The following is a 58,372-nucleotide window of genomic DNA, read 5'->3' on the forward strand; positions in this document are numbered from 1 at the left end:
AGGATTGTATTACCTGCTATACTTTTTCTGAAAGTTGAGGTGATCATAGTTTTAGAGGGAATGCCAACCAGATTTACTTTCCAATCATTTTTATTGAATTTTATCATAATACGAACACGAACGCAAACAAGGTTCGGAAAGGGGAAAGGGAATGAGGAAAGGGGGAAGGGAATGGGAATGAGGAAGGAGGGTGAACAAGTGATTTAGCACAATTTATCCAAAACAAAACAAATTAAAGGAAAGATACAACTTACAATGGAGGAATGCAAGTCAATTTGTGTTTTCTATAACAATAACAAAGCATAAACTCTGAAAAAGACAGAAGAAACCTCTGCAGGAAGCTTTTAAGTATGAAGAAATATAGGATTTCTGTGAACTTCTCTTAGTCAGGGAATTTTTTAGACCATAAGGACCGTTTTTTTGAATTCCTTGTTGAACCATTAATGCTTGATGCGTATCTTATCTCGTATGATTTGTGAAGTGAAATCCTGCCTAATATTTCAAAGAAACGGGGGAGTTCTGTTTTTTTTCCTATTAAATGCAATGGAGTTTTTAATTACCAAACAAATATGAATGATGAGAAATCTGGTTTGTGAAGTCAAAGATTCCAATTCTAGAGATAGAAGGGCTTTTTAGGGTGTAGACTGTTAATTAATTTTGACGTTTGTGCCCAGATTTTCCTGATTTTTGGGCATTCCCAGAAAATATGAAGCAGATCTCCATGCTGTCCACAGTTCCTCCAGCATAGAGGAGCGTTGTTAGGGTCAATATGTGAGAGTCTTGAGGGAGTATAATACCAATGTGATAAGATTTTATTAAAATCCCTCATGCAGCCCCATGCAAATATTTGAGGCCTATGATGAGCATAGGGCATTTTCCCACATTTCTAGTGTAAAAGATACGCTGAGGTCCGCTTCCCACCTTTTCATAAATGTAGTTTTAGTTGACAGGTCATCCTTGTTGAAGCAACTATAAATGTACTTCAAACTCCAAAAAATGTTGTGGTTTATGTTGCAGAGTAGATTCGTTGAAGCTTCTGATAATGATCTTTTATTAGAGAGAAATAGCATAATCAGATCTTTTGTCATTGAGTAATAAAGGAAATCACTTGATGCCAATTTAAATTTAGATTTAAGTTCTATGAAGGGGATAAAGTTAGTACCGTCATAAATGTCTTTAATTTTGTTTATACCGATGGATGACCAATGTGGGGGGAACGGGTGTTTATATATTGCTGCGATAAGCGAAAGAGGGAAGTTCGTAGAGTTGTTAGAATTATTTTTATTTCTTTTAAGATTAGAAAGCTTTTCCCAGGCGAACAAAGCTGCTTGGAAAATAGGGTGAGATGAAACGATTGAGATTTCTTAATGCCAACCAGATTTAAATCTAAAAAATCTGTGTGTGTCCATTCTTGATGGAAAGTAAACCTTAAGTTAAATGGTTGCAATTGAAATAGTCAAATTTTGTACAGCAGATACATCAGAATTCAATATGATGATCATATCATCGATGTATCTGCCATACCACCATATAAAGTCTCTATATGGATTGTCCACGCTGTATACATACGACTCCTCCCACCAGCTCATAACTAAGTTTGCTAAATAGGGGGAGTATTTTGCCCCCATTGAAACTCCATTGATTTACATGAAATATGTTTCATTAAACAAAAAATATTTTTTTTTATGAGCAAATGTACAACATCCAAAACAAATAATTGTAAATCTGCTGAGAAATTACTGTGTTTTTTCATGTGAAAAGTGAAAATTTAGAGCATGAAGAGCTATTTTGTGGGGGATCGATGTATACAGTGAGACCACATCTGAGACTATCCAAGAAAAATTTGTTTGCCGTGTGATTCCACTCATGGCCTGCAACATGTCATTACTATCCTGAAGGAAACCAGGTGCCCTCTGGACGAGGGGCTGGAAGAGCCGGTCAACCCACTCCTCCAGAGAGCCAATGCCAGACACGATTGGTCTCATGGGGGAAGGATTTATTTCTTTGTGGGTTTTGGGCAGAGCATACAATATTGGCATGACAGGATTTTCTATTTTGAGATACTCCATTTCTTTCTTTGAAAAAAACCCTAAACTGAAACCTTGTTCCAACAAAGTAAAAAGTTTAGTTTTAACAGACTGAGTTGGATTACCTGATAAACGCCTGTACACATTATTGTCAAACAGCATATCTTCAACCCAGTTCACATAATCCTTTTATCCGTGACAACCACTGATCCTCCTCTCTGAGGTTTTGATAAGTTGTTCTTGGTTCTGAGTTGTTGTAAGGCGCACTGTAAACTGGGTTGGATATTGCTGGTATAAATTCATCCATCTTGGAATTTTTCAGAAAGCGTCTTCAGCTCTGATTCTCTTGTTTTGTAATTGATCCATAGCTGGTTTTGCGTTTTTGTACTGGATATAAATTTGGATTTGGTACATTGATGACATCTTGATGAGATTATCAGCAGTACTGTTATGAGTATTTTCTTTTTCCAAGCAGAACAGTGAAAGTTGCTGCGTAAAGCGTAATGACCTGAAGGCGTTTTCTGGATGCAATTCACCACAATGTACATTAATTCGATCATTGTCAGAATGATTTCTAAGAGGGATATTCCTGATGAATTTGTTGACATCACAAATTGTGCACAAAAAAGATTGAAATTGTAAGTGGGTACAAAGTTCTCACCATATGACAAGTCTGTGTCGGTCGGCAGATGAGGCTGTAGTAGATAAGTTACAGGGAATCTGTCACCCCTGGCACTTATCTGACCTCTAATATGGGCATACAGGTGATATAAGTGTAAATCTACACCTACCTGTATATCCCATATAGAGGTCTTGTTGCTATGAAATGTTTTTTTTTATTCCTACAAGTTTGATGCGTTCCTGTCCCCGGGCCCGCAAGAAATCCCGCCTCCTGCGTGAATTACAATGTTTCCCCCCTCCCCTGCACGTCAGTGCCTTGTGAATGGCTGTTGCAGCGGCCAAATCCCGCGCCTGCGCACTTCTCCTTTTACCCAAGGCGCACTTCTTCCTGCCGTCTATGTTCATTGGACTGGAAGAATCTTGTGCGCAGGCGCCAGGAAGTCAGAGCGATACCAAATATGTGTCGTTTATTTTTTTTTTTTTTCATAATATTAATTTATAAGTACAATATATATTTTTATTTTTAAAAAAATATTTTTTCAACTTTTTTTTTAACTTCTTTACTTTGTCCCACTGTAGGACTTTCACTTTCTACAGTCTGATCGCAGTTACCTATAATATAACCGGGGATGCATGTCTCTGTCTGAAGCCTCGATAGACTGCGCATGCGTGACGCGCAGTCTGGCTCCAGACAGAAGCATGCATGGAGCCGTTACAGGTAAGAGTATATGGCGCCGGAGATCGCGGTATGCGTAGAAACTGAACGCGTACCGCGATCTCCGACGCTATACTTACATACTTACCTGACCGGGAGGAGCGTTGCCGCGGCGCCTCTCTTTGCCGTAGACCGGGGCAGGAGTGAGGCGTCGGATAAGCGCATGCGCATAGCGTTATCCGGCGCCATTTTACTGAAGACACATTTGCAGTGTGTCTTCATAAAAATGACGCCAGACAGTGCGGTGCTCCGGCGCCTTACTCCTCCCCCGGCCTCCAGCAGAACAGGACGCAGCAGCGCTGGAGCACAGAGAAGAAAGGTGAGTATAACTGTTTATTTTTTTTGTATGTGTGTACAGTGTGAAAGGGATGAGGTGGCCACACATACCAGGATTGTGGGGTGAGGGGACCAAGCATACCAAGATTGGGGGGGTGAGGGGACCATGCATACCAGGATTGGGGGGTGAGGGGTACCACACATACCAGGATTGGGGATGAGGGGTGCCACGCATACCAGGATTGGGGATGAGGGGTGCCACGCATACCAGGATTGGGGATGAGGGGTGCCACGCATACCAGGATTGGGGATGAGGGGTGCCACGCATACCAGGATTGGGGATGAGGGGTGCCAAGCATACCAGGATTGGGGATGAGGGGTGCCAAGCATATCAGGATTGGGGATGAGGGGTTCCATGCATACCAGGATTGGGGATGAGGGGTGCCATGCATACCGGGATTGGGCATGAGGGGTGCCATGCATACCAGGATTGGGGATGAGGGGTGCCATGCATACCGGGATTGGGGATGAGAGGGGCCATGCATACCAGGATAGGGATGAGGAGTGCCATGCATACCAGGATTTGGATGAGGGGCCATGCATACCAGGTTTGGGATGAGGGGTGCCATGCATACCAGGATGTGGGTGAGGGGTGCCATGCATACCAGGATAGGGATGAGGGATGGGGTACCATGCATACCAGGATAGGGATGAGAAGTACCACACATACCAGGATTGGGGATGAGAGGTGCCACGCATACTAGGATTGGGGATGAAGGGTGCCACGTATACCAGGATTGGGGGTGAGGGATGCCATGCATACCAGGATTGGGGGTGAGAGGTGCCATGTATACCAGGGTTGGGGGTGAGGGGTGCCATGCATACCAGGGTTGGGGGTGAGGGGTGCCATGCATCCCAGGATTGGGGGTGAGGGGTGCCATGCATCCCAGGATTGGGGATGAGGGGTGCCAAGCATACCAGGATTGGGGATGAGGGGTGCCAAGCATATCAGGATTGGGGATGAGGGGTTCCATGCATACCAGGATTGGGGATGAGGGGTGCCATGCATACCGGGATTGGGCATGAGGGGTGCCATGCATACCAGGATTGGGGATGAGGGGTGCCATGCATACCGGGATTGGGGATGAGAGGGGCCATGCATACCAGGATAGGGATGAGGAGTGCCATGCATACCAGGATTTGGATGAGGGGCCATGCATACCAGGTTTGGGATGAGGGGTGCCATGCATACCAGGATGTGGGTGAGGGGTGCCATGCATACCAGGATAGGGATGAGGGATGGGGTACCATGCATACCAGGATAGGGATGAGAAGTACCACACATACCAGGATTGGGGATGAGAGGTGCCACGCATACCAGGATTGGGGATGAAGGGTGCCACGTATACCAGGATTGGGGGTGAGGGATGCCATGCATACCAGGATTGGGGGTGAGAGGTGCCATGTATACCAGGGTTGGGGGTGAGGGGTGCCATGCATACCAGGGTTGGGGGTGAGGGGTGCCATGCATCCCAGGATTGGGGGTGAGGGGTGCCATGCATCCCAGGATTGGGGGTGAGGGGTGCCATGCATCCCAGGATGGGGATGAGGGGTGCCATGCATACCAGGATTGGGGGTGAGGGGTGCCATGCATCCCAGAATGGGGATGAGGGGTGCCATGCATACCAGGATAGGATGGTGGGGACAGGATGGGGGCAGCACAAATACCAGGAGGGGAGCAGCACATGCCAGCATGGGAGACCATATACCAATAAAAATGCTCGCCACCTGGGCGTAGAATGGGTTCAATAGCTAGTAAGATATAGCAGTGCAGGATCACTGTTATACCTTGTAACCTGTCAACCCTGCAGACACAAGCTAGTTTGACCATGCACTATGCATGATCAAACTAGCTTGCAAGTATCTGATCACCCGGATGTTGTCATGACGAAATTGGGTCACCATGGCAACGATCGAGACCCCGCGATGACATCACAGTGTCTCCAATCCTAGGTAAGAAGGGCTGTTTTTCCTCTCCCTTCTCCCGAAGTGCTACGATCTACTTCAGTCACAGCATTTCGTGGTTTAATGTGCTGGGAACAGTGCGGGACCACTCTTGGCACGGAGTACCAGGTGTCAGCTGTCAGAATCAGTTGACACCCGACGGCAATGATGTCCGCACAGCCTCTGTGTGGGTGCAATCGCCTGTACATAATAGTATGTATCTGGTCCATAAGGCCCAGGGCACAGGGATGTATTATTACTGACCACGTCATAAAGGGGTTGATGACATCACAGTGTCCTATTGAAGGTTCCTGAGATGGTATTTCTGTGCCTTTTTGTTTCGGTTGGTGTTTCCTTTTCTCGTGTGCTGTTTTTTCTTGTTTGTTTCTCTTGTAATAGGAGTTTTTTAGCTCCTGAATAGACTCCAATAGACTCTGTTGCTCCAGCTGAGGTATCTGGCTCAGAGGAACTAAAGGTGACCTTGTTAGTTGTACGATGCATATTGGGACTATATTTATGGTTTCTGAGGATGGATCTAGGGGATTTGCCGGTTTTGTCCCACATTCCCCACTCATAAACTTGATCTGTGGATTAATTATGGGAATCATGTTCTAGTTTTCGTTGTATAATTTCCATGATTTTCTCTTCTGCTTTGCTAATTTTAGCATTGCTTTTATTAATGAAATCTTCAAAGTGGTATTTTATCCCAAAGTCTTTCTTCCAGTGATAATCCCAATAAATTCTTTCAGCAATCATGGCTTGATCTGACCGGCTGTTATAAATGTGGAGCGCACCGCTGCAAGGCTTGTGACTACGCCCAGAAATCTAAATCATTTATCCTCTTAGCGCCCGAGACAATTTTCACCTTAATGACCAGGCAGAGTTTTTGAAATCTGAACAGTGTCACTTTACGTGGTAATAACTCTGGAACCTCTCAGCGGATCCCAGTGAATCGGAGTTTTTCGTGACACATTTTACTTTATGTTAATGGTAAATTTAAGTCCATATTTTTTGCATTTATTTGTGAAAATATCCGAATTTGAGACAATTTTGAAAATGTTCCAACTTTCAATTTTTATATCCTTAAACCACTTAGTCCTGCTGTACTAAATAATTAATAGACAACATTTCCCATATGTCTACTTTACATCTGCATCATTTTTCAAATGTCATTTTATTTTGTTGGGATATTAGAAGGGTTAAAGGTTTAGCAGCAATTTCTAATATTTTCAAGAAATTTCCAAAACCTGTATCTTTAAGGATTTATTTAGATATAAATGGACTTTGAGGGGCTTATTTATCTGAAACTCCCCGAAAGTGATACCATTTTAAAAACTGCACCCCTCAAATGCTTCAAAATTGCTGTCAGGAAACTTTTTTAACCCTTCAGGTGCTACACAGGATTTAATGCAAAGTGGAATTAAAAACTATAAATTTAAATCTTGCTTCTAAAATGTTGCTTTAGCCCCACTTTTTCACTTTACAGGGGATAGCATGATAAAATGGACCCCAAAGTTTGTTATTCAGTTTCTTCTAAACGCACTGATACCCCCATATGTGGTCAGAAACCTCTGTTTGGAAGGGAAGGAGCCCTATTTGAATTTTGGAACACAAATTTGGGTGAAATAAATTGTGGGCATCATGTCGAATTTGCAGGGCGCCCAAAGAGCAGAAACCCCCCACAAGCACAAGTTACCCCATTTTGGAGACTACACACCTCAAGGATTTTATCCAGGGGTATAGTGAGAATTTTGAACCCACAGGTACTACACAGAATTTGATAACATTAGGTCGTCATATTGAAAATTTTCATTTCTTTCACAAAAATGTTATTTTAGCCCCAAATTTATAATTTTCACAATGGATATTAGGAGAAAACGGACCCCATAATTTGTAACTCTATTTCTACTGAACACGATGATACCCTATATGGGGTAAAAAACGTCTGTTTGGGCACATGGCTGGGCTAGAACAGGAAAGCAAACTATTTGTCTGGAATAAATTGAGAATGCCATGTCGCATTTGTAGAGCCCCCGACATGTGAGAACAACAGAAACCCCCCCACAAGAGACCCCTCAATGAATTCATCTACGAGTGCACTGACCATTTTTAACCTGCAAGTGATTTATGAAACTTTACAACATTTAGATGTGAGAACAAAAAACAAAAATGTTTCCACTAAAATACTGTTTTAGCACCAAATTTATAACTTACATGAGGCGTAATGGGGGAAACTGGACCCTACAATTTCTCCCGAATGTGGCAGTACCCCATATGTGGTTGTACACTTCTGTTTGAGCACACAGCAGGGATCGGATGGGAAGGAGTGCTACTTGGCTTTTAACCCCTTTCTGACATTGTCAGTAGTGTTGATCAAACATGTATTGTTAACCCTTTTGGCGAGCAGGCTCGGGTACTCGCCAAGTATTTGCGGTGTGTTCTGCATCTTTGTAAGTGGCGCCGCAGCTGCATGTGTCTCGGTTGTTAAACAGCTGTGACACATGCAGAGATTTCCTGTTTGTTCGGCAATCCCTGCATGTGTCACAGCTGTTTATCAGCCGAGACACATGCAGCCGCGTGTGTAATAATACGTCCGTGTGCCTTAAGCCTTATGGACCAGGTACGTATTATTACGACATGGCGATCAGGCCCGCACATAGGCTGTGAGGGAGCGATCGCAGCCAGGTGTCAGCTGATTCTGCCCGCACTGCTCCTGGCACTTTAACCCCCTAAATGCTGTGATCGGTGCCCGTCTGCTCTTGGATCGGAGATCCCGCACCATCAGCGCAGGGTCCCGATAGTTGCCATGGTGACCCGATGTCATGATGACATCCGGGTCACCAGACACCAGCAAGTTAGTTTGATCATGCGCAGTGCATGATCAAAGTAACGTGCCTGCAGAGCTGACAGGTTATAATATATAACAGTGATCCTGCACTGCTATACATTATAGCTGCGATCAGACAGCAGAAAGTGAAAGTCCCATAGTGGGACTAAGTAAAAAAGTGAAAAAAGGTAAAAAAAAAAAAAAAAAAAAGAAAAAAAAAAAGTTGTAAAAATTATATTAAAAAAAAAATATATATATATATTTTTATATGTGTGATACATACACACTGTACCCATAAATAAATATTATTATGAAAAACAAAAACAAAGATAAAACAATAAAAGTAAGCATATTTGGTATCGCCACGTCCAGAACGACCTGACCTATAAAACTGTCTCACTAGTTAATCCTTTTAGTAAACACGGTAAAAATAAAAAACAAAGCAAAAAACGGTGCTTTATCATCATACCGCCGACCAAAAAGTGAAATAAAAAGCAAAGAAAAAGACGAATGTAAATAAAAATGGTACCGCTGAAAACTTCATTTTGTCCCACCAAAATCAAGCCACCAAACAGCTCCATCAGCTGAAAAATAAAAAAGTTATAGCTCTCAGAATATAGCAATGCAAAAAAATAATTTTTTTTATAAAATAGTTTTTATTGTGTAAAAGAGCCAAAACATTAAAAAAAACTATATAAATGTGGTACCGCTGTAAATTTACTGACCCGAAGAATAAAGCTGCCTTATCAATTTTACCACACGCGGAAAGGCATTAAGAAAAACTAAAAAAAAATTCCTGAATTGTTGGTTTTTGTTTATTCTGCCTCCAAAAAATCGGAATAGAAAGCGATCAAAAAATGTCACGTGCCCGAAAATGATACCAATAAAGACGTCAACTCGTCCCGCAAAAAAAAAGTCCTTACATGACTCTGTCGGCCAAAATATAGAAAAATTATAGCTATCAAAATATGGCGATTCAAAAACTAATCTTTAAGCGTATTTTAGTGAGTGACAGCTGTCAATCATAAAAACCCGATATGAATCTGGTATAGCTGAAATCGCACCGACCCGAAGAATAAAGTCGTCTAATCACTTATACCGCATGAGGAACAGCGTAAAAAAATAAAATCAATTCTTCACCTGCTGCTGATTTGTTCATTCTGCCTCCCAAGGATTGCAGTAAGGCTCGTCTCACATTTATCCTGCTCTCTGCGCTGAGCGCTTACACCAGGGTTTCTGTGTAAATCTCTGAAATACGTGATTCAGACAGAACCCCCTGCGGAAGACTCCCTGTAATGAGGCAGATGGAGGAAGCATGGACGCCTTCCGGCCTGTGATCCCACGGTGTCACTCTTTTAATTAGATGTGCATAAAAGTGGCTGTAGCCACAGTTTTGTGAACCTCTGAAAAAAAGGATACCGCTAAACAGAGGTCAGAGTAACTCTGCTGCCTCATTTTAGTGAATGGATCCCTCGGAGTAGGGTTAGGGTTGTGTTAGGGTTAGGATTATGGTTAGGGTTAGGATTATGGTTAGGATTAGGTTTGTGTTAGGTTTGGAATTTTTTCAAAAGTAAAGAAAAAAAATGACGACGATATGGTGATTAGTGTTGAGCACAAGTGCTCGCTACTTGAGTTTGGATCGGGTGCTCGGGCATGCTCTGAGTATCGCGGGTGCTCGGGTGACATGCTCAAGTCTCCGCCCTGCATGTTTCGCGGCTGCTATACAGCCAAAAATAACACGTGGGGATTGCTTGCCATACACATTCCCTTCCGAACCCTGCTGTGCGCCCAAACAGTGGTTTCCCCCCACATATGGGGTATCGGTGTGCTCAGAAGAAAGTGCACAAAGTTTGTGGTCCATTTTTTCCTGTTACCCTTGCGAAAATAAAAAAAATTGGGTCTAAAGTATTTTCTGTTATAAAGGTTCCTCAAAGTCACGTCAAATGTGATGTGGTCCCTAAGAAAAAAGGTTTTGCAAATTATGTTGGAAAAATGGGAAATCGCTGGTCAACTTTTAACCCTTATAACTTTTTAAGAAAAAAAAATTTTGGTTCAAAAATTGTGCTGCTGTAAAGTAGACATGTGGGAAATGTTATTTATTAACTATTTTGTGTGACATATCTCTCTGATTTAAGGGCATGAAAATTAAAATTTCTGATTTTTTCACAAAGTAATTAAAGTCATATCGAAGAAATTGTAACACTATCATGAAATACAATATGTCATGAAAAAATAATCTCAGAATCAGTGGGATCCGTTGAAGCGTTCCAGAGGTATTACATAATAAAGTGACAGCGGTCAGAATTGTAAAAATTGGCCTGGTCATTAACGTACAAACCACGTTCGGGGGTAAAGGGGTTAACATAACAAAAATTGAACGGAGCAAATAATATATATCAAACCAAAGGAAAGTATCTACGTATCTGACAATTGTCTAGTACCAATAATATGGTGACATATCTATGCTAGGATATGAATGGCAGATCATTTGGGAATAATCAGAAACACCAAAGCAGAAACACCAAACATGAGTTTGGTCAAAAACCTTTATTTCACAAGCAATTGGTTACATGGTGGCACTGCAGAAGCGGGTGCCCACACTACATAAAATACAGTGATTGTATAATACACAAACAGTTATATATGTACAGTAGGTGATATCCAGAAGTCTATTGATCCTATCCTGAACATTATTATTGGAGAGTTTGGTGAATGGTCAGGCCTGTCCATTAATTGGGATAAATCGGTTATTCTACCATTTGATGATATCCCTAATTCCAGCATATTAGAACATACACAAATACAAACGGTTGAGAAATTCTAATACCGAGTATAAGTATAAAAAAAAGATCTCCGGATTACATTGCACTGAATCTATATCTTCTTCTGGAAAAGTTTAACCCCTTTCCAAACTTCTGTTTAATAGTACGCACAAGGTAGTGACCCCCGGTTCAGCACGGGCTCCGGGCACATGTCAGCTGATTTATACAGCTGACGTGCCCACAACAGCCGCGGGTAGAATCACGTTCTATTCGCAGCTGTCAACTAGTTAAATGTCGCTGTCAATCTCTGACACCGGCATTTAACTCGCACTTCCGGGAAGCGCGTTATTAGCGCTGCCCATCGGTGGCCCCGTCTCATGATTGCGGGTCACCGATGGGTTGGCATGAAAACCCGGGGTCTTCAGGAGACCCCTGTGGTTGTCATTTCTAGATTGCTATGAGCGTCGCCCAGTGGTCGGTGCTCATAGCAAGAGAGCATTTCTGCTGCATACAGGGGATCTGCTCGTCCTCTGTATGCAGCAGAGCCGATCAGGCAAGTGCTGCTTCTAGAAAACACTTTGGCCAGCATTTTGAAAACAACGGATAGGTGGTGTGGAGGGGATACCACTCACACCCCATAACCACAAAACAGCGCCTACTCAAAAAATCTATGAAAAAACGAAGAGGGCAAATGAGCATAAATAAGCTTTATTATTAAAAATTATTTTAAACAGTATCAAAAATATAAAGACAATGTGTAGACTTGCGGATCATAAATCCCACCATATCCTTAGACCCATGGAAAAGTAAAGGACTAGGTACCTAAACAGTACATCACAGATTGAGATGAAAAAATATAGGCACAAAAGTAAATAACTATAAATAGGCATGGGTCCCCTAAGGAATGGAGTCCTAGGGGGAACCATGAAGATACGCTAACATCACAGGATGGGCTCAGGTCAGTGACTGAGGTATGACACTTCACCTAGAGATACCATCCAGAAAAATTTAGATAGAGAGTAGGTAAAAGCAAGGAGATGGGAAAAAGGAGAAGGCGGGAAAGGTGGTACAAGCAAACATTGAAAGTACTAAACAGTAAAATGGGGGTCAGGTCAATTAGGTAAGAAATGTATCTTTGAATTCATCATATAATATATCACCAACATGACCAAAATGACTCACCCAAGAAGGTACAGAATGGTGCTTGTAAGGGGGACAGAGGAGGGCTGGTTGCTCCCGTCAGAACAGGCCTCGACGCGCGTTTCGCGACTGCTTTCTCAAGAGGCATGTGCTGCTTCTAGTCTCCCATGGAGACTATTGAAGTAAGCAAAAAGTGTAAAAAAATGTTTTTAAAAATATTAAAAAAAATAAAAAAATATATAAAAGTTTAAATCACCCCCCTTTCGCCCCATTCAAAATAAAATAAAAAAAACCCCACATACACATATTTGGTATCGCCACGTTCAGAATCGCCTGATCTATCAATAAAAAAAAAGAATTAATCCAATCGGTAAACGGCGTAACGAGAAAAAAATTCTAAACGCCAGAATTAAGTTTTTTTGGTTGCCGCAACATTGCAATAAAATGCAATTAACGGACGATCAAAACATTGGATCTACCCCAAAATAGTATCAATAAAAACATCAGCTCAGTGTGCAAAAAATCAGCCCTTACCCGGCCTCATATCCCAAAAAATGGAGACGCTAAGGGTCTCGGAAAATAGAGCCTTTTTTAAATTATTATTTATTTATTTATTTTTAGCAAACTTTGGATTTTTTTCACCACTTAAATAAAAAAGAACCTATTCATGTTTGGTGTCTACAAACTCGTAATGACCTGGAGAATAATAATGGCAGCTCAGTTTTAGCATTCAGCGAACGTGGTAAAAAAAACAAACAAAAATAAAAACAACTGTGGAATTGCACTTTTTTTGCAATTTCACGACACTTGGAATTTTTTTTCCCGTTTACCAGTACATGATATGGTAAAACCAATGCCGTTATTCAAAAGTACAACTTGTCCCCCCAAAAAAAGCCCTCACATGGCCATATTGCCCGAAACATAAAAAAGTTATGGCTCTGGGAACAAGGTGGGCAAAAAACAAAAATGCAAAAACAGAAAATCCCAAGGTCATTAAGGGGTTAAAGAGAAAATCAATGCGTAGTGGAGATTACCATTATTGGCTGTAGGAAGAGGGAACTTATCAATAATGATATTGATGCCCCAACTATTATACATTCTGCATAATGCCCCTATTTGGATCCATAATTCCCATTTTCAGAAAATTCATAGCAAGTTTTGTTCTCTTATATCAAAAAGAAATCGGCTAGGATAAAATGTGAATAACTACAAAGTGACAAGGAATCTGGTGGATTGGCGATTCCTAATGCACTAATATATTATATTGTAACATTAGGGAGGGTGGCAAAGCGCTGCAAACCCAAATAGGATTAAGGGGTTAATTACCTCAGGACACCGTGGAATATTCCTATTCATATAGTGGAACTGAATGACCTCGCACACAAGAGATCAATATACCCTACACTTGCTCTACAAGGTCTGGGATAGGGGTAAAGATATAATGGAAATAGGAGACTGCAATGAATCTACACCTATATGGTTTAATAATAAATATGCAGAGGTCTATAAATTAGAGGGATTCCGGAGTTGGGTGGATAAAGGAATATATACGATATAAAACATTGTCTGAAGGGATACTTAAGTCCTTTGATCAATTAAAGGGGGGATTTGGGTTGACAAATAAACAATTCTATAAATCTCTACAGTCTCGGCATTCATTTAATGCACAATCAAGATGGACGCCCTTTTGGGTAGAAAATAATACTTTTGTTAAGTTGGTATTAGAGAAGGGAAATACTAAGGGTCGTATTTCTGATATTTACTGAATCCTTCTTGATAATTATTTAAAAATATTTCCTTTTCCAGTCAGACAAAAATGGATGGAGATATAGGTCCAATTTCTGAGGATCAATGGAGAGCGGTATTAGACCTGGTTCCCCAATTATCTTTACATGAGGCGCAGAGATTTTCCCAGATCATATTAATACATAGGAAATATAAGACGCCTAGATTCCTATGTAACATAGGATACCGGACTGCTGCTGAATGTCCAGGATGTAACATGGATGCTGCGGGCCTATTACATACGCTATGGGAATGCCGGGATATAGGTGAATACTGGAAAGGAGTTCTGTCTATTATAAAGAGGGTATATAAAATAGATATTCAACCAGACCCAAAAAATGCCTATTAGGTATATTAGAGGATGATATGGAATTTAACCCAATTTCAAAAGGGATTTCACATATTTTATTTCAAGCTAGGAAACATATTGCATCCAAATGGATTAACCCCTCACCTCCAGAAATTAGTGAACTCAAAAATAGGATAAATAATATCAGATTAGAAAAAAGGGGTATATAAAAAACAAAACTCAATGAATAAATTAGAGAAAATATGGGGCTTATGGTTGGATACACCTAGAATGCCATCAAGGGGGTTATTGTTGTAGAGACAATGACTTATGGGGGAGGGGGCTAATGGCGAGGTCTAATGTTTCATTGTAATGTGTATTGGAATTCCTTAACATGTGGTATGGGTAATATAGCACACCTATATGTGTATAGGATTATAATGTTTATTACAATATTATGGTTATATAAGATTTCAAGAATGTGGAATGTTAATTGTAAGATATAGTAACTGCAAGTTATCAGATGGTAATGGGGAAGCTGAAAGGATATATAGGAGAGATGCATGTATGTCATCCCTATGGTATGTTATTTTTTTATTGTATGTACTGGTTTCTTGTTTTGTAAAAAAAAAAAAAAAAAAAAAACCTAATGAAAAAAATCTCAATAAAAATTTATTGGATTGAAAAAAAAAAAAGATTAGAAAAAAGGCTTCTCCCCTGTGTGAGTTCTCTGTTGATTAACCAAAGCTGATTTATGGTTAAAACATTTCCCACATTCTGAACATGAAAATGGCTTCTCCCCTGTGTGAGTTCTCTGGTGTCTATTAAGATGTGATTTATGGTTAAAACATTTCTCACATTCTGAACATGAAAAAGGCTTCTCCCCTGTGTGGATTCTCTGGTGATTAACCAAAGCTGATTTATGGTTAAAACATTTCCCACATTCTGAACATGAAAATGGCTTCTCCCCTGTGTGGGTTCTCTGGTGCTTATTAAGATGTGATTTATGGTTAAAACATTTCCCACATTCTGAACATGAAAAAGGCTTCTCCCCTGTGTGGGTTCTCTGGTGCTTATTAAGATGTGATTTATGGTTAAAACATTTCCCACATTCTAAACATGAAAAAGGCTTCTCCCCTGTGTGAGTTCTTTGGTGATTAACAAGATTTGATTTCTGGGTAAAACATTTCCCACATTCTGAACAGGAAAAAGGCTTCTCCCCTGTGTGAGTTCTCTGATGCTTAATCAAAACTGATTTTTGGTTAAAACATTTCCCACATTCTGAACAAGAAAAAGGCTTCTCCCCTGTGTGGGTTCTCTGGTGACTAACAAGACCTGATTTAAGTTTAAAACATTTCCCACATTCTGAACATGAAAAAGGCTTCTCCCCTGTGTGGGTTCTCTGGTGACGAACAAGATCTGATTTAATGTTACAACATTTCCCACATTCTGAACATGAAAAAGGCTTCTCCCCTGTGTGGGTTCTCTGGTGATTAACAAAAACTGATTTCTGGTTAAAACATTTTCCACGTTTGGAATAAAAAAATCTATTATCCATTGTGTGTATGTTTTGATGTTTAAGAATATGCTTTTTGAGGGTAAAACTGTTTCCATTTTCTGAATGTGAAAATGATTTCTTTCCTTTAGGAGAAGTTTGTTTTGTAATGCTTATTTTATTTTGATTTTCCTTAGTAGTCGGTAATGAATCAGAAGATAGGACCTGTTTCATAGAAGAAGTAATGATATTCACTTCAATTGTATCCTGTGGGATCTCAAGATCATCCAATTTAAAAATCTTCTGTCCCTCTGATCTCCCGGTACAGTCATCTGCCAAGAAAAAAAACAATTATTAATTTTGAATAAAATATCCTTGAAATTTATATTTTTTAACATTTCTACTTAAAATGTCTAAACAAACACATCCCTGGGCTACATGCTAATCCAGGGAAATGAAGAGATATAAGCTCAAGTTTAAAAATCAATTTTATAAGACACAAATCTAAAAAATAGAGGAATATTTAAACTTGAGCATATATCTCTTCATTTCCCTGGACTAGCATGTAGCCCAGAGATGTGTTTGTTTAGATTGATTTAGAAGTGGTATGCAATCTTTATTTATTTGTCTATGGGATTCTTGTGTTAATTGTACTTAAAATGTCTGTAGAAATGGCAAGTTATTGACAGAATGACAGTTCACAGTCTAATAGAAAACCTCATAGGATGAACCAGTAGAGCGTGGTGTCCAACTGTTTGTTCATTCTGCCTCCAAAATATGGAATAAGAAGCCATCAAAAAATGTTATGTAGGGAAAAATGATACCAATAAAAACTTCTACTCATCTCACAAAAAACAAGTCCCCACTCAGGTCAAACAGAGGTTTCCACATTATTAGTGGCTCAAAGGCTCTTTAGAATCAACATGGCTTCCATAAACCAATCCAGCAAAATCCGCTCTCCCGAAGTCAAATCCACCCTCGCTTCTGAGCCTTGCAGTGTGCCCAAACAACATTTAGCATCCATGTATTCGTCATTACTATAGTGAGAAGAAGCCACTTAATTTACGGTGTGTGTCTCCTGGAGCACAATCTGGGCACTATGTGTTTGGTAAAAAATGGCCAATGTGCAATTTTTTCTCTCCAACATCCACTGCGTGCTAATTTTCAGAAAGTGCGTGTGAAGACAAAATAATCGAAACTCCTATAGATTAATTCACTGAGAGTTATAATTTCCAAAATGAAGTCACTTTATGGGGATTTCTACTGCTTTTGTTTTCTGACATTTTGTCATATTAGGGCTTCTGCAAATGGTGGGTCCCATCTCCTCTGGTATCTGCTCCTGTGACGTCTGCTTCTGTCACCATGAGCCGCCTTATTCATCCTGCAAGAGGCGCTGGTGATGAAGGAGACGTCAGAACCAGAAGCTCTGGGCGGCGCAGGCTCTGTCCAGCCATTAGGATTCGGGTGCCTGTGACCTGTTGAATCATAGAATCATAGAATGGTAGAGTTGGAAGGGACCTCCTGGGTCATCTGGTCCAACCCCCTGCTCAAAGCAGGATTCACTAAATCATCTCAGACAGATGTCTGTCCAGCCTCTGTTTGAAGACGTCCATTGAAGGGGAACTCGCCACCTCTCGTGGCAGCCTGTTCCACTCATTGATCACCCTAACTGTCAAAAAGTTTTTTCTAATATCTAATCTGAGTCTCCTCCCATTTAGTTTCATCCCATTGCTTCTAGTCTTTCCTTGTGCAAATGAGAATAAAGATGATCCTTCTACAATGTGACAGCCCTTGACATATTTGTATACAGCTATTAAGTCTCCTCTCAGTCTTCTTTTTTGCAAGCTAAACATTCCCAAATCCTGCAACCGTTCCTCATAGGACATGGTTTGCAGACCAGTCACCATTCTGGTCGCTCTTCTCTGAACTTGCTCCAGTTTGTCTATGTCTTTTTTAAAATGTGGTGCCCAAAACTGTACACAGTATTCCAGATGAGGTCTGACCAAAGAGGAGTAAAGACCGATAATGACTTCACGTGATCTAGACTGTATGCTTCTGTTAATACATCCCAGAATTGTATTTGCCTTTTTTGCTGCTGCATCACACTGTTGACTCATGTTCAGTCTATGATCTATTAGTATACCTAAGTCTTTTTCACATGTACTGTTGCTTAGCTCTATTCCTCCCATTCTGTATATGCTTTTTTCATTTTTATTGCCCAGATGTAGTACTTTGCATTTTTCCCTGTTAAAAACCATTCTGTTGGTTGCTGCCCACTGCTCCAGTTTATTTAGGTCTTTTTGAATCCTCTCTCTCTCTTCTCTAGTATTAGCTATCCCTCCTAGCTTTGTGTCATCAGCAAATTTAATCAGTTTACCCTCAATTCCTTCATCTAAATCATTGATAAAGATGTTGAACAATACAGGTCCCAGGACGGAGCCCTGTGGTACCCCACTTGAGACATTCATCCAGCTGGATGTGAAGCCATTTACAACCACCCTTTGAGTCCGATCACTAAGCCAGTTATGAATCCACCTAACAGTTGCCTGGTCCATTGCATACTTGGTCATTTTTTCAATAAGGATGGCGTGAGATACTTTGTCAAATGCTTTGCTGAAGTCAAGATATACTATATCTACAGCATTTCCCTGATCCACCCAGTCAGTGATTCTGTCATAGAAGGAAATTAAATTAGTCTGACATGACTTGTTAGTTACAAACCCATGCTGACTCTGGTTAATCACTTCATTCTTATCCAGGTACTTACATACATGTTGTTTAATAATTTGTTCAAAGATCTTTCCTGGTATAGAAGTCAGACTCACCGGCCTATAGTTCCCTGGGTCCACCTTCTTCCCCTTTTTGAAGATAGGAACAACATTTGATCTTCTCCAGTCTTCTGGGACTTCTCCTGTTCTCCAAGAATTTTCAAAGATTATGGAGAGTGGTTCTAAAATTTCTTCTACGATCTCCTTCAGTACTCTAGGGTGTAATTCATCTGGACCTGGAGACTTGAACTCATTTATGTTAGCTAAATATTCCCTCAAAATCTTTCTGTTTACAGATAACTTGGATTCCTCTATTCCTTTAAAAGGACAGTGAAGATCAGTTGATGTTACATTTTCTTTCTGAGAGAAAACAGATGCAAAATAGGAATTAAAAAGTTCGGCCTTCTCAACATCCTCTCTTACCATTTCTCCATTTTCATCCTGTAAAAATCCTATAGCATCTTTGACTTTTCTTTTAATTTTGACATACCCCCAAAATCCTTTTTTATTGCTTTTGACATCTCTTGCCAGCCTTAATTCATTGTCAGCTTTAGCTAACCTGATACGTGCCCTGCAGGATCTGCAGACTGCATTATAATCTTCTTTAGATATGCCTTCCTCTTTCCATTTAATAAACATTTCTTTCTTTCTTTTTAGCATGTGTTTAAGTTCTGTGTTCATCCATCCTGGTTTCCTTAAATGCTTCCCATTCTTCCTACTTTTCGGGATTGTTAACGATTGTGCTTTGAGAATCTCATTTTTAAAAATTTCCCATCCTTCCTGGACATTTTTGTCCTTAAGGACATCCAGCCATTGGATCCCTCCTATTCTCTTTCTGAGTCTCTTAAAATCTGCCTTTCTAAAATCTAACCTTGAAGTTGGAGTCTTCACATGTCTTCCTCCTCTAGTTATCCAAAATTCTATAATAGCATGATCGCTGCCTCCTAGGGTCCCAGCCACCTTTACCTCCTCAACCATTTCCTCCCTGTTTATAAGGATTAGATCCAAAGTAGCAGATCCCCTTGTTTTCTCCCCTACCTTTTGGAAGATAAAGTTGTCAGCAAGAGAGTATAAGAATTTGCTTGACCTGTTAGTTTTACTTGAGAGAGATTCCCAACAAATGTCTGGATAGTTGAAATCTCCCATGACCACTACGTCATATTTTTTGGAGAACTTGGTCATTTGATACATAAAGAGTTCATCCATATCTTCAGCTTGCCCAGGTGGCCTGTAGTAAATGCCTACAATGGTGTCCTTTCCGTTGTTCTCTCCTTGTATTCTTACCCAAACAGTTTCCACAGAACTCCCAGTCTCTGAAGCTTCAATCTCTGTGCAGATATACGCTTTTCTAACATACAATGCGACACCTCCTCCTCGTTTATCAAGTCGGTTTCTTGCAAATAAGTTGTATCCTTTTAGCCTTTTATTCCAATCATGTGTATCGTCCCACCAAGTTTCAGTGATTCCAATGACATCATATTTCTTTTCCTGCATTAGTAGTTCCAATTCTCCTTGTTTGTTGCCCATGCTTTGTGCATTTGTATAAAAACATTTTAGTTTGTGATTGGTTTCTCTTCCTCCCATATTTTTATTATTTAAATTGTTTTGTCTTTGTTCTTCCTTTCCACTTCCAGTAGCAGAGATCTCAATAGTATTTGTCAGCTGTATGGCTTTTTCTGGCCTTTTGCTTCCCTTCCCACATTGTTCTAGTTTAAAGCTCTCCTGATGAGTGTAGCAAGGCGACTTCCAAATACATGTTTTCCAGTCTTCGTAAGGTGCACCCCATCTCTAGCAAGTAGTCCATAGTATAGCTAATTCATTCCATGATCCAGAAATCCAAATCCTTGTTGACGGCACCATCGACATAGCCAGTTGTTCACCTGTAGAATCTTATTCCACCTCATTGTTCCATGGCCATCCACTGGGAGGATGGATGAGAAGACCACCTGCGCTCCCAATTCTTTCACTTTCTTGCCTAATTCTTCAAAGTCACTGCAGATGGTTTCCAGGTCCTTTCTTGCGGTGTCATTTGTCCCCACATGTATTAGCAGGAATGGGTAGTGATCTGTAGGTCTGAAGAGTCTTGATATCCTGTCAGACACATCTGTAATTTTTGCTCCTGGAAGACAGCACATTTCTCTTGAGGTTATGTCTGGTCTGCAGATAGCGGCCTCTGTTCCTCTTAACAGGGAATCCCCCATGACCACCACTCTCCGTTTTTTCTTCACAACATTTTTCTTTCTCCATCCAGGAGGATTCTGAGGGCTTACAAGGTTATTCATTGCTGGCAAAGTCTTATTTTGCTGTATTTGTTCATGGTTCTCCTGCGTGAGAGCCTGGTACTGGTTCCTGAGCAGTATGGGTGTTGACTGCCTCTCGATCCTCCTGCTTCTGTGGGTCACATGCTTCCATTCCTCTGTTTCGTCAGGTGCAGTTCGAATTTCTTCTATTTCTGAATCATGAAGAGATAATTCTGCTCTGTCTAAGAACTCTTCACCTTCCTTAATGATTTTCAAGGTAGTTAACCTCTCTTCTAGATTTCGCAACTTTTCCTCCAACAGGGACACAAGCTTGCATTTCTGGCATGTGAAGTTTGGCTTTTCCACTGGCAAGTCTGTGAACATGTAGCAGGATATGCAGCTCACCAAATGGCTCCTGGACTCTTCCATGTTCTTACTGTTAATGTTCTGAAAACAGTGAAAAAAGCTTAAAAAAAAAGGCCTCAAAATGCCTGCCGGCGCGCGGTTTACCAATGTCCTCTTTTCAGCTCCAACAGCCAAAATCCAGTGTTCTTTGAGCTCGCGGAGACTCTTCACTTACCCCAAAATGCAGTGGGAATATGCAAATTATCTCGTCAGGACTCCTCCCCTGGAATCATCCTGTCTGGCAATATGGGTGTGTGAGCGGTCCAGCTGAAGTAATCTACTTCAGCCAATTGGAAAGCACCGCACCCTACTAAAGCTGGAAGCATATTGCTGGAAGCGGCCAGATACAGCCTTGTTCTCCTCTGGGTCAGTCCTCTGTCCTCAGCTGCCGGCTTGTGTATTTGTTTCCTGTTGTGACCCCAGCCTGCTTATTGATTACTCTTGTGTCTTCTGATTTTGTATTTTCTCTGACCTCCATGTTCTGACCCGGCTACCTGACTATTCTTCTTCCCATCTCACACCACAGAACAGCAGGTAACACTGTGGCCCAAGCTTAGGGGTCTCTGTGTAAGTCCAGATCCATGTAGAGGGGTTAAATGGTGATGAGCAAGACAATCCCTGGTATCTAGAAAATGGAGTAGATAGCGCCAAGCCTGTTCGTGGTAGCCATCTTTTTAGATGCCAGGTGACCATGAACAGTGCCCCCAATACATTGTGTCTGCAAACTATTCCAGCAAGATCTGCATTCAAATAGCTAAATGGCGCTCCTTCCCTTCTTAACCAGCCATGTGCCCAGACAGAAGTGTACAGCTGTACATAGGGGATTGTCAGATTCAAGAGAAGCTGGAAAATAATTTGTAAGGTCCATTTGTTTCCTATTATCATTTGTGAAGAATCTCAAAGTTATCACCACATAAAGTGACAAGTTAGATTAGAAAAATGGGACCTGATTAACAACACAAAACTGGCTGCAGGAAGGGGTTAAATCAGAATATTTTGGGCACCAACTACTGTAGTCAAAAACTGTGAGTATAGACAATAACACATCTATTGAAATGATCAATCTCAACAGTCTTCATCAGTAATAAATGAGTAACTAATGGTGAAACCTCTCTGGGGTAATTGGAGTATGGGGCTCGGGGGCTCTTGGCAATCTAAACTATCGTAAGGGACAATATTTTCTATCAGATGAGTTTCAAGAAGAAAAAATAGACATTCAAAGAGAACTTTTTATAATAGTGCAGAGCTGAGGTGTCTTAAATTTAGATCTCGGACATTTTGAAAAAGCAATGGAGAACTTTTTTCAAAGACTACCAGGGTATTAGAGTCTCACATAAGTGAGGCCGGCCGATCCCACCACAACCTGTAAAAAAAAAAAATGTATTCTATGTTAGATCCCTAACAACAAAGTATGTTTGAAGGGAGACCTCCAACACTAAACTGGAGTTTAGAGAAAGTATTAGCGCCCCCATTTCAGGAGAGACTGTGCAGTAATCTGAATTCCTTAGGATCGAAAACATAATGGAATTTATGACGTTGAGTGAATCCATGAAACCAGGGCTCGAGCCATGCCAACACATCTCCTGCAGGCGTGAGTAAATGTATATTACAGCCATCAGCCACGCACAGCTTAGAGATATATCATGGCACAGGTGTAATGTTTTCTGTATAGTTTATCACAATCCTGTTTGAAGTTAGATTTAAAATAAATTTTAAAGTTTAGATAAAAGGAAACTCTGTTGTGATTGCATCATTACCCTCCGCTTTCTCTTACAGGCCCATCATAATATTTTACTTCAAGTGATTTTCTCACTTGTCAGCACATTCTACGTGCGCTGTCATTTGGCTTTATAGTTTACAGATCTGGGCAGGTAACGGTCAGCGTCTCCTAATCCCAGGGGGTAGGTGGATCCTTCAGGTTGTAAGTTCTACAGAAAAGGGCTTTCATAATTCACAAAGTCATTTGAACATTTTCAGATGGAGGCGAATGTTATGCTCCAGCGGCAAAATGGTGATCACACGATTGTGATACAGCCGGACTACCGAACTGATAAAGCAGCCACAGCCGGTGACTGAGAAGAATCTGTGACTTCTCTGCATTTAGTGGTTACTACTCACCTGGGTAGTCATATGTAGGAATCTCTTCTTTACACCGCTCATCACCCCTCACATATGTCTCTGTAGTATTAATATGGGTCAGATCTTCACGCTGAAACAAATATTGTAAAAGTCACAGACAGGTGGAGAAGTCCCATCTATGATCAGCTCTAATCCTGCCATCTCCACCATTCTCATTACACAAGTATAAAACATATAATACTGGTGGATAAAACAAGACTGAGCACAAGACCTTCACAGCCGTCTACACATCATAGGGGAGATCTCATGACACCTTCTCTCCATCTACCTGATGATCCTGAGGAACATTGGGATCTTCTTGTTTACAGTCCTGTGGAAGATGAGGACGGGGACATCTCTCTGGTGTTGTCCTCTTACTGGATTCATCTGGAGGAAACACATACAGAGACTGAATTCATTCTTTACATACTAGTCATTCCATGTCAAGTGGACCAGTGGTCCCCACTCGACCTTCTCCGATTTTGCTGAAAATTTATAAGGGTGTACATGTATGTTTGAAAAGAGGTTCTGTACATTTTTAGGGCCAGTTCTCAAATACATTGGGCACTGTTGACCTTTCACTGGAGGTTCCACCAAGCCTGCGGCTTCAGCTAAGTGGATTTTGCAAACTTTGGCACATAGCCATTAGAGTTCTATACTGGCTATGATGCTGAAATTTGCCATACTAGCTCAACTTTTGCTGCTAAATACGATAAAATTATTACCGGCTATGATAAAACAATATTTCGGCCGCAATTTTGTGTCAAAGTAGCTTGTAAAACGCGTCGCATAAAATTTATGCCAAACTTTGCCCATATATAACTCAAGACCATAAACCAATAGTAACTGGTGCTTTGCCCTGTACACAAAACATCTACATGACTTTGCATTGCTGCAATATCACGGTCAAATCATATGTATTTGTGGAAATATTCACACCCACATATGATGAAAAACTTAAAAAAAAAAAACGAATTTTACCTATTTTTAGGTCAAATTTCTCAAAAAGGGTACCCCTAAAATGTATTAATTCTGATATCATTAGAAAGAGCACATTTTTCTCTACAAGGATCATTGTTTTTTTTTTGGAGTCTCTCAGTTTAAGAAAAGAAAAATGCCACTGAACATGGTGTTATTTATTAATAAGCAATGAATGGTAACTGCACTATTCAAACCCTTGCGTTGGTCCATGGTGGTTATACCACAACCAATTCCCTAAGAATTGGTATTATAATCCTATTAAGAATTGTAATAATGCTGTCTTGAAATCAGCATTGTGGTGGCACAAGTTGAGAAAATTTTTGAAATTTTTGTACTGGGCTGCAGATCCATTGCTGAAGTAGTGGATATGACGAATCCCATAGATGAGAGTCTTGAGATACTCCACAATTACTGTTAAGAAAGTGTGGGCTGCAACTGTGTCATGTCGTGAGCAATCACTGATTATGCACAAGCTGATGTTCTGCGCAGCTTCACCATTTAACTCCTTGAAGTAAATTACAAATGGGTGTACTGTAGCTTGACTATTTTCCCAGTGGAAACCTTGAATGGCATCTTGAACAATAAATGAGTAATTTTCAGCAAAGTCCATAAGGATCACAAGCTCTCCAGGTCTCAGATTTTCCTTCAACGATTTTAAATAGCTACTTTGATGCTTGGCGATGTAGTGATGGCTACAAAGTTTAAAAATTTTCAAAACCAATTCTTCAATGAAATCTTCTATAGTCAGTTGTTTGGTATCAAGCGTGTCTTGATCAGTGTGAATCCATTGTTTGAACTCAATAATATCTTCAGGGTCACTGTTGACAAACACATTGACTAGCATACAGCATTTATCACAACGGCCAAGCATACAGTCCTTGGATTCAATTCCACAGACCATTTTGCATATGAGCTCTTTGTAGTCATCATTGATTGGGCATGCTGCAAGCATTAGTTTGACATTTTGGTGAATGGTACACACACAAATGGAATGTGTTCCAGCAGATCCAAAGGTTATGCACCACTTTGGCCGAAGCTCATAAAACTTGGAAAATCCAATTTCAGGGCCATTCCGATCCCGATAGGCAACAAACATTTCCCTCATATTGCTCAGTAATAGTCGCTTTTGCATCTGCTTTTTTTCTCCTGCTATTCGCACTGATACATAGTCTTTTTTACCAGGGCACATTCGACTGAATTCATCATCCTCAAAAAAATGCCTGCACCTTTTTCTTCACGTCCTCAGAAACTTTCCTGCCACACTTGATTCTAGGTAAGGCTAAGATCCCATGTTCACATTTAAGCTTTCGAGCTTGTTTGACCATTCGTTCAGAGACACCGAATTCATCTGATATAGCCTTAATGGACCAACTTTTAGGTGCCAATGTCAAGATTTGGACCTTTTCTGCCCGACTGGACACCTGCAGCTTTTGCTTCAAATCTGCCAAAAGGTGATTGTAATCCAGACACATTTTGCACTGTGCTGTTTTTGTTTGCTCAATGTCTTTCGGCTCAAGCCCTCCAATTGAAGCAATCTTGCTAGAAAATGCATTTTGTACCTGGCTTATCTTTCTCCTTGCATATCCAAGTGAATCCCGCTGGCTTACCCGTGGATATTTCAGAGGAGAGATGCCAATGGATGTTAAGCTTGAATTTAGACTTTCAGGAGAACATTCCATTCCATCTGGATCTGATTCAGAGGAAACTGGATCAGCTGATTTTTTCCTGTTAGCAAATTCTTTTCGACATGATGCACACATCTTCTGGCCAGGCTTCACATCATTCTTTGTAAATTCGTTCAACTGGTCAGCTGCTAACAAATTGATAGCTCGCAAATTCTTTTTGGTGTTATGACCTTTCTTCCCAAAAGGATTGCAACACGATTTTTGCAAATGCTCATATTTGGTCAAGAATGAAGCTTCATGGTGTAAACAGATTTGTGAATGTTCGTCAAAATTTAGTCCCACTCGTCGACCCAGCAATTTCTGTTCATCCAATCCAAAGCTTGTAAACAATTTCAACTCATCCTTGCTATGGGTGAATGTCTTAAGGTGGCACTTCGAATTGTTCGCAAGGCCGATAGAGCACTGGGCCGATTCTTCATCAATTTCATTCTCCATCGCTAAAAAAGAAATAATATATGCATTAAAATGTAACAATAGTCAATAACTTTTCATAAACAAAAAGGTTTATAGGTTTTTGATTATAATAGACATTACTAGCAACAATACAACTCTGTAACATGTGATAAGAATCTGAAAATCAAACACAAAATCAATGCATTACGCGCATAAATAACACCATGTTCAGTGGCATTTTTCTTTCCTTAAACTGAGAGACTCCAAAAAAAAACCAATGATCCTTGTAGAGAAAAATGTGCTCTTTCTAATGATATCAGAATTAATACATTTTAGGGGTACCCTTTTTGAGAAATTTGACCTAAAAATAGGTAAAATTCGTTTTTTTTAAGTTTTTCATCATATGTGGGTGTGAATATTTCCACAAATACATATGGTTTGACCATGATATTGCAGCAATGCAAAGTCATGTAGATGTTTGGTGTACAGGGCAAAGCACCAGTTACTATTGGTTTTTGGTCTTGAGTTATATATGGGCAAAGTTTGGCATAAATTTTATGCAACGCGTTTTACAAGCTACTTTGACACAAAATTGCGGCCGAAATATTGTTTTGTCATAGCCGGTAATAATTTTATCGTGTTTAGCAGCAAAAGTTGAGCTAGTATGCCAAATTTCAGCATCATAGCCAGTATACAGTAGAACTCTAATGGCTATGTGCCAAAGTTTGCAAAATCCTCTTAGCTGAAGCCGCAGGCTTGGTGGAACCTCCAGTGAAAGGTCAACAGTGCCCAATGTATTTGAGATCTGGCCCTAAAAATTTACAGAACCTCTTTTCAAACATACATGTACATCCTTATAAATTTTCAGCAAAATCGGAGAAGGTCGAGTGGGGACGATTTTTAAAACTGGTCCACTTGATGTGGAATGACCCATACAGATAATTATAGGCCGTGTGTATTTAGTCCTGTCTATTACCTGGTGATGTGAGGGGCTGGGGAACCTCCATCATGACGACCTTGTACAGATCTTTGTGTCCTTCTAAATACTCCCACTCCTCCATGGAGAAATAGACAGCGACATCCTGACACCTTATAGGAACCTGACACATACAATGATACAGTCATCCCCCAATCCTTAATAGTGTTACTGTATAATGTCCCAGCATTCCCAGCAGTGTCACCTCTCCAGTCAGCAGCTCAATCATCTTGTAGGTGAGTTCTAGGATCTTCTGGTCATTGATGTCCTCATGTATCAGGGGGTGAGGTGGAGGACCTGTGATTGGGCTCAGGGGTCTTCTCCATCCCTCAGACACAGGGTCCTGACAGCGCTCTCTAGAGGTCTTCACTACTGTGTAATCCTGGTTATGGAGACACATTAATAAATCTCACTACAGACATTTCCAGAGTCCTCACCTCTCCAGTTCTGTCCATCTGTTATTCCCATAGATAGGAATGATGTAATGTGACGTCATCAGAATCTCTCACCTCTCCAGTAAGCCGGAAGAGGATCTCTAGGGTGAGGTGTAATATCCTTTCCGCCATCTTGTCTCTGTCCATATTCATCCTTGATGGGTAAATCAGGAAAATTCTCTTATCTAGAAGATCTTCACTGAGAGGATCTCATATTATAGAGACCTTAACGAGAAGATGATGAGCCGATGTAACATCATAAATATCCGGTGTAATAATACAATTACTGGAGATAATAAGGGGAAACATATGAGAGTTATTATTTTACAGTATTTAGTTTTCTTCTTTACATCTAGTAATAAAACCTATATATTTTAGGCCACAGACAACAAGCAGTTTCTTCCTCGGAGTCTGCAGCTGAACACGTTTCTCAAAGACTCATCTTCCATAAAGCTAATTCTCGTCTCATTTACGGACACTGCAATCGGCATTAGCAATACTGCAGGAGATATCCATTACACGTAACATGAGAAATAACTACTTCATGATGAGGACGACATTAGGCTTTCCTATATTGCAAGAAAAACACCAGAAATAAAGCAGATATTAAAATGTTTCAAAAGAAAATTGGTATCAACAATTCTTGTAAAAAGAAAAAAACATGAAAAAAGAAATTTTCTTATTTTTAATACGTTAAACATTTAAGAAAAACAAAAAACCTCTTTTGGGCATCAGAACATAGATGTACACCGCAGGGATGGCACAGGTGTGGCTGCAACAAAAACCCTGGCAGTTTAACCACTTGCTGCTGACAGAAACAAACATGGCATCTAAGAAGGTTTGGTAGAGTTTTGCTGAATGTCCCTCCTCCCCCAAGGTCTTGATAGTATGGGGCCTCCTAGTTACTACGATATATAAATGCCTAATAATGGTGCCTGGGCCTTTAATGTACAAAAGTCTATTAGGGCCGGGCCCGAGGTGGCATTCAATAAGTTACTTTTTAAAGTGCCCATACACATTAGACTAAAGCTGCATGAAAGTTGGTTGACTATATAATATATTTGGGGGCCTGAATTTCAGAGGCTAATCTGTTTGTTCTTCCTGTAGATAATCCTCCACTAGAGGAGTCTGGAGGTGACTCTCATACAGACCACAGGAAAGCTGGAATATTTGTGTGATTGGGGGAGTCGGGAGAGATGGCTGAACGGTCATTTGGCAGACAGCTAACACTTATCTCATGTGTATGGGGCCATTAGTATTACAGTGACAGTCAGTGATGATACACAGCACTACAGTAGTACAGTGCATTATCTGAGCAATCAGAGGCTTGTATGTTGTATGATCGCACTAAGGAGAGTTGTTTAACCCCTTAACAACATCTGACGTACTAATACGCGTCTGTGCCCTGGGACTTAAGAGCCAGACCCGTATTAGTACGTCATGGCGATCGCGCGCGCACACAGGCTGTGCGGGCGCGATCGCCGCCGGGTGTCAGCTGATTGTCACAGCTGACACCCGGTACTATGTGCAGGGAGCGGTCCTGCACCGCTCCCAGCACATTAACCCCCGCGATGCTGCGATCGAAGTCGATCGCGGCATTGCGGGGGCAAGGGGAGGTGATCGACGATACTCACCTCCTCTTCCGGCTTCCAGCGCAGTCTGCAAAGGCTTCCCGGGTGTTGCCATGACGACTCGATGTCGTCATGACAACATCCGGGTCACCAGAGAGCAGGAAGATTGCTTGGACATGCGCAGTGCATCTCCAAGCAATCTTCACACTGTGCACTTCTGACAGCCTGCATGGCATAGGGATGGTGCTGCATTCCTGTGCCATGCAGGCGATCAGAGAAAAAACAGTGAAAGTCCCAGAGTGGGACAAAGTAATAAAGTGTATAAACTGTGTGAAAGTGGAAAAAAAAAAAAATGTGCAAAAATATAAAAAAAAAATACACCAAAAATAAAAATATAATGTACCCATCAATAAATATTATTATATAAAAAAAAAAAACAATAAAAGTACACATATTTGGTATCGTCGCGTCCGGAACAACCTGACCTATAAAACTGTCCCACTAGTAAACCCCTTCAGTGAACACGGTAAAAAAAAAAGAAGCAAAAAACAATGCTTTATCACCATACCGCCAAACAAAAAGTGGAATAACACGTGATCAAAAAGACGCATATAAATAAAAATGGTACCGCTGAAAACGTCATCTCGTCCCGCAAAAAACAAGCCGCCAGACAGCTCCATCAGCCGAAAAATAAAAAAGTTATAGCTCTCAGAATAAAGCGATGCTAAAAAATATTTTTTTCTATAAAATAGCTTTTATTGTGTATAAGCGCCAAAACATAGAAAAATGATACAAATGTGGTACCGCTGTAAACGTACTGACCCGAAGAATAAAGCTACCTCATCAATTTTACCACACGCGGAACAGAATAAAAAAAAAAGAAAAAAAAACAATTCCTGAATTGTTGGTTTTTGTTTATTCTGCCTCCGAAAAATCGGAATAGAAAGCGATCAAAAAATGTCATGTGCCTGAAAATGGCACCAATAACAACGTCAATTCATCCCGCGAAAAACGAGCCGTCACATGACTGTCTGCCAAAATGTGGAAAAATTATAGCTCTCAAAATATGGCGATACAAGAACTAGATTTTACAAAAAATGCGTCTTTTAGTGTGTGACAGCTGTCAGTCATAAAAACACCATATGATTCTGGCATTGCTGTAATCACACCGACCCCAAGAATAAAGTCGTCTAATCACTTATACCGCACAAGGAACGGCACCAAAAATAAACTCTTGGGTTAGGATTGGGCTAGGGTTAGGGCTGGGTTTGGGGCTAGGGTTGTGCTGGGGTTAGGGCAGGGTTTGGGGCTAGGGTTGTGCTGGGGCTAGGGTTGTGCTGGGGCTAGGGTTGTGCTAGGGCAAGGGTTGTGCTATGGTTAGGGCTGGGGTTGGGATTTTTTTCAAAAGTAAGAAAAAAAGATGACGATATGGCGACTAGTGTTGAGAGCAAGTGCTCGCTACTTGAGTTTGCATCGGGTGCTCTGGTATGCATTGAGTATCGTGGGTATTTGAGTGACATGCTCGAGTCTCTGCCCCATATGCTTCGCGGCCAAAAAACTTTACGGGGATTGCCTGCCATGCACGAGCGATCCCCGCATGTTTTTTTTTGGGTGTCTAATAACCGTGAAACATGCGGAGCAGGGACTCGAGCATGTCACTCGAGCACACGCTGTACATGGTGCATACCTGAGTACCCGATGCCTACCAGTATGGAGATAGAGGGTGCCATGCCTACCAGGATGGGGATGGGGATGCCATGCATTGCATACCAGAATGGGGATTGGGGTGCTGTGCTTACCAGGATGGGGATTGGGGTGCCGTGCATACCAGGATGGGGGATTGGGGTGCCATGCATACCAGGATGGGGGATTGAGGTGCCATGCATACCAGGATGAGACATGCATATCAGGATGAGGGATTAGAGGGGCCATGCATACCAGGATGAGGGATGAGACGGGCCATGCATACCAGGAATAGGGATGAGGGGTGCCATGCATATCAGGATGAGGGGTGCCATGCATACCAGGAAAAGGGATGAGGGGTGCCATGCATATCAGGATGAGGGGTGCCATGCATACCACTAAAAGGGATGAGGGGTGCGATGCATACCAGGATGAGGGGTGCCATGCATACCAGGATGAGGGGTGCCATGCATACCAGGATGGGGATTAGGGTGCCATGCCTACAAGGATGGGGATGGGAGTGCCATGCATTGCATACCAGAATGGGGATTGAGGTGCTGTGCATACCAGGATGGGGATTGGGGTGGCATGCATGCCAGGATGGGGGATTGGGGTGGCATGCATACCAGGATGGGGGATTGGGGTGCCATGCATACCAGGATGAGGTGAGACATGCATATCAGGATGAGGGATTAGAGGGGCCATGCATACCAGGATGAGGGATAAGAGGGGCCATGCAGACTAGGAAGAGGGATGAGGAGTGCCATGCATATCAGGATGAGGGGTGCCATGCCAGGATTGGGATGAGGGGTGCCATGCATACCAGGATGGGGATGATGGGTGCCATGCATACCAGGATGGGGATGAGGGGTGCCATGCATACCAGGATGGGGATGAGGGGTGCCATGCATACCAGGATGGGGATTAGGGGTGCCATGCATACCAGGATGAGGATGAGGGGTGCCATGCATACCAGGATGGGGATGAGGGGTGCCATGCATTCCAGGATGGGGATGAGGGGTGCCATGCATCTCAGGATGGGGATGAGGGGTGCCATGCATACTAGGATGGGGATGAGGGGTGCCATGCATACCAGGATGGGGATTGTTGGGGTTCCATGCAGGATGGGGGATTGGGATGCAATGCATACCAGGATGGAGGGATGCCATGCACAGCAGGAGGGGGATGAGGGCCACGTATAACAGGAAGGAGGGGGCCATATATACCAGGATGGGGGTTATTAACAGAATTGGGGGACATTACCCCTATAACAGTGTCAGCAGCAGACCCCATCTCCCTTAACGGTGCATCATGACCACATTTTTTGCTTACATTTTTTTTTCTATAGGTGCGTCTTATGGTCCGGTGCGTCTTATAGTGCGAAAAATATGGTACGTCACTGGCTGAGGTGTATCTGTACGACTCCTCACTGGTACTCTCAAAGTACATTCAATGAGGGCTACACGCTCCTTGCTGCGGCATTTCATCTTCAGTTCTTCATAGGAGAACTCATGTCCCAGTTTGGCGACACTGTAGCTTCCTCTCCAGACAATTGCTTGCTTAAATCCTGTTAGTTTAAGATAAGGAATCGTCCTTATCATTTCCCTTCCACTGACATCCCCACTATCATCATGGGTGACTTCAACATCCCCATTGACACTTCCCTCTTAGCTGCCTCTAAGCTTCTATCTCTCACTTCCTCTTTCGGCCTCGCTCAATGGTCCTCCACAGACACGCACAAAGATGTACACACTCTGGACCTCATCTTCACCCGCCTCTGTTCCCTATCTAACCTCTCTTACTCACCTCTTCTTCTTTCTGACCACAACCTACTTACATTTTCTTCCCTCTCCTCTCCAGTTGCACAATCCCCACTCCACAAACCTGCACACCCTCGCAGAAATCTTAAACACCTTGATCTACATTTACTTTCCGAGTCTCTTCTCCCTCTTGCAAACATAAGTTCCTTACACAATGCAGATGCTGCCGCTTTATGTAACACCACTATATCTGCATCTCTCAAATCGGCTTCCCCTCTCAGACATACCAAAGCTCACAAAATTAACAGGCAACCCTGGTACACTAGCCTGACTAAAGAACTGAGGCGGGCTTCCAGAGTTGCTTAGCGGAGATGGAAAAGATCCCATTCCAAAGAGCACTTCATCGCAATCAAACAGTCCCTCACTAATTTCAAGTCCACACTCACTGCAGCAAAACAAACATACTTCTCATCTGTCATAGCTTGCCAGTCTCACAACCCTAAACAGCTATTCAACACTTCCAATTCTCTCCTCCATCCCCCAGCACATCCTCCCTCTCCCATCATCTCAGCTGAAGATTTTGCCTCATTCTTCAAGCAGAAGATTGATAACATCAGAGAAAGCTTTGGCCGACAACCCCCCCAGCACCTGCTCATATCTACTCAGCCCTTCTCCTCCAAAACCAGCTTCTCCATCATCACAGAAGATCAACTTTCCGCTCTACTCTCAAGATCACATCTCACCATAATGACTGCTCATTCTCCCTAGTCCCGCAAGCTAGCTTCCCCGGGGTAACCTTGGACTCTGATCTCTCCTTCAAACCACATATCCAAGCCCTTTCCACTTCCTGCCGAATCCAACTCAAAAATATTTCCCGGATCCGTACATTCCTTACTTAATAATCTGCAAAAACCATAGTCCATGCCCTCATCATATCCTGCCTCGACTCCTGCTCTGTGTGGCCTCCGTTCTAACACTCTTGCACCTCTCCAATTTATACTAAACTCTGCTGCCTGACTAATCCACCTGGTCCCTGGCTATTCCCCAGCGTCTCCCCTCTGGCAATCCCTTCACTGGTTACCCATTACCCAGAGACTCCAGTATAAAGCCCTACCCATGACAAAGCCATCCACAACCTGTCTCCTCCATACATCTGTGACCTAGTCTCCCGGTACTTGCCTACACACAACCTCCGATCCTGACAAGATCTCATTCTCTACTCCACTCTCTGCTCTTTGTCTCTGCTATGCTCTCGCCTTGGAATCTGAATTCCCACTGCTATTATATCTTTGTTTTCCTTCAGAACGTACCATCTGATGTCTACCTTTGGTCACACAACACCATATCAATTCAAGCCACCAGGTAGACCAAAAATTTGTATTTCTCACTTAATTATCCCTATCTGACTCATCACCAGGAAATTGTGCTCCTGTATGCCCATGTTGCTCAGAATTAGGCTTCAACACAGTATAATGGCACCCACAAAGTATGATGGCCCCCACAGCCCCTCATAGAGTATTATGGCCACAATAGCCTACTAAACAAAATGAGGACACGCACTCAATATGGAGGCCATTAAAGTCCATCAAAGCACCCAACACAGTTTAATGGCCCCCACCCGCCGCCCACTCTGTATGAGAGCCCCAAAGGCCCTTCACTTAATATGATGCCCCCATAATTCTTGATATTAAGAAAAAAAACACACACACACACTCTACTCAACCAACCCCGTTCCGGTCTGTGCAGTGTGAGTACTGAGGCTCCATACTACAGGTGTGATGTAGTGACATCCTTGTGCCTGCAGTGCACAGAGACTCAGATTCACAGGCGAATGCTGAATGATGGATCAGTGAGCTTTCGATTTCCTGATTCATTAACCTATTCAGTGTATTACCGTCACGGGAATGTGTATATAGCTGAAATTTTGATGATTGGGAAGGAGAGGGTGCCCACACCGAGCCCTCTCAATTCACCGGCATTATAGTGGCTACATGGGCTGCCACTATGGATGATATGCCTTTGCCTATCCAACTGTTGTGTGGTAAATATCTCATAGATTCTGGGTTCATTAGTATCTGCACCAAGAAAGGTGCTGAGTTTTTATTAATTGCCGTGGGGTAGTCTGTGAGATGGGTGGTACAAAATTGTGTGTCTAATGAGCAGTACTGTGGGAAACCTCCGCCCCCCAAATTAAAATATATGCACTAAAAACTGGACTAACAACATATATATACTTAAAACTAGCAAAACTACAAGCTGAATGGCTTACCCTATCCTGTACCTAAACAAAGCTGTTACAGCCTAAGTGCAGAGTTTGGCACCCTACGAGATGACAATAGCATCCCCACTCACCGGTGGCTGTCCCTCAGAAGCCCTAGATAACCTTGATATACACAAAAAAATAAAGGGAACACTCAAATAACACATCCTAGATCTGAATGAATGAAATATTCTCATTAAATACTTTGTTCTGTACAAAGTTGAATGTGCTGACAACAAAATCACACAAAAATCATCAATGGAAATCTGATTTATTAACCAATGGAGGCCTGGATTTGGAGTCACCCCCAAAATTAAAGTGGAAAAACACACTACAGGCTGATCCAACTTTGACATAATGTCCTTAAAACAAGTCAAAATGAGGCTCAGTATTGTGTGTGGCCTCCACGTCCCTATGTGACCTCCCTACAACGCCTGAGCAAGCTCCTGATGAGGTTGCGGATGGTCTCCTGTGGGATCTCCTCCCAGACCTGGACTAAACTCCTGGACAGTCTGTGGTGCAACGTGACGTTGGTGGATGGAGCGAGACATGATGTCCCAGATGTGCTCAATCGGATTCAGGTCTGGGGAACGGACGGGCCAGTCCATAGCTTCAATGCCTTCATCTTGCAGGAACTACTGACACACTCCAGCCACATGAGGTCTGGCATTGTCCTGCATTAGGAGGAACCCAGGGCCAACCGCACCAGCATATGGTCTCACAAGGGGTCTGAGGATCTCATCTCGGTACCTAAAGGCAGTCAGGCTACCTTTTGCGAGCACATGGAGGGCTGTGTGGCCCTCCAAAGAAATGCCACCCCACACCATTACTGACCCACTGTCAAACCGGTCATGCTGAAGGATGTTGCAGGCAGCAGATTGCTCTCCACGGCGTCTCCAGACTCTTTCACATCTGTCACATGTGCTCAGTGTGAACCTGCTTTCATCTGTGAAGAGCACAGGGCGCCAGTGGTGACTTTGCCAATCCTGGTGTTCTGTGGCAAATGCCAAGTGTCCTGCTGCACGGTGTTGGGTTGTGAGCACAACCCCCATCTGTGGAAGTCGGGCCCTCGTACCACCCTCATGGAGTCGGTTTCTAACCGTTTGTGCAGACACATGCATATTTGTGGCCTGCTGGAGGTCATTTTCCAGGGCTCTGGCAGTGCTCCTCCTGTTCCTCCTTGCACAAAGGTGGAGGTAGCGGTCCTGCTGCTGGGTTGTTGCCCTCCTATGGCCCCCTCCACGTCTCCTGGTGTACTGGCCTGTCTCCTGGTAGCGCCTCCAGCCTCTGGACACTACGCTGACAGACACAGCAAACCTTCTTGCCACAGCTCGCATTGATGTGCCATCCTGGATGAGCTGCACTACCTGAGCAACTTCTGTGGGTTGTAGAGTCCGTCTGATGCTACCACGAGTGTGAAAGCACAACCAACATTCAAAAGTGACCAAAACATCAGCCAGAAAGCATTGGTACTGAGGTGTGGTCTGTGATCCCACCTGCAGAACCACTCCTTTATTGAGGGTGTCTTGATAATTGCCAATAATTTATATCTATTGTCTATTCCATTTGCACAACAGCATGTGAAATTGATTGTCAATCAGTGTTGCTTCCTAAGTGGACAGTTTGATTTCACAGAAGTTTTATTTACTTGGAGTTATATTCTGTTGTTTAAGTGTTCCCTTTATTTTTTTGAGCAGTGTATATATAAAAAAAACACTGATACATTAAATAGGACCACGTATGTCTCAAGGTATATGTAAAGGAAAGGGTATGGTACTCTTCAGAGAACGTTTCAACAATCCACCTCAATGGGTTTCCCCAACAGGTTCATCAGGAGACTTGATTCAGGGATGTTAATTCATGATGTTTAGCATAGTGTGTCTAATAGCCAGGTGTCCATGTTTAAAAATCCCACTTCATCCAAAACCCCTCCACAGACTAGGAGACCCATTCCCTTTCCTAGAAGTGAATTGTCATAGGATATACAGAATGGAGTCTTGTCTACAATAATGTACTGCGCTTGAGCTTCTTCTCATGCGCGAGAGGTCCGATAATGTCCATCTCCTAGTGTGCACGTCCGGAAGTGACGTGCTATAAAGTTTAATGGCAGATAAACTGATTGCTGCTACGTACCCTTCACTGCGCATGACCCAAGTTATGCATTCCATGCCAGAGAGCATCTAGGGTCATTGTCTGCGATTGTGCATGTCCAGATGTATCCGGACGCATACTGAATCTGGATTGCATTCCTCCCATATAGAAAAGTCCTGTCTCTGAGATCAGCATCATGGGAGACTAAAAACAAGTATTGCACATCCTCTCATCATGCAATAGGCATGTAGATCTACTTTATCACTACATAAAATATGGGATGGTGGCCCACAGTATATTCCTAAATGGCCAAATCTGACCCTTATTACATAATTGGAGATATACAATGATCACCACACTTGTTAGTTACTAAATAGTATAATTGGGATATAACTGATAAGAAATAATTCTGATATAGAAGCTCAGATATCTTGATGAAGTAAAACAATATGTGAACCCGATTCACAGGGAACTGAGTAGAAATGGGTAGAGTATAAAATCAAAAAGTGTAATTCAGAATATGGATGTATTCACACAAAACAGGCATAGGAAATTTGCTCATCAATCCAGTCTGGAAATCCACTCACTTTCCTTTTTGAGGATACATCTATTGTGATCACCTCCTCTGACACTGTGTTTAACCATCGCAATGATAGAAAAGGAGATGTTTCTGGTTTCACCTCGATGTGCACTAATTGGGGTGTCCTGACCATGGCATATATTACCCAAATGCCCCCTCCCCCTAGACTGCCTCTTGGTCATGCATACATAATCTAGGGGACAGGTGCATGTGGCCATATATAAAAGTCCTGAGGTTTTACAGCTGGAATAATCCCTCTGGAGAAAGGTTTCACCTGTAGAGGAACTCGAAGAAGATTTCATGGTCTCATCCAATTACATGTACAACTTTATCCACATCTAAAGAAACCGCAGACTCTTCTATCTAGCCATGTCTCCTTGGTTGCAGGTTTTTATAGAAACTATGCACTAAACGGTCTCTAATTGACCGACCCTTTCTGAAAGTTATTGTGGGAGTAGATCACACAGCACCCTCAGGTCCAGGTTGGTCAGGGTTTTCTGAGAATATTAAAGATATTGTCACTCTGATTCTCGTAAGTTCCTATTACTTGTGTTATCCCATATTTTTCTTGCTCTCTTGGTTAGGTATGGAGGAGTGTCTGTCTCTCCCGATTTTCTGCAAACAATCGTGTGGAATCCAAATTGTACTGTGGATACCTTTTTCCATGAATCTGGTGTTCATGTCTATTGCCTGTATATTAAAATCTGTGACATTAGAGCAGTTTCTTCTCAACTATAAAAATTGGCCCTTGGGTATTCCTCTTTTTATGGGGATGGGGTGGTGGTTATCCCACTTCAATAGTTTATTAGTGCTTGTAGGTTTATGGTAGATGAGTGTCCCTAGGGTCCCATCCCTTTCAATCTTGATTAGTATATGCAAGAAAGGCAACTGGTAATATTTAAACTCTGATATAAATCTCAGGCCCACTCTATGGATATTGAGTTCCTTGACAAATTCAAGAAACTTTTCACTCGTTCCTGACCAGATGATAAAAATGTCGTCAATATATCTATGTCATACCCCAATATATGAATGCCATCACTTATGATCATCTATGAATATTGTGTTTTCCTCCCACCAGTCCAGGAATAAGTTAGCATATGAGGGGGGCACAGAGGCTCCCCATCGCAGTACCCCTGAGCTGGTGGAAGTACTTCCTGTCAAAAAGAAAGAAGTTATGAGTAAGAGTGAATTTTAGAAGATCCTCCATGAAGTCATTATGTCTGCTACACTCTATTAATCTCGATTTCAAGAAATGTCTTACTCCTCTGATACCATCCTCATGCGGTATATTACTGTACAAAGCCTCAATATCTAGTAAGGCCTGCTCCCCTACATGCATGTGTACATGCTCGAGGGTCTATATGTAGGGGAGCAGCCAAAGGGAAAACCAATTCCAGAGGGATTATTCCAACTACAGGACCTCAGGCGACACTGCGGGAACATTATACTGTGTGGGGGCATCATACATACTGCATAAGTGGCATAATGGGGGCATTACACTGTGTGTGGGCATCATACATCCTGCATAAGGTACATAATGGGGGCATTACACTGTGGGGGGCATCATACATCCTGCATAAGGGGCATAATGGGGGCATTACACTGTGTGTGGGCATCATACATCTCACATAAGGTACATAATGGGTGCATTACACTATGTGGGGGCATCATACATCCTGCATAAGGGGCATAAAGGGGGCATTACACTGCAGGGCCAGTAAAGGGGTCCTGTACTATGAGAACAATACGTTTCCTCCCTTCCTGTCTCCATAGTTGGGTCGTATGTATCTATTACAGGAAACAGAACAAAAACCTTATGATTCTTATAAAGGGGCAACACAAGACCCCAAAAGAGTCTCCGTGTTGAAGGGGTTAATGCCCCCTGCGCCCTGTAATGGGGTCTCCACATACCTCCACCTGCAGAGCCGCCACCACATATATGGCTGCTCTGTGTGCACAGGAGCTGTGATGAGGTCACAGGAGGGGAGGAGTCAGGGGTCACATGATCAGGGGCCTCAGTGGATGCAGGACTCTGCTGTGCTGGTTGTCATGGTGCTGGATGAGCTGTGGGGTCAGGAGGGGTTTACAGTGTGGATGTAGCAGAGCCGTGTGTGTACGAGGTGTACGGAGCAGAGCCGCGTGTGTACGAGGTGTACAGAGCGGAGCCGCGTGTGTACGAGGCGTACGGAGCGGAGCCGCGTGTGTACGAGGTGTACGGAGCGGAGCCGCGTGTGTACGAGGTGTACGGAGCGGAGCCGCGTGTGTACGAGGCGTACGGAGCGGAGCCGCGCGTGTACGAAGCGTACGGAGCGGAGCCGCGCGTGTACGAGGCGTACGGAGCGGAGCCGCGCGTGAACGAGGCGTACGGAGCGGAGCCGTGCGTGTACGAGGCGTTCAGAGCGGAGCCGCGCGTGTACGAGGCGTACGGAGCGGAACCACGCGTGAACGAGGCGTATGGACCGGAGCCGTGCGTGTACGAGGCGTACGGAGCGGAGTCGTGCGTGTACGAGGCGTACGGAGCGGAGTCGCGCGTGTACGGAGCGGAGCCTCGCGTGTACGAGGTGTACGGAGCGGAGCCATGTGTACGAGGTGTACGGAGCGGAGCCGTGTGTACGAGGCGTACGGAGCGGAGCCGCGCGTGTACGAGGTGTACGGAGCGGAGCCGCACGTGTACGAGGTGTACGGAGTGCAGCCGGGTGTGTACGAGGTTTACGGAGCGGAGCCGTGTGTACGGAGCGGAGCTGCGTGTGTACGAGGTTTACGGAGCGGAGCCGTGTGTACGAGGTGTACGGAGCGGAGCCTCGTGTGTATGAGGTGTACAGAGCGGAGCCGCGTGTGTACGAGGTGTACGGAGCGGAGCCGCGCGTGTACGAGGTGTACGGATCGGAGCCGCATGTGTATGAGGCGTACGGAGCGGAGCCGTGTGTACGAAGCGTTCGGAGCGGAGCCGTGTGTACGAGGCGTACGGAGCGGAGCCGCGCGTGTACGAGGAGTACGGAGCGCAGCCGGGTGTGTACGAGGTTTACGGAGTGGAGCCGTGTGTACGAGGCGTACGGAGCAGAGCCGCACGTGTACGAGGTGTACGGAGTGCAGCCGGGTGTGTACGAGGTTTACGGAGCGGAGCCGTGTGTACGGAGCGGAGCTGCGTGTGTACGAGGTTTACGGAGCGGAGCCGTGTGTACGAGGTGTACGGAGCGGAGCCTCGTGTGTACGAGGTGTACGGAGCTGAGCCGTGTGTGTACAAGGTGTACGGAGCAGCGTGTGTACAAGGTGTACGGAGCGGAGCCGCGCGTTTACGAGGTGTACGGAGCAGAGCCGCGCGTGTACGAGGTGTACGGAGCGGAGCCGTGTGTACGAGGTGTACGAAGCCGCGTGTGTACGAGGTGTACGGAGCGGAGCCGCACGTGTCTGAGGCGTGCGGAGCCGTGCGTGTACGAGGCGTACGGAGCGGAGCCGCGCGTGTACGAGGCGTATGGTCGGAGCCGCACGTGTACGAGGCGTACGGGGTGGAGCCACGCGTGTACGAGGCGTACGGGGCAGAGCCGAGCGTGTACAAGGTGTAAGGGGCGGAGCTGCGCGTGTACAAGGTGTACGGAGCGGAGCCTTGTGTGTACGAGGTGTACGGAGCGGAGGCGCGTGTGTACGGAGAGGAGCCGTATGTGTACGAGGTGCACGGAGTGGAGCCGCGTGTGTACGAGGTGTATGGAGCGGAGCCGTGTGTGTACGAGGTGCACGGAGTGGAGCCGCGTGTGTACGAGGTGTATGGAGCGGAGCCGTGTGTGTACGAGGTGTATGGAGCGGAGCCGTGTGTGTACAGAGTCATGTGTGTACGAGGTGTACGGAGCAGAGCCGTGTGTGTATGAGGTGTACGGAGCAGAGCCGAGTATGTACGAGGTATACGGAGCGGGGGCGTGTGTGTATGCAGCTGAGCCATGTGTGTATGGAGCGGAGCCGTGTGTATGCTGTATACAGCTGTATACTCCCCAGGTTCGGTCGGAGACACCGCGGCTCTTTATCAGACTGTAGAAGAACTGACTCTGGACACTCGGTAAAACTGCGCTCGGACGTCTCTTGTTTCTCGCACAGATATTGATGACATAAGATGGAGTCAGACGAACCCTCCTACAAAACCTGATAACAAAGTCATTACTACAGGACTGGATGAGAAAGGGATTTATTCTACAAGAAACGCTGGGGCCACAAATGAGAGAATCCGGGCCCCGTGGCTGGATACTCCGGGCCCCCAGCGTGTTAGGACCAGACGGGGTCTTTGTCCCTGGAGCTTCTCTGCTCGGTATAATGAGACTCTGATCTTGTTCTTATAAAGAGGGTTTGAGTAAAATAGAAGCTGCCTGAATATGAGGACCTTGTCTGATCTCTATGTCCTTGTGTACAGAGCTATGGAGATAGCGCTATTCTCTGTATAATAGATGTGATGTCGCTGGAGCCCTAATATTCCTGTACAGGGGTCTCTGTAGTACAGTGTCCATTTTAGGATATCAAAATCAAATATCATTCTGATGTCAGTTTGAGGCTAAATACCATGACTGACAAGTGACTTTTACAACTCTAATAATAATGAAATAATAATATTCCTAATAGGATTTGAGCCATTATACTGTACCTTCAGAGGCTGATGCCTTACCATTGAGCTATCCTGTCTTGTCTTATGAGATCAACCATGAAAATACTCAGGATGACTAAAAGTCATTGTGATTCTGAAGTTTGAAGTAAGTCACACATCAGACTTACACATCAGAATCACACATCATTTGAAATTGTCTTGCTTGCAGCCTGTGCATAAGTCCCAATGAGTTTCAATCAGGTTTGCACTGAAGATCATATAACCAAATATAACTGTTAGGTTTCTTCAACTGAGGTAATATCTCAGTGGTTAGTGCACTGGTTTCTGGACACAGAATTTTGGGCTCAAGTCCCATCAGCGAACAGTGACTTTTTTTTTTTATTATTATTATTACAGTTGTTAAAGCCACTTAAAGTCACTAGTCAGAATCACTTGACAGACAGGGTATTTCATTCTGATGTTTGATTTTGATATCTGATCATGTCCTAAACTGGACACTGTACATGTGTGTGATGTCACTCCTCTCCTCCCTTTCTGGGTGTTTGTAAAAGGATAAGAGAGGATGAAATTTAGGATCACAGTGTGGAGCCATTTTGTTGGTGACTGCCAGTGACACTGACAGTGTCACCGAGGACTGCCGGCAGCACCAATTCTGTTAGTGCTGCTCTCTGTATCATACGCTGGGGTTAGACACTGTCGTGGTAGCCCTTCCAAGAATTTAGATTGAGATAATTATCTCCAAATCTGCCATTTTTGGTTCAAATTAAATAAATAAATAAGATGCATCGGAGAAATAAAATAACACACATCCAGTGTCTGAGTGTATAATTCTAGTCTGCCCTCAGACTCCAAGCAACACAGGGGCGGAACTACCGCCCGTGCAGCCGGTTCATTGAACGGGGGCCCCGAGGGAGAGGGGGCCCCTCCAGCCTCCAGCAGGGCCGCCATCAGGGCATGACTGCCCTGACTCCAGTATGGGGCCCGGCCGGTAGGGGCCCCCTCGGAGCCCCCCTCTTGTGCGTCTCTCTCCTCATGGGGCCCCCGGCCCCATGCTAAGCGCCGGGTCCAGGACATCTTAGCGCTGCGCTGCTGCGGCAGCGCCTTCATGATTCCTCTGACTTCCGGTCATGTGACGGCGCCGTCACATGACAGGAAGGCAGGAGAACCTGGTGTCAGCGATTTGGACGAGCGCCAGGATTCTGCAGGGATCACATGGGGGTAAGTATAACAAGTTTTTTGTTTTTTTTAAATACAAGTAACTAGGAGTGGGGGGAATGGGAGATGCACATGGGGGGGGGGGAGAGATGAGAGATGCACATGGGGGGGAGGGGAGAGATGAGAGATGCACATGGGGGGGGATGAGAGATGCACGGGGGGATGAGAGATGCACGGGGGGATGAGAGATGCACGGGGGGGTGAGAGATGCAGGGGGGGTGAGAGATGCACGGGGGGGTGAGAGATGCACGAGGGGGGGTGAGAGATGCACGGGGGGGTGAGAGATGCACGGGGGGGTGAGAGATGCACGGGGGGGTGAGAGATGCACGGGGGGGTGAGAGATGCACGAGGGGGGGTGAGAGATGCATGGGGGGGTGAGAGATGCACGGGGGGTGAGAGATGCACGGGGGGTGAGAGATGCACGGGGGGGTGAGAAATGCACGGGGGGGGTGAGAAATGCACGGGGGGTGAGAGATGCACGGGGGGGTGAGAGATGCACGGGGGGGTGAGAGATGCACGGGGGAGGGGTGAGAGATGCACGGGGGAGGGGTGAGAGATGCACGGGGGGGTGAGAGATGCACGGGGGGGTGAGAGATGCATGGGGGGGTGAGAGATGCACGGGGGAGGGGTGAGAGATGCACGGGGGTGGTGAGAGATGCACGGGGGAGGGGTGAGAGATGCACGGGGGAGGGGTGAGAGATGCACGGGGGAGGGGTGAGAGATGCACGGGGGGGTGAGAGTGAACGGAGGGGGATGAGAGATGCACGGGGGGTGAGCTGCACATGGGGGGGATGAGAGCTGCACATGGGGGGGTGAGAGATGCACATGGGGGGGTTATGTTTACATAACTTTGTTGCCTTATGAAGGGCAGGGGGGACCCCCAAAAATTTCTTGCACAGGGGCCCACTACAGTCTGTGACGGCCCCTGAAGCAACAAGTACTTTATTACACCCCCAGAAGAAATGGGTGGCTAACATTGCCTAAGAAAGAAAGTATTTTAATTGGAAATAACAGTCCTTGAAAGCAGCTCTGTCCAATTTACTATACTTTTAAAAACAAAGAAGGAAAGCTTAACACGAAGACAGCTCTATATTTCATACATTGCCGTGTTATCGCTTTTATGAGCGATAAGCAGAACCAGGTCAAGGCAAAAATAGCTGTAGTTCATGAGGAAAAAGATAAACAACTGACATCAGAGCAAACTCAACCAAATCCTAAACCCATATTAACATCTAGGAACAGAGATTGCACTGAACATAGAGGTAAAAGGATCACACAAAGGAACAATATTGTTATTTTTGTGGTATACCTGGACACTTGAAGCAGCAGTGCAGGAAATTTTGAAGAGCAGAATCAGAGGCAGGTACACCAGTAACAGTTAAGCTTGGAAGGAAAAACGGACTCATACCAAAATCATCCATCAAACCTTCCGCCCCTCCATTCCATTTTCCCACATCCCCTCACACTGACAATACACAAACACAGTCACCATAAGCTCCATTATTCGGACAGACCAGAGAGATGACAGTGAAGAATGTGGGGACCCCCAACCAAAACCAGATGCTCAGCCCCCCTAACGCCACCCCTTCCTTAACAATACAATAATGTAACTCTTACAACTGGATGGGTGAGGATCGGTCACAGCTTTATTAACTCTTTATACTCATTCCATTAGAAAGGCATTTTATTTCCAAAAATAATTCCGCTTGTTGCTGCATGCCCTGTGTCTCCACACCGGAAAGTTGGCCAACAAGAATAACTTTCCAACATGTCCTTTCCATTTCAGGCCGCTGTGACTTGAAAAGTTTATGATTGTCCTTCTTGCAGTCTTCACATCAGGGAGGGTGGGTGGGACGTTCGACTCCGGGACCAACAAAGAAAGGAAGTAACGTGGGATGTCCCGGTGTTTATGTATCCATGGGATGGCTTGTAGCAGCCGTCCCTTTCGCTTCATTGGACCCTTCTGGGGGCTTCAGGATCACTGGTCAGTAAGGGGCAGCGAAAGGGGGTCACCAATCGCCACGGCCCGGGGAGGGGCCACCACAGTCAGTGACTCCCTCCTTATTTAATATGGAGTCTACCAGACTGTGGGGACCCCCAACCAAACCCAGACGCTCAGCCCCCCTACCGCCACCCCTTCCTTAACAATACAATAATGTAACTCTTACAACTGGATGGGTGAGGATCGTTCACAGCTTTATTAACTCTTTATACTCATTCCATTAGAAAGGCATTTTATTTCCAAAAATAATTACGCTTGTTGCAGCACGCCCTGTGTCTTCACACCGGCAAGTTGGCCAACAAGAGTAACTTTCCAACATGTCCTTTCTATTTCAGGCCACGGAGGATCCTGCATACTCGTAGGCAGGACTCCGACCCCCTCCCATCATCATCATTAACGCTTGTTCCACTCCGTCCTGGAGTCCTAAACGGAATATGTCCAGTCCAATATCCGTTAAATGAACACCATCGGGCCGTATGAGGCCTGTTTTATCTCCTTCCAGTTCTCGGTGTCTTATCACTACACCACCTCTTTCATTTACAAATTTTGCCATCCGAATATTTATTAGCCGCCTTGTCCGTTCGATGGCCGTGATGTCTCGCGCTCCTCGCCATACCGCTCTCGGCACCATCTCTGACCATACTATAGTTAGTTTACTAAAAAATGCTCTGAAGCGCTCAGTGTCTAGCTTCATTATTGCCATTAGTTCTGCGCTCTTGTAATGACCGAGGTCATTTCCCCCTGCGTGTATCACTAATATGACCGGACCTGTTGCTTCTCTCCCTATGTCGATTACCTCCATTAGTACCTGTGGCCATCGCAGGCCTCTAATACCTCTCCAGTTGAAATATGTGTTATGAAACTCCATATTCCTCCCGCTCGGGCGGACTGTCGCCCTTTTTTCTGCCCAGTATATGTACGAGTGGCCTATCACCCACACTGTTGGCTTATCGTCACCTGTAAAAGAAACAAACCACGTTAGGATAACAAGTCCGGTCTTATGTATCTCGCCAAACATGTGGATCGCCATCTCCCTATCCTCTGAACTTCAGTTTCTGACAGTCCTGCTCTTGCTGCTTCCGTGGCCGTGCCTATGCGGAATGAGTGTGTCCCGTAATCTTTGGGGTGGTTCCCTGCTGATGTTAGGCATTTATTAAATATAGATTGGAACTGGTATCTTGATAATGGAGTTCCGTCAATGTGTGATAGGAAGAAATTACTTTGTGGCCTGATGGCTGTATATGTCTTTACTATTGTTACCAGACACAGTGTACTGTTTGTGGGTTTTAGAAGCACCCAAGTGCCCTTGCCCGCTGGGTCTGATTTAGATTTGCGTATGTGTATTGCATTATTGGCTATGACTACGTCCTGGTGTAATAAGCCTCCATTGGTGATGATTTTGGATTGAGGGACTAATTCGCTTATGCGTAGCGCCCCGAAGAAGGCGATAGCAAATGCAGTAGACAGTAGTGTTGCTTCACATTGTGAGTGGCATGTTACTGGTGTTAGGGATATGATTTGTGTAAGCAGTTTTAGTGACACGGGACGTCTGCACTCCTGACTTGGCTGAGCCCTTTTCCATTCTTTTAAGGCTTGTGTAATAATGAATCTCTTTGTCACATCTCCCCAATTCAGTAGTTGGAAGTGAAATGCCACTCTGGTCAGCCACCGCTGCGCTGACGCCGCTGATATGCCCCTCATCATTAGCTGGTGGAGAAATTCTATGGTGACTTGTATCATGGCTTGTTCACATTGGTCAACTTGTCTGCCTCTCATTAGTCGTGTCCACTGTTCCCATGCCTTACCGTAAGCTTGCCACGTCGACGGGGCGACTGACGCACTGATTAATGGCATCAGCTGTTCGCCACTATATCCTAGAGGGAGGCTGGGCAACTGTTGCCCGATGGGTGGGCGTTGGGGAGGAGCTCTGTGAAAATCTGCCAATTGAATTGTGATAAAGCGTTAGCAGCAGCGTTAGACCCCTCAGCATTGTGGCTCGCACGGACCCATATATTGTGTTTTAGGCACAGGAATGCCAGCCGGCGTAGTAGGCTTAGCACTGGGAGAGACGATGATGCCATCTTATTAATGCAGTACGCTAGGCTGGTGTTTCTTGTTATGAAGCGTATATTTTTGTTCACCAGGTGCGTGCCCCATATTTCTATTGCTACCACTATTGAGAAGAGTTCTAGTAGTGTGTGGTTATTTGTCAACCCTTGTTCAGACCAATACGAAGGCCATAAGCCTGTGCACCACTGGTTATCTAGTATCGCTGCATATCCGCCTGATTCTGCCGCCGCAGTGAATAATCTTAGTTCATTGTTGGACTGTTCCTCTAACATAAATAACATGTGACCGTTGAATGATTGTAAGAAGGTTTTCCACACCTCTAAGTCCGCCCGAAGCTGCCTGGTGATTCTGATTTTATGACTTGGTTTTAATGCACGTTTTGTTTCGAGGGAAAAGTGACGCGAAAACACCCTTCCGACTGGCATCACCCGGCTAGCAAACACGAGGAGCCCTAGTAACACTTGGATCTGCTGTAATGTTACTTTTCGTGCCGCGCAAAATCCCTCAATGAGGTATAGTGTTTTTTGATTTTTTCTGTTGGGAGGTGGAACAACCTTGCTGTAGTGTCGATTTCGATGCCTAAGAACGACAGCTTTGTTGTGGGGCCTATGGTTTTTGTTGGGCATAGTGGGACTCCAAACCGTCGCGAGATGTTTGTGAATTCGTTGAGTAATGATTGCCATTGCTTTGAGTCTTTGGGTCCGACGAATAGGAAGTCATCTAGGTATTGTGTGACAGACCTATTGCCAGTTTCGTACCTCAGCACCCTTTCTAGGAAAGAACTAAATAGCTCAAAGTAGTAACAGGATATAGAACAACCCATTGGGAGGCAAGCGTCATAAAAGTATTCATTGTCCACTTGGCATCCCAACAGGTGGTAACAATCTGGGTGTACCGGAAATAGGCAAAAGGCGGATTCTATGTCGGATTTAGCGAGCAGCGCCCAGGGCCACGCATCGCGAACTAACATTACTGCTCTGTCGAACGACGCGTAGGAGACCGAGGTGTCTTCAGACGAAAAACCGTCATTTACAGACTTTCCTTTTGGGTAAGATAAATGATGGATAAGCCGGAATGAGCCTGGCTCTTTTTTGGGGATTATTCCCAGAGAGGAAACACCATTACTGAATGGTGGTGTTGGGAAAGGGCCCGCTACTCTGCCTAGAGCTACTTCTTTTTGTATTTTTTTTTAAGTATTTTGGGGTGCTCTCTTGCAGATTTAAGGTTATTTGCAAAGGTGGACGATTTATTGAGTTTGAAAGGGATGAAAAAAACGTATGTGAAACCAAAATGTAACTGCCCCGCTGCGTCTTTCTTAGGATATTGGTCTAGCCAAGGGCCCATTGCATTTACGCTCACTGGGGTCCTTGGATTCTGGCTGTGGGAGTTTAATTGATAATTTGCTTACGGGGTGAGAACATCCTGCTGCAGGGTGGGCTCCTCCGCAGGCTAAGCATTCATGCTTGTATCTGCATAAGGCGTAAAAACGACAATGTCCCTCGTTATATTGCCAGCAGGCCCCTGGTCTATTTACGACCACTGAATTTTGGCCTGCTGTTGCCGATTGTCCAATAGCTGTTGTTGGAAAGGGATGGTGTTTCTGTGACAGCATTAGTCGTAACCAGACGTCTGTAGCTTTTACCCCCCAGCCCAGCTGTGGTGGCAGGGCCAACTGCCTCCGAAACTCTTCGTCGTAGCGCCATCATGCTGAACCGCCGTGGGCTTTGTACGAGGTATACACTGTATCCCAGTATATGAATAGTTCCGAGCAGCGTTCCGGATGCTTTTGGCCCATTATACAACCTAGCACAGAAAATGCCTGTAACCAATTACTCATTGTCTTTGCGACCTTTTGTCTGTTTCTGTTGAATAGTCTGTCGACTATCCTTCTCTCTTTGTCTATAGTATGTTGGTCCGTGGATGCTAGTGACCAAATGTCGATGTAGTCATTATTCCAAATTTTAATTCTTGTTTCCTCATCTATGTGTGAACCTAGTGGGCTAATTCCACAAAATAAAGCGTCCTTGTGTATTCTTGCTAATGGTGGAGTTATTTTTGTACAATTTTGTATTGCGCCTGGTGGCGCGGATAGTTGTTCGTCCAGGGCCTTAAGGGCCACTATTAAGTTGGTGTTACTATTTCCCATTTCAGTTATACTTATATTGCACTCACCCATTCCTGCGACTGGAGGAGGGTCTCCGATGTGTGGAGGAACTCCGACACCAGTCTCGCTCGGGGTGAGCGGCGTGCCTCTGCTCCTAGACCTGCGTGAAATCTCTGCATCGTGCAGGCTGTGAGCTCTGGAGGGTGCCATTAAACTATTTCTGTCCCGCGGAGGACGGGATCGGTGCAGGTGGCTATTGGGGCTCAACGATGCGCTTGACATCTCTGAAGCGGAGTATGGTGAGCGCCACCTTGAGGACCTTGACCTGTGACCCCTCCTGTGGGATGCCGTTCTCCGCTTTGTTTGATACGACCGCTTCCTTCGCCGGTGACTTGTGTGGGATGGCGTAGATCTGTCGGAGGAGGAACTACAGCGAGTTTGCCTGGAACCAGTACGCCTGGAGTCTCTCTGTTCCTGAGGGTGTATAGGGGGTTCTGCGCCATTTACAAGCGTTCCGCCGGGACATGTCGGTGCTATTTGTGGCAAGCTGGAGGGCGTCAGGGGAGCATTAACTGTTAAATGATCAAATGAGCGCTACGATGATATAGCGGTGTCAAGCGCGTGCGGCACTGCACTATTATAGGGGTACATGGAGGAGGCGAGGATGGGCGCTGAAGCGTTTAAGCTGCGCGTAGTGTCCATCAGGGGGGTATTGATAGTGGGAATGGGCGATAGATGGGCTGCGGTGATTACAGGGGCCGCAATGCTCCCTGGCTGTGTAGTGTATTGTGTTCTATTTTAGGAACTTTTCTGTTATTTTTATTATAGGGGCTTCTGCGGGGGGGTGTTTGGGGAGGGAGGCAGAGCACAGCCCCCGGCAGAGAATTCCTGTCCGGAGCTCTGCTCTGCCACAGCCCCCGATATGTGTTGTGGGGGCGGGGAATGATTAATGTTTGGACGCCCGCTTTTTCTGTGAGGCTGCGGGGTGCTATGCCGAAAGCGCTCTGGAGGGCGGGAGTGCCGGCTGGACCTCCGCTCTCCAGGGCGCTGATCTGCGGAATGTGGTACAGGAGTGATTTTGGGGGTGGGGAACAATGGGCTCTGTTCTGTCCCCAGAGCCGGCGGCGGGCAGGAGCCCTGAATTTGCTCTGCGCCCGCCGCCGACCCTGCAGACAGCACACGTTCAGTTCATAGTGCAGCGGAGCCCTGCGCCCGCTGTGAGTGAGGCGCAGGGCTCGCCGCTGCATGAGGAGCAGCCTCCTCTTCTGCCCCGCAGCATCCAGGACCGAGGGCGTGGCCTGTCGGGTCACGTGATGCGTTGCTGACTCTGTAGCCACGCCTCCCCCAGCAAGTATACCCGGGATAGAGGAGTCACACGCCCGCTCCCCAGCTCCTGCGCGGCGCGCGACCGCTGCGCAAAACTCCCCTGCATATCGCCGGCCAGCGTCTGTCGCACCGCCGCAGCTGAGCAACCCCCCGCCGACACGCTCCCGCCGGACCAACTCGGCCGCCCGCTCCCCGGTGAGAGCGCGAGCATGATGCCTCCAAACCTCCCCCTGCTCCTCAGTGCCGGGTCGCCACCCGAGACCTCTGCCGCTGTGTGGCTACAGTGACCGGGGGAGAACGAGGGACAGGGCCGGGCCGCGGCAGCAATGAAGCCCCAAGTCCCAGGTGTGGGAATTTCCAGACCCTGGGTAATTCCTCCTGCTGGAGTGGGTGAGTGGGCCCAAGGGGTGAGGGACATGGGTCTGGGGAGCAAGATATTCCCATGAAAGGTTGAGGGCCTGGGGCAGGGTGATCCGGGGATATAGAGCTGGGGCCAGGGGGGTGAGCACTGAGCCCAGACATTAGGGCCTGTAACCAGCGCTCGCCCCCCTGTGCAAACCCAGCCCGGAGGGCCTCAGCAATCTGACTTGATCCTGGATTCGCCTTAGCGACGTTCGACTCCGGGACCAACAAAGAAAGGAAGTAACGTGGGATGTCCCGGTGTTTATGTATCCATGGGACAGCTTGTAGCAGCCGTCCCTTTCGCTTCATTGGACCCTTCCGGGTGCTTCAGGATCACTGGTCAGTAAGGGGCAGCGAAGGGGGGTCACCAATCGCCACGGCCCGGGGAGGGGCCACCACAGTCAGTGACTCCCTCCTTATCTAGCATGGAGTCTACCAGGAGTCAGATTCCAGGGGCAGTGCTTTTAAAAAGGACACTGGTCTGCTCCCATCTCCTCCATCTCTCTGACTAGCAAAGAACGCTCCCACACCCCATCCATTGGAATTTGTGACTCGAGTTATATTGGATGACTGTGGAAGACCATTTCTCAATGTGATTTTGGCAGAACAAAGTGCTGTGTTTCTTATTGATAAATGGGCACAATTAAGTCTTGCTAACCTTGATTTGATGGTAAAACCAGAATCTCCAAGTTGTAATATTATCAGATTCAGTGGAAAAGGAAAAACAAAAGCAAAGCTCGTTCCCAATGTTGTGTTGGAAATACCAGGTTCTTTCAAAACAGGAATTGATATTTGGTATTGTTGTGATTCTGAGAATATACTTGGCATAGATTTTATGCAGAGATTCGGATGGGTAATTGATCTAGGGAATCCAGTGATCTGGAAAGATTCTAATGGACGTAAACCTGTAGTCATTGACCCTAGTGAATTTAGCCATGTTGGAAGTATTTGCTTGAATGATGTTGTGTCATCAGATCATTTATTGCCTGAAACTGGTGGTGATGAGGTAGTGACTGAAATTGTACAATGCTTTCCTTCTCTTTGGGCTCAGTTCAGGAATGAGGTGGGTACAATGAAGGATGTAACTGTGAATGTAGAAGGACGTGATCCTCCTCCACAGCGTCAGTATAAATTGCCTCCAGATTCAATTGGTTCTATGTCTAAGATCATACAGGAATTGTTAGCTCAAGGTGTCATACCTAAGGCTAACTCTGTAAGTAACAATCCTTTATGGTGTGTATTGAAATCTGATGGTACATATCGAATGATATTGGATTTGCGGATGTTTAATAAACATACTCCCAACGTTGCTCCTATTGTCGCTGATACTCATGACATGATGGCAAAGGTAAAATATTTCTCTGTACTAGACATCAGTAATGTTTTTTTTTCAGTATACCTCTTGAAAAGAGCTGTCAGTACAAGTTTGCATTTACTTTCTTGGATGAGCAATATCTGTTTTGCAGGTTACCTCAAGGAGCACATTTGTCATCTAGTGTTTGTCATCAGATGTTGGTAAAGGTATTATCCAGATTTTCTAGGCCTAATTGCATACTGCTATATGTGGATGATATTCTGTTGTCTACTGAGAATAAGGAGTCATGTGTTTCTCTTTTGACAGAAATGTTTGAACTGTTGTATGATGCAGGGTTGAAATTTAACACTAAAAAGGTCAAATTGATGCAGACCGAGGTCAGGTTTCTGGGAGTATTGTTAAGTTCAGGAAAAAGACAGCCATTGCAGGAAAGAATAGAGGCAATCGCTTCTTTCCCAATCCCAACCACACACAAGGCATTGTGACATTTTTTGGGTCTTGTAAACTATTCTAGGGATTTCATTGAGGATTTTGCTGATAAGGCCAGTGTAGCGTCGGCGTCCCTGCCTCCTGCTAGGCAGGGACGCCGTTCCCCTCACCTCTCCGCTCCGTGCCCGGCGGCTTCCTCCCGCTCTGCTGGCAGCGCACGCTGCTTCCCGGTCCCTGTGGTTAGAGCACGCGCGCGCTCCCCCTCTCTTAAAGGGGCCACGCGCGCCGTCCTAAGGAGTCCCCGCCCAATGGCCGGAGGACCTCACCATATATAAGGCACCTCCTCCAAAATGGAGGTGCCCGAGCAATGTTGTTGCAAAGCCTCTCAACTCTGCTTCAGCCCTCAGGTCCCGTTACCAGATACCTGCCAGATTCCTGCCTGATACCTGACTATCTGTGTGCATTCCTGCGGTCCGACAGTCTGCCTACCAGCACCTGCCAGTCTGTCTATGGATCAGTCTGCCCACTCACCTGGGAGCGCTCACCTGCTACCTGCCTGCTAGTCTACCTGGAGGCTCTGCCGTCACGTGCCGTGACCACCTGCCTGTCCAGAGACTCTTGTCCGCTCACCTGGGAGCGCTCACCTGCTACCTGCCTGCTAGCCTACCTGGAGGCTCTGCCGTCACGTGCCGTGACCACCTGCCTGTCCAGAGACTCTTGCCCGCTCACCTGGGAGCGCACACCTGCTACCTGCCTGCTAGCCTACCTGTAGGCTCTGCCGTCACGTGCCGTGACCACCTGCCTGTTCAGAGACTCTTGCCTCGTACACACGCGACTCTGCTCCGTACACCTTGTTAAACACGCGGCTCCGCTCCGTACGCCTCGTACACGCGCGGCTCCGCTCCGTACGCCTCGTACACGCGCGGCTCCGCTCCGTACGCCTCGTACACGCGTGGCTCCGCTCCGTACGCCTCGTAAAACACGCGGCTCCGCTCCGTACGCTTCCTCCACACTCGTTCCGCTCCGTACGCCTCGTAAAACACGCGGCTCTGCTCCGTACGCCTCGTAAAACACGCGGCTCTGCTCCGTACGCCTCGTAAAACACGTGGCTCTGCTCCGTACGCCTCGTACACACGCGGCTCTGCTCCGTACACCTTGTTAAACACGCGGTTCCGCTCCGTACGCCTCGTACACGCGCGGCTCCGCTCTGTACGCCTCGTACACGCGCGGCTCCACTCCGTACGCCTCGTACACGCGCGGCTCCACTCCGTACGCCTCGTAAAACACGTGGTTCTGCTCCGTACACGCGCGGCTCCGCTCCATACGCCTCGTACACGCGCGGCTCCGCTCCGTACGCCTCGTAAAACACGCGACTCCGCTCCGTACACCTCGTAAAACACGCGACTCCGCTCCATACGCCTCATAAAACACGCGGCTCCGCTCCGTACGCCTCGTACACGCGCGTCTCCGCTCCGTACGCATGGTACACGCGCGTCTCCGCTCCGTACGCCTGGTACACGCGCGGCTCCGATCCGTACGCCTCGTACACGCGCGTCTCCGCTCCGTACGCATGGTGCACGCGTGTCTCCGCTCCGTACGCCTGGTACACGCGCGGCTCCGCACGCCTCGTAAAACACACGGCTCCGCTCCGTACGCCTCGTACACACGTGGCTCTGCTCCGTACACCTTGTAAAACACGTGGCTCTGCTCCGTACGCCTCGTAAAACACGCGGCTCCGCTCCGTACACCTCGTAAAACAAGCGGCACCGCTCTGTACATGCGTGGCTCCGCTCCGTACGCCTCGTAAAACACGCGGCTCTGCTCCGTACGCCTCGTACACACGCAGCTCTGCTCCGTACGCCTTGTAAAACACGTGGCTCTGCTCCGTACACCTCGTAAAACACGCGGCTCCGCACGCCTCGTACACGCGCGGCTTCGCTCCGTACGCCTCGTACACGCGCGGCTCCGCTCCGAACGCCTTATACACGCGCGGCTCCGCTCCGTACGCCTCGTACACGTGCGGCTCCTCTCCGTACACCTCGTACACGCGCGGCTCCGCTCCGTACACCTCGTACACGCGTGGCTCTGCTCCGTACATCTCGTACACGCGTGGCTCTGCTCCGTACACCTCTTACACGCGTGGCTCTGCTCCGTACACCTCGTACACGCCCGGCTCTGCTCCGTACACCTCGTACACGCTTGACTCCGCTCCGTACACCTCGTACACACACGGCTCTGCTCAGTACACGCGTGGCTCTGCTCCGTACGCCTCGTACACACGCAGCTCTGCTCCGTACGCCTTGTAAAACACGTGGCTCTGCTCCGTACGCCTCGTAAACCACGCGGCTCCGCACGCCTCGTACACGCGCGGCTTCGCTCCGTACGCCTCGTAAAACACACGGCTCTGCTCCGTACACCTCGTACACACGCAGCTCTGCTCCGTACGCCTTGTAAAACACGTGGCTCTGCTCCGTACGCCTCGTAAACCACGCGGCTCCGCACGCCTCGTACACGCGCGGCTTCGCTCCGTACACCTCGTACACGCGCGGCTCCGCTCCGAACGCCTTGTACACGCGCGGCTCCGCTCCGTACGCCTCGTACACGCGCGGCTCCTCTCCGTACACCTCGTACACGCGCGGCTCCGCTCCGTACACCTCGTACACTCGCGGCTCTGCTCCGTACACCTCGTACACACACGGCTCTGCTCCGTACACCTCGTACATGCGCTGCTCCGCTCCATACGCCTCGTACACGCACGGCTCCGCTCCATACGCCTCGTACACGCGCGGCTCTGCTCCGTACGCCTCGTACACGCGCGGCTCTGCTCCGTACGCCTCGTACACGCGCGGCTCTGCTCCGTACGCCTCGTAAAACACGCGGCTACGCTCCGTAAGCCTCATACACGTGCGGCTCGGCTCCGTACGCATCGTACACACACGGGTCCGCTCCGTACACACACGGCTCCGCTCCGTACACCTCGTACACGCGTGGCTCTGCTCCATACACCTCGTACACGCGTGGCTCTGCTCCGTACACCTCTTACACGCGTGGCTCTGCTCCGTACACCTCTTACACGCGTGGCTCTGCTCCGTACACCTCGTACACACCCGGCTCTGCTCCGTACACCTCGTACACGCTTGACTCCGCTCCGTACACCTCGTACACACACGGCTCTGCTCCGTACACGCGTGGCTCTGCTCCGTACGCCTCGTACACGTGCGGCTCCGCTCCGTACGCCTCGTACACGCGCTGCTCCACACGCCTCGTACACACGCGGCTCCGCTCCATACGCCTCGTACACGCGCTACTCCGCACACCTCGTACACGCGCTGCTCCGCTCCGTACGCCTCGTACACGCGCGGCTCCGCTCCGTACGCCTCGTACACGCGCGGCTCCGCTCCGTACGCCTCGTACACGCGCGGCTCCGCTCCGTATAACACGCGGCTCCGCTCCGTACGCCTCGTACACACACGGCTCTGCTCCGTACTCCTGGTTCACGCGCTGCTCCGCTCCATACGCCTCGTACACGCACGGCTCCGCTATATACGCCTCGTACACGCGCGGCTCTGCTCCGTACGCCTCGTACACGAGCGGCTCTGCTCTGTACGCCTCGTACACGCTTGGCTCTGCTCCGTACGCCTCGTAAAACACGCGGCTCCGCTCCGTAAGCCTCGTACACGCGCGGCTCTGCTCCGTACACGCTCGGCTCCGCTCCGTACGCATCGTACACACCCGGGTCCGCTCCGTACACACACAGCTCCGCTCCGTACACCTCGTACACGCGTGGCTCTGCTCCATACACCTCGTACACGCGTGGCTCTGCTCCGTACACCTCTTACACGCGTGGCTCTGCTCCGTACACCTCGTACACGCCCGGCTCTGCTCCGTACACCTCGTACACGCCCGACTCAACTCCGTACACCTCGTACACGCGTGGCTCTGCTCCGCACACCTCGTACACGCGCTGCTCCGCTCCGTACGCCTCGTACACGCGCGGCTCCGCTCCGTACGCCTCGTACACGCGCGGCTCCGCTCCGTACGCCTCGTACACGCGCGGCTCCGCTCCGTATAACACGCGGCTCCGCTCCGTACGCCTCGTACACACACGGCTCTGCTCCGTACTCCTGGTTCACGCGCTGCTCCGCTCCATACGCCTCGTACACGCACGGCTCCGCTATATACGCCTCGTACACGCGCGGCTCTGCTCCGTACGCCTCGTACACGAGCGGCTCTGCTCTGTACGCCTCGTACACGCTTGGCTCTGCTCCGTACGCCTCGTAAAACACGCGGCTCCGCTCCGTAAGCCTCGTACACGCGCGGCTCTGCTCCGTACACGCTCGGCTCCGCTCCGTACGCATCGTACACACCCGGGTCCGCTCCGTACACACACAGCTCCGCTCCGTACACCTCGTACACGCGTGGCTCTGCTCCATACACCTCGTACACGCGTGGCTCTGCTCCGTACACCTCTTACACGCGTGGCTCTGCTCCGTACACCTCGTACACGCCCGGCTCTGCTCCGTACACCTCGTACACGCCCGACTCAACTCCGTACACCTCGTACACGCGTGGCTCTGCTCCATACACCTCGTACACGCGTGGCTCTGCTCCGTACATCTCGTACACGCGTGGCTCTGCTCCGTACACCTCTTACACGCGTGGCTCTGCTCCGTACACCTCATACACGCCCGGCTCTGCTCCGTACACCTCGTACACGCCCGACTCCGCAACGTACACCTCGTAAAACACACGGGTCCGCTCCATACACACACGGCTCCGCTCCATACGCCTCGTACACGCGCGGCTCTGCTCCGTACGCCTCGTACACGCGCGGCTCTGCTCCGTACGCCTCGTACACGAGCGGCTCTGCTCTGTACGCCTCGTACACGCGCGGCTCTGCTCCGTACGCCTCGTAAAACACGCGGCTCCGCTCCGTAAGCCTCGTACACGCGCGGCTCTGCTCCGTACACGCTCGGCTCCGCTCCGTACGCATCGTACACACCCGGGTCCGCTCCGTACACACACAGCTCCGCTC

General features: G+C 46.1%; 1 protein-coding gene across 1 annotated transcript; it reads right to left on the reverse strand.

The window, feature by feature from the left end:
- Positions 1-11,891: 11,891 nt before the first annotated feature.
- LOC141219402 (uncharacterized) lies at positions 11,892-28,223 on the reverse strand. Its single transcript, XM_073666120.1, has 7 exons — positions 28,017-28,223; positions 27,713-27,889; positions 27,508-27,631; positions 23,762-23,859; positions 23,473-23,563; positions 15,189-16,273; positions 11,892-11,900 (listed from the first exon to the last, which is right to left on the reverse strand). The coding sequence occupies exons 1-7, from the start codon at positions 28,092-28,094 to the stop codon at positions 11,892-11,894; spliced, it is 1,662 nt and encodes a 553-aa protein (XP_073522221.1). The 5' UTR covers positions 28,095-28,223.
- Positions 28,224-58,372: the final 30,149 nt, after the last annotated feature.

The sequence above is a fragment of the Phyllobates terribilis genome, unplaced genomic scaffold (genome assembly GCF_046119375.1).
Source record: "Phyllobates terribilis strain yellow unplaced genomic scaffold, ASM4611937v1 Scaffold_268__1_contigs__length_2594270, whole genome shotgun sequence".
NCBI classification, from domain to species: Eukaryota; Metazoa; Chordata; class Amphibia; order Anura; family Dendrobatidae; genus Phyllobates; species Phyllobates terribilis.

Excerpts from the sequence above, each read along its gene's own strand:
- LOC141219402 (XM_073666120.1), bottom strand. The coding sequence starts at position 28,094 with ATGAATATGGACAGAGACAAGATGGCGGAAAGGATATTACACCTCACC. Across the intron at positions 27,890-28,016 it reads TCTTCCGGCTTACTGGAGAG|GATTACACAGTAGTGAAGAC; the intron begins GTGAGAGATTCT and ends CTCCATAACCAG. Across the intron at positions 23,564-23,761 it reads ATGTTCCTCAGGATCATCAG|CGTGAAGATCTGACCCATAT; the intron begins GTAGATGGAGAG and ends TATTTGTTTCAG.